Genomic DNA, 72,089 nt, shown 5'->3' on the forward strand with positions numbered 1-72,089 from the left:
AGTGAAGACTAGAAGAAAGTGTGATATCTAAACCTATCAAGAATGTTGGCAATCTGACTAAGAAGAAGAATGAGAAACAGTGAATAAATTCCTAGCAGGAGAGTGTACTGGGAATCTTATCGGAGGTGTGAATCCTCATACAAACCAGGCAGGAAAATATACCTGGTTCCTATTTAATACAAAAAAAGAGTTTGTTGCGTTGAATAACTTTTTTTTTGTTTTGGACGTCTAATGAGAATCCTTTTTGTTAGACAAGAGGGGCTGGGACGCACTGCCTACTTGTCATTATGAAAGTTGCCTGAAGAAAGTGAAAAGCCTTTTTGATAGACAAGAGGGGCTGGGATGCACCCCCTACTTGTCATTGCAAACTGCCTTAAAGATTGGGGAAGGTAGCCCATTTGCAAGTTAAGGACCTTGAGAGAATATGAACACTTATTAAACACTTATCATTTGGAGACTCAAACACGTTCAGATTTTGATCCAGATATTAGGTGAGGACAAGGATACGTTCCGACACAGACAGATCTTTTGATTTGAGCACCCTGGTACAGACCTTCCTCAGTTTTCTGTTAGGTAGGGAAACCCCACCTAGAATAGGACAAGTTAGGACTTGTTATTATCCTTTTCTTTCTATAATAAAAGTGTATGGCCCAAATTATAATGTTGTGTCTTTGTCTACTTCATGATACCTTCACAGTATAAGGGTGTGCATGAAAATGAGCAAGTGAATGCTTTGTGTGAATGAGTGAATGAATGTTTGGTAAAGGTAGGTGCGGCGTGCTTGTGTCTGTTTGCGTAGGTTTGACTTGGTAGGTGCTGATGCCGGGGGGGACGCTGAGTGGATGTTGGGCAGGCTGCGGCATGATATTATTGTACATCTAATGTACGCATGATGAACGTTATTAGTATTGCATGGCTAGACTAGCATTTTAGTGCAGCCAGTCTAGCTATCTCTTTGGCATGACTTTGTTTTTATTGGGAATCTCTGATAAAGCAAGCCGTTATTACATGGCTAGACTGGCATTTTGGTGCAGCTATTGTAGCTATTTCTTTGGCATGGTATTTCTACTGGCCATCTATGATAAAGCTAGCATTATAAGTGTAATTAGGTGGCTGGACCGGTATTTTGGTGCAGCAAGATCTGCTATATAAGCAAGAATGATATGTGTCATTACGTGGCTAGACTACCATTTTGGTGCAGCCAGTCCAGCTATTCTTACTGTGCTTACTGTGCCATGCCATTATTTACTGGGCATCTACGATGAAGCAAGCATAATATGTTATATTACCTGGCTAGACTGGCATATTTTGGTCACTGGCATATTTAGCTGCATGTAGTCTGGCTATAATTTCTTCACTGTGGCATGGCATTTCTTACTGGGCATCAAGGGTAAAGCAAACATGATAAGAGTTATTATGTGTTTAGACTAGCGTACATTGGTTCAGCCAGTTTTGACATGTTTTTGTATTGTGGCATAGCATTTTAAATGGACAAGTGAACAGGAGTAGGCATGGACATGTTTTCTTATAGTATAATTACTGCCATCATACACAAAGGAAACATGAGTTTCTTCTTCTATGGGAATACAGGCATGCATTTGTATGGGCACAGACAACGTGAACATGTTGTTATACAGGCCTATATTGTGGACAAAAGTATCATGAAAATGCATTGGCAAATGCTTCTGCGCACATTGGTGACTTGCATCTATTGGACTTTGTCATGAGTTACCATATAAAACCAATTGTAAACTATCTGGCTGTTTACCCAATTTTTAACAAAAAGTATGCATTTATTTATTTAATTTATTTATCATTTCTAAGGTGCTTATACAGTAAATTTCAAAGTGCCCGCAGGACAACAGGGAGGGAACACGGAAAATAAAATTAAAAAAAACAATGAAAGATAGGGGCAGACTTACTAGGCCTTGTGAGCATTCAGAATGTGCAAGTGCAGAGAGAGAGAGAAGGGATGAGGGGTTGGGGGGATAAGTGCAAGTGTATCAGGAAGGAAGTGCTAGGGAGTGCACAGCTGTAAGTGCCTAATTGAGTGGTTAGCTGCCTATAAATAAATAAGTGCAAGCCTGTGGTGGCATAGTCCAGTGGGTGCCAAGGAAAGTGCTGGGAGGGATGGAGGCTCAAGGTGATTGGGTATAGGAGGACAGGACCCAAGCGGACACATTAAGGCCCTGGTCACCAATCTCAGCAGCTGTGGGGTTTAAGCAGAAGAGGGATGAAGGGAAGGAGGGGGTGAAAAGGAAAGTCTTCAGGAGCTTACGGAATTTAAGGAGATCCGGCTCAAGACGAAGAAGAAGGATGTTCCATAGGAGGGATCCTGCCGAGGAAAGAGATTGGCCACCAGCTCACTGTTTAGTGAAGCGTTTCACACGCAGCGAGTTGGTGATGGAGAAACGAAAAGATCTGGATGGAGTGTATTTAGTGAGAGCCAGTTGTAGACAGCGTGGTCCTTATGGATGATGCAGAGGGATTTGAATTTGATCTTTGCAGAAACCGGGAGTCAGTGAAGAGTTTTTAGGGCTGGAGAGTTGCAATCACTGGTCCTGAGGCCAAGGATATGTCTTGCAGCAATATTCTGGATTAGATGGAGGGGTTGTGGTAGATTAAGGAAAGACTATTTCAGTAGTCTAGCCTAGCGAGAACCAGCGCTTTAGAGACATTGAACTTCTGGGGGAAAGTGATGAAAGGAAGGATTCCTTTGAGGAGGTGGAGTTGAAAGTGGGACTTCTTGGCAAGGTCCAGAATGTGAGGTATGAAGGAAAGAGATGAGTCGAGGATGACTCCAAGGTTTCTGGCTTCAGATGAGGGAGAGGGGGAGGAGCCCATAGAAGATGGCCAGAGTGAGGGGCAGAAAGAGGGGGCAGCATTCCCAATATGAAAGATCTCAATCTTGCTGGCCTTGAGGCAGAGATCATTGGAAGTACACCAGGACTGGACGGCAGATAGGCAGTCATGAATGATGGCGGAAGTAAGGAGAGAGTCGGAGGGAAGTTTGAAAAAAGAGTTGTGTGTCATCTATGTAACACTGGAAGTTAGGGGAGATGGTGGAGATGAGGTGTGCAAGTGCATTAAGATAAGTGTTAAAGAGCCAAGGAGAGGTTGGAGCCGTGAGGGACACCACAGGTGGAGATAGAGGTGGGGGTGGAGAAAGAGCCCAGAATAATCTGGGATGGATAGTAATTGAGGAAGGAGGTCAGCCAATTCAGTGCCCGCTCCGAGATACCTAAAGTGTTGTGGAGCTGTTTTATGCTGTAAAATGCACTATTTTAACCCATTATTCAAATAATTTTGTCTGGGGGAAAACCTTGCGAAACTGTCATGGTTAGTAAAGGATCCGTCGCTACACCCGGTCTCTCGGTATATTTGTGGGAGATAATTACACCCCTTTAATGAAATGATTCACCAGCCACCACTGATGATGATGTCAATAGATGCCGAAAATTGCGAGATTAGCATCCACTGAATACAGCACACTTTGCAAATTGCTCCTCCGGGAATTGCTTACATTCTAGTAGAAATAATGCAGTCAGGAGTGACAATGCATGCAACAATAAGAGGCATCATTGATGCCACTGGATATGCCAAACCCTATACTATATGCAGCGGTTACGAACATACCAATTGTAGTCCCTAAAGTGGGAAACATAAAAGTACATAAGTCCCCCTGGGCAGTTGGTCATCTTTCCCCATGATGAGAGGCTGAGCAATGTATCCAGAATTGGGGGTTACCACAACATGGGCAGTGTTGCTGAGGGGGGCTTTATAGAACCATTGGGAAGCGGAGTAAGAGAGTGTACATCAATTGTTTTGGGGCAGCAAGGAGGTCCTCAAAGATCAACTAGGCAACTTTATCAACACCATAGAGTAATGGCAAGGATTTGCAAAGTAGATTATGGGACAAGTTATAAAGGGCAGCTTGGATCAATATGAGGTGTGCAGCACCGTCTATTTTATGGAGTACTATAGATTAATATATATAGGGACATGCCCAATGCTAAAAGGTAGTGGTCCTTGTTAGTTTCATTCGGAGCAGCTGATTCGCAGGCTGTGTGGGTAGGTGCTGAAGGCGAGTGAGGCATGGAGTGGCCAAAGCGGCCTCACATGTGTAGGCTGCAGCTAGGGATTTCTTTTAAGGCTGTTACATAACAATGGAAGAAGCAGTATGTGGCTTGATCTGTACTAAATATATAGCCAGCCTAATGCTGATTAACACCCTTTATTTTCATTACAGGTTTAATGGTGCATTTAGCAACACTGCTTTTAGATCAATGGTTTAATGACATTACAATCCACTAGGTATTTAGTAGACGTGTTAGACTTTAGGATATGAACTTGGCAGTGCACATGGTGTTACTTAAATCCTTAAAATACAGGATTAACATATACATTTTAGCTTAATGTGGTCACATGATGGGTTGACTGGGAAGTGAAAGAGTGTTTTACTCCTATGCGAGTTAATACTGCAAGATAGCAACTGAATCATAATTTAGCCAATTCAACTAATTTACCTAAAATTCCCAGTTTATAGTTTTACAGTTCAGCATTGACGTCTATCTTTAAATTCATGATACATTGTGTACTTATGGGCCCCCCCAGGTATAATATGGCCAACATGGATTCTTGAAATCCATAAATGCTATGAATTGCTAGTGCGTTAGCTCTACGTTTTCCACATGTGTGTCACTGTGGTTTCTTTGAAGGTGTACAACTAATTTGTCAAGTGGACTGTGAGATGTACTAATTCTGTGGCTGGCTCATGTGTCAGATCTGATAGAAAAAAGTGCGCCCCTGTGCATTCCAAGATGGGGCCGCACGCTCCTGTGTTGGCCTTGATGGTCTTGTGTAACCACAGACGTGAAAGAGAGACAGGTGCATGGTATAGCTGTGGTATAGATGTGGCCATCTGTTTAAAGGCAAGTGCAATAAAATAAGTGTAAATTGATATAATATGATAAGTCATTTATAACGTGCATGTACACAAGTGTTTCTAGGCACGACAAGACAAAGAAGGGGAGAAAACGGGAGGGCCAAACAAACGATGTTACTGGGCCTTGTGCCATTCAGATTGTACAAGTGCAAGAGGAAGGGAGATGAGAAGTGGCAGGGGGGGGGAAAGTGCAATAGCAAAGCTCAGGTAAGTGCTGCCAGGGTGTGCGGTACTAAGTAAGTGCAAGGAGGCAGGGTATTGTAGGGTTGCAGATACAGTCCCTAGTGTGCGGTAGGCCCAGAGGCAGTGCATGGGGCTAGTGGTCGCAAAGGAGCCTCGTCCCCATAAGGTTCAGAGGGAGGCCAGGTAACCAGTTAGTGCAGCAGACAAGAACATCAGCGGGGGGGGGGGAGAGAGAGAGAGAAATATAGAGAGAGAGAGAGAGAGAGAGAGAGAGAGAGAGAGAGAGAAAGCAGAGACGAAAAGGAAGGTCTTGAGTTGATTCCGGAACCTGACATGGTCCTGCTCAAGTTTGAGAGAGGCAGGGAGGCACCAGCCGAGGAGAAAGATCTACCCCCCACTCTCAGCCTGGAAAAGCGTCTGACCCTCAGGAAGTTGGAAGTGGATGAGCGGAGGGCTCGAGAAGAAAAGTGCTTAGGAAGAGAGAGTTGGATGTAGTGTGGTCCCCGGCCCCAGAAACCTTGTGGACAATGCAGAGGGTCTTGAAGTTGATCCTTGCAGTCACCAGGAGCCATTGGAGAGATTTCAGGGCTGGAGAGATACAACCCCTGGGCTTGAGGCCAAGAACATGTCTTACAGTCCTGTTCTGGATTAGTTCCAGGTGGCGAAGAGTAGAGTCGGCAGATTTAGAAAGAGGCTGTTGCAGTAGTCCAGCCTAGAGAGAACCAGGGCTCTGGAGACAGTGAGCTTCTGGGGGAAAGTGAGAAAAGGGAGAACACCTCTGAGGAGGTTCAGCTGGTAGTGGGACTTCTTAGAGACGTCCCTGATGTGAGGAGAAAAGGAGACAGTGGAGTTGAAGATGACATCAAGGTTTTTTGGCTCGCAGGAAGCCTCGGGTAGAGGGCCCACGCAGGGCAGCCAGAGTGAATGAGGGAAAGCAGGAGCAGGGGTCCCAATGAGAAGGATCTCAGACTTAGTGGCATTCAGGCAGTGATCGTTAGAGGCACACTATTCCTGAATCGTGGACGGACAATCAGGAATGAGTGACATAGGAGAGGAGGCTGAGGGGAGCCTAAATGAGAGCTGAGTGTCATCCGCATAACACTGAAACTTAGGAGAGAAGGTAGAAATGAGATGGGCCAGAGCTGCCAATTAAAGGTTGAAGAGCCAATCTGAGAGGTTAGAGCCCTGGCGAACACCACATGTGGAGAGCGAGGTGGTGTAGAGAAAGGACCCCAGTTGGACCTGTGAGGGTCGATCAGAGAGGAAGGAGGCCAACCAGTCTAGGGCCTGATCCATGATGCCCAGGTTGTCTCAGAGACACTTGATCACAATGCCATGGAAGATCAAGGAGGATGAGGACAGAAGGAAGGCTAGAGTTGAGATTTGAGAGCAGGTCTTCATGGGTGTTTAGGAGAGCAGTTTCCATGTTTCTGGCTGCTCTAAAGCCAGACTGATGGTCATGGAGACAACCAACAGATTCAGTGAGGAGAGTAAGATGGCCATCTTTTCTATGAGTTTACCCAGGAAAGGAATGATAGAGATCGGGCAGAAGTTTGCCAGAGCAGAAGGATCGGCAGAAGGCTTCTTCAGGAGGGGGTGCAAAAGGGAGTGCTACAGGGGTGAGGGGAAGGTTCCCGTGGCAAAACAGTGATTGCAGAAATCAACCAAGGCTTGAGCGAGGGTGACGTTGTGGTCCTTGATGGTTCTGGAGGAGCAGGGGAGCACCTGCTTGGACGATACTTTCATAGATCTGACTTCTCTAGAAACATAGTCAGAAATTAACACGAGGAAAGAGGAGAACGGAGGAGGAGAGGGAGAAGCAGCCGGAGAGGAGCCAAGAGAGGTAGAGGGAGAAGAAGACGAGAGAGAGGACAGGATGCCCTGAGTTTTAGTGGTGAAGTGAGAAGCCAGTGCCATCCAGTGGGCCTGGGAGGGAACATGAGAGGTGCAGACTGCAGCAGGATTGGCCAGTTCCTCGCAGATCTTGAAGAATGTTGCCATGTTGTTAGAGGCTGCAGAGATGTGGGCTTGGTTGTAGGCGCTCTACTTTGACAGTGCAGAGGGTCTGTATTACCTTTGGAGTAGGCAACAGGCCAGTTTGTCAGTGGATGCACCTGATGCCCTCCACTTCCTCTCGGTCACACTACACTTGCGTTTAAGGGTGGTGAGATCAGAATCATACCAACAGATGCACTTGGAGATGGACAGATCCTCATGACAGGGGAAAAGACATCAAGAGTGTTAGTGATAGAGAGATGCAGGTTAGAGGGGGCTGTGTCAGAGTGTGGATTAGCTGCAGGCATACGAGGAGGTGAGAAAGTAGCGGCAAAAGCCTTCAGTGACACAAGCTTCATGGGCCGGATGGCCGAGAATGTGGGTGGCAGTACTTGCGTCGTCTTAACCTGGGGGACAGAGAGCATTAGGTGGGAACAGAGTAGAAATTGGTTGGTCCAAGAGAGAGAAGTGGTGTGAAGGTTGTGGATGTCAGGGGAGATGAGAACATCCAGGGTGTGTCAGGCCAGAGGGTAGAAGCGAAAGAGAGAGAGTCACAGACACCTAAGGAGGGGTTAGAAGCATCCAGATGGATGTTGAGGTCTCCAAGGAGGAGAAGTTGAGTGATAGAGGCAAGGAGAGAGGAGGAGAGGTCGGGATACTCAGAGGCCTGTAAATGGTTGCCACAGTAAGAGAGAGATAAACGGAAAAAAGCAGGTATCCTTTGTCGTAAAACCAGGGGAGACAAAAATTGAACAACAGAAAGAGGTTCTTGATATTATTTGTAAAATAAGCTTTTATTTAATATTCTTTTTTCTCTATAATAGAAAATAAATCAATCAATTAATTCACAGCACAAGCAGCATAGTCTAAATCCAATGGGCAATCCACCATAAGTGAAAGAAGACTGAAAAATCAGGGAACACAAATAATGTCAACAAGTACAAATCATATACTCAAACATACCAATCATACCATCAACAACTCATACAGAATCAATGCTAGAATTGCAAAACGTGGCCTGCCAGCCTTAATTAAAAAAAATAGCAAAACGTTGGCACTGAAAATGGGTCTGTTAAGGCAGACTGTGGGGTTTCTATAAGTGACACAATGGAGGGTCATGTGAAAAAGGCCTACCGGTTATTACAAAAGGAAAAGCAGTATTTTAATTCACAAAGGTAGAAGAAATTCAAAGGTCCTTTTCACATGAAAAACAGGATTTTAAAACACTGACACCAGAACGGCTTTTCATGTGTGTTTTCAGTTTAAAGTAAGACATGAGAAAAATGTACCCCTGCTAATATAAATATGTCATGGAAAAGACATGGGGCTTCAAGTCCGATGGTAATCCTGCCGCTGCTACTGGTGGGTTGCTGTCAGACTCGTAAAAGTTTACCAGCGCCTGACTTCCCAGTGAAACCGGGAGATTGCAAGTTTAGCAGCCTGGGAAGCCAGTAAAATGTAAGTCCTCATTCCCATAGAGATGTCAATGGTGCTAGCGCTTCTGTGAAGGGTCTGTTTTACGTGGCCGCTGTGCCTGGCAGGGTCAGACGTGTCAGACGTAGCGGCCAAGGCAGGCAAACACGTACTTTGTCAGTCCGGTAACAAAGCTGCTGGTGAGCCTACAGGCACCCTTGTTTCCTGACCGGCAAAAACAAAACGCAAAGGAGGTATATCTCTTAACTGTGCTGGTATTTCCTTCATGATTGTGTTGGCTCTTGGTTTGTAGAAGTGTGAGGGCTGAGTAGGCATTTTAGACTCTATTCATCCTTGCACTACTACCTGGCAGAAGTGAATTCATCACACTCCTGAGGTATCTGTAAACACCTCAGGGTATTTGAGGTGATGACAGTGATGAGGGGCCACACTGAGTGGTCTAGGATACTCCTAAAATGGCTGCCGCATGCTGATGTAGGCCCCAATTCTGTACTGGAAGAGTAAATAACTTCAACAGGATCATGCTGGATCAGGTGGGGGGCACTGGGGGAGGGGGATCACACCGGGTTTTATATTATTTTTGTATGCAAAGTTTTGGGCTACGTGGTATAGACACGTGGTTTCCAAAGTGGTACTCCTGTTCGGGTAGTGTGTGTCTAGTAAATTGTTCTTTAAAATGTCTTGGCTGTTGGGATCATTTTTGCCTATTGTTTCTATGTCCTCATATGATTTGAGAACTCTTTTCCTAGATTTAGCAGGACCCAGACTTAGCCATACTATATTTTCAGATTTTCCATACAAAGCAGTACCGGTTAAACGATCTGCAGCTTCATAGTGTTTTGTCTGATGATAGGTCATTCCAGAGGTCTTGCAACTCTGTTTTTTCTGCTTTTGTTAAGTAGGCTGTAACATATCGTGCAACTGCAGTGGAATTATCTGCAATGTATTGCACATCTATGTTTGCATTCCATAAGAGGGCAATGATTGCATTGTAATCATTTATATATTTTGATCCTTCTGTTCTTTTTATGTAATACGTGTTCTTAGGTGATTTACCTTTAACACTATGTTGAACTGAAGACATGAAGTTGTTCAATTCACCTGTTTCTGTAACTGGTCTATGGAAACCTAAGCGGCATTTGGTGTAGTACTTCCCTTTGCTTTTGTATTTGCAACAACAATATTTGCCACATTTGTGTCTTTGAAATTGTACAATTTGTCCATGAAGGTCACTATGTGTCCTTTGTGAAGGGATTTCACAAGTGACATATTTTTGGATGAACTGCAAAACAGTGGCATCACTGTTCTGACCAAATTTAGGTGCACCTTTAATCCACAATAGCATGTGGATATGTGGTGCTCCTCTGGCTTGGTATTCTTTTCTCCAAAAGAATTGTTGCACTTCTATGAGGGGAGGAACAGTTTTGTTACAAATAAAGTGTAGCATAGCAATGAAACGATGGTGGAAATATCTTGAAACATTAACAGGATCTAGAGAGCAAGGTTCTCCGGATGTTAGTATATCTATGTTGGTTTTGTTATAGTTTGATATGCGTAGGAAATAATGTAAATCTTCCCATGCATATTCTGCACAACTTAATGTAACAAACTAAATGCGTGGTCCAAGGTTTCTGATCATACAACGTACATCTCCGTGACATCAGAACCAGTATTCCTTCGTACCACGCATGTTTGCAAACAGATTTGTTATGCTTGATTGTAAAACCTCATCTTTTTCTTGCACTTTTTGTATTAATTGCGTAGCTGAAATATTTTGGAAGTGGGTTCCAGATTTCAATATGTGTGCAACTTTGTATCATAGGGTTGCTAGTTCACTTTCAAAGAGTAGGTGGAATATGTATTCCACATTTAATGTGGATCTTCAGAATACATTTGTAATGAGCGGTATTCTGATGCTGTTATCTGAGTGGGTCTATCATCGTATCTTCCTCCTTTGCCAGTAGGAAATAGTAGTAGAAAAGCATGTGCTTCTATGCTTTTTTCCCATATGCCGATTGGTGACCCTCTGGTTTGTCGTATTTGGTACGTTTCTAGTGCTTCATCTATTCTCTCATTAGAGTGCAATGGATGAATTGTATAATGGTCTAAAAGAGTGGATACTGCAGCATGATCCAGAAGTTCAAATTGACCAGTTTCTGATGAGTCTTGAATTATTTCAGTTGTTTCCCTTAAGCTTTCTTCAATATTTATGTCTTTGTAGTATTCATTATTGTGTTTCAGATATTGCAAGGCTTGTCTAACTTTATGAAAGTCCACGAGTTGTTGCCAAATGTTTTTGTCTTTTGTTGGTACACCATTTACTAAGACAATTAAAGAATGCTCTATTGGACGTTGTACTCCTAGAGTGTGCACATTTTCTGTCAGATCTAATGGTAAATAAACTACTTTGCCACAAATGCCTTTCACCAATTCAGAGGGAGGAAATTTTGCTGTTTTTGGTTGAAGGCGTATTATTGCTTGAAATGGGTGTACTGTTTGAATTATGATGCTCTCATACAAATTGAGTTGTTGCAGGGGTTTTGGTAGTGGGAATAATTCCAAATTATTTGTGATAGCACGTGAAGGAGTTTGGTTGTTGTCAAGTTTTGTAGTGCAGTAACTGCAACATATTAGGGGTTCACTTATTTGGTATTTGTTTTCTGCTAAAAGGTACAGAGCTAATTCAAACTATTTGGAATGTTCATTGTCTTCTATTTTGTATGTTACATCTATAGTTTTTGTGTTACTTTTGTAAAATGTTCTGCGGCAACACACACACACATGGTTTGGTACTTCAGCGGATGTACGTTTAAATTTTAACATTTCTTTTTTGTATGTGTGTAATAGAAGGTTGCCATGTGCATAATTGTTGCTAGTCTGTTCTAAAACTATTGCATTTTGTACGTGGCTTTCACTTACAAAATATTTTCTCTGGATACGGTTGATTTCTTCTTGTAGGTATTTTGGTGTACCATGCAGAAGAGTGTTATTTAAATTGGGTACTTCTAAAGCTGGACATTTAGCATAGTACAGTTTATACACTAGATTTCTTACATTTGAATGATGTGCTGTTATCATTTTCATATCATGGAAGGTGCTTTTGCAAATAGGTCCTGGAATGCAGGCTAATGAATGCCCTTGTAGTCCTGTGTATTTGCGCACTAGACAGGTATCCATATTTTGCAGCACTTTCATTTTGATTTTGTCTTTACCTTTTACATACTGATTGAGGAACTGGCGTAAAGATTTGAATGATTTGTTAGGAATGTTACACATTGAGGTGCATGGCCATTTGTATACTGGATGGTCTGGTTCAGTCGAATGGAGAGGTAATTCTGAGTTTTCTGAGGGTACTTTGGTAAGCAGTGTTTCTTGTTCCATGATGGTATTATTGATTTTTTCATATCCTCGTCCACTGCTATGGATGGCAATTGTGTTTGTTTGATTTTATTTGTATGCTTATTCATTAAAATATGGTTCTGTGGTCGTGGTGTGACTCCATTCTCCTCCACAAATATTTAAGAAGTTATTTTTGTTGACATTCCTTTTATTGAGAAGTTTCTTTTGTAGTTTAGTACTTAGTTTTGTTAGTGGTTTCATCCTCTTTATAACTAAAATAAATAACTTCCTTTTGAGAAGGATTGCACTGTCTACGAGAGCTTCTAGGATTAATTTTCTACGAAACGTTTTAAGGGTTGTGGATGATTTCACTCCTCTTCTTATTAGATTCTGAAGGACTCTGTGGCGGAACATTTTTGCTAAAATACTTTTTTTACTATGGTTTCTTTCTACTATATCAGGATTTATAGGAGCAGTGTTAGCAGTAGTGTATCCGAATTCTTGTTAAGCATTTTCTGTTTCATGCCACATTTTGATAGAGGAGGCAAAGTTTCTGTAGTTGAAGATCCATTTGTTTCGCTAAATGACTGCATTATCTGTTTTGTTTTAATGTTTTGTACATTAACTCTGGTCGAGATGGATGCTTGATTTGGACACTTTTATTTTCATTTGCTCTATTTCTGCATTCCTTTCTATGGACTTGCTTTTTGGTAGGCATTCTTTGGGGTCTGTTGAAAAAAAAGAAGGTATGGGTTGGTCTGTTTTACAATGTATGTGTGCTGTGTTTATGCGTATATGAGTTTGATGGGGAAGATGGATGTGGTGGTGTGTGAATGTGCATTGGGCAGTTACAATGAGCTGGGAAGGCTATTCTTCTGTTTGTGTGTTACTACACTGCAGTTCAGATGAGAGTAGAAAGTGAGCTAGTGGTGAGGAGAAGCATTAATAGTAAACATAATGGTATAAAATTAAAACAGTTCTTTGTTTTCTAGTACTAACATTCTAAGGGAAGAGTATGTTATTTGTGTTCCAAAAAAACAGAGATTTGTGTGCCATTCTGCCTGCTAATCTCTGTTTAATAAATGGGAATTTGGGGCAGAATGGTTCAGAAATTGATGTTTTTTTGGTGCACAAATTACATATATAACCCACACAATCTCTTTGAGGAACAGTAAGAATATAAAGGTAGTTTTGTACTTACTTTTTTTGTGCAATGACCAGGTTTCTTCGGATATGTTGTTTGTAGCATAGATGCTGTTGATTTTCAGGAGAGTGGTCTTCACTGTAATTGTAAAAGGAAGAAGTTAGTAATTTTGTGTGTTTATAGCATTGATGTTAATGTACATGTTCATTTTTCAGCTTTTGTGGAAGTATTCTCGTTTGATATCTCGACACAGTGTATGCGTGCATTTCATTTGACTATGTGCAGCCTTTGTATGTTATTTGATATATGTTAGTTGAACCTGCTTCGCAAATGAGTCCAATTTTAAGTTCATGAAATTCCCTTGTTTTTTTGCAGCTGTGTTGCAGATAGCAGAGAGGTTTGGAAGTGATAGGTTATTATAGTAGATGGGAAAAATTTGAATACTTTCATATTATAAGTAGGAATGCGAAAAATCAGGAGCACCTGAGAGGGAGATGTCACCACAGCAATCGGGAACATTTATTTTTTTCGTACGATTGCATTGGAAGTAGCATGAATTTAGATGGAAGACAGTAAAAAATGGTGACATTTTTTAATGAAAAATCAAGTTTCGCGCGTAAAACGTGAGGGTTGGCACGTATGTATCGGTTATGTGGCAGACAGTAAGAAGTAGTGCGATTTTTCAATGACAACTCAGAAGTCTCTCGCTTAAAGCGGGAGCGTTGGTATGTATGTATTGGCTATGCAGATTTTGTGGCATTAATTTGTTTAAAAGGATTCATAAGAGTTGCACATGAACTCTGAATGATATATGCATACCTGTACTTTGTAATCATGCATGTGGGTATGCATGGAGCTGTAAGTAGAAATCCTCGAAACTTGCACAGTACTTTTTGTAGTAGGTGCTTTGCAATGATATGAGACTTGTATTCAGAGTGATCAACAGTACATTTGAAGTGCGGAACTCTGATGAAGGAGTTAGAGGTAGAGGTCTTGGATGTGATTGGTGGATGGTTGTGTGACTGCTTAGCTGTGTCCAATGAGGGAATAGATTTGCGAGTGATGTGGAAATGGTAGAAGGGCTAGCTAAGAGTTACGTGCCGCACGGGCACCGCGCTTGTCCGCGGGTAGGGCGTGCCACATACGCAGTTTTCCAGCAAATCCAGCATGGAAAGGGGACTTTAGGGATGGGCCAATCAGATGTTGACATTGTTGATTTGTGTAGAAAGAGAGTGTGTGTAGTGAAGATGGCAGAGGTGGAGACAGTCAGGGTGTTGGTGCTCGGAGATATTTTTGTCCATGGTTTACAGCACTATTCTGAATGTAGGCATGTGGCAAACAATTTCGATGTACGAGGAGTGGAGGTGGTGTGGAGCGCTGCGACGGATCGCAATGTAGAGGCAATTCTCCAAGTTTGCAGAGATATGCGTAGGATGAACAGTCCCCATGTTGTAGTTTTGCACTCTGGTGCTTTCCATTTAGGCTACGTGAGTTCACCTACTTTGTTGGGAGATTTGGAACAGTTGGTTCAAGCAGTCATCAACACCTTTCCAACTGCTAAAGTAATTTTTTCTGGCTTACTGACTCGAGCAAAATGGGACAACAGTTCTGTTTTTTGTCCTGATCAAAGTATTGCTAGGTGTGCAATCAATCGCGGCATGCTTTTCTGCAGCCACGAGAACATTGTTTCCAGTAATCCGGCTTATTTTGAAGCAGATGGTGTTTCTTTATCTTTTTTGGGAAATGACATGTTCTTTTGGAATGTAAGGCTTGCTTTGGAGAATGCTATGTAATGATTGTAGGAGTAAACTAAGAAGAAAAAAAACCCCAAAAAATACAAAATAACAGGTGTCTGTCAGGCATCTGCAAAAAACAAAAAACAAATGGCTCTTTTCAGAGCCCACCTTAAAGGGGAAAAGGGGAACACTATTTAAATGTACAGTCATCACGCTCAGAACCGCTAAATGTCTGCGGACATTGCCGTAGTCTGCAGGCAGCGCGTACTACACACAGGGATTCTGGGGTGAAGAGGCATGCAAATGAGAATGAGCGGAGCTAGGGATTGGTCAGTAAAGTTCAGTGGGTGTGTTGTGAATGGAGAGATTTAGTGAGAACGTCTTTTCCCTGAGAGGAGAACAGAGAACTATGGCTGTGTGTGCTCGAAAACAGATTATCTGGATTTTGGGAGACTGATGGATACATTGGTTGAAGGTGCATGCAGAACGTTGCGGTATATCTGCAGATCTTGGATTCCCTTATGTGGAAGTGCACTGGCATGGAGTGTGTGGAATGAAGTGGCTGGACTTGGTACCTCTCTGTGCTACTTTACAGACAGAGCGTCATCCTGATATAATTATCATTCATTGTGGAGGAAACAGTTTAGGGCATGTGTCTGGAATTTCTTTGCAATTTGCAATGAAGGAAGGACTTGAGAAGGTCATGGACATGTTTCCAAATTGCCAAGTAATTTTTTTACGTATTGCACAAAGACAAATGTGGCTTCGTTCTTCTTTATATGGTCCACAAATTGAGAAAGCGAGGCGCAATGTCAGTAAGGCTGTTTGTGCCTTTCTAAGAGATATTGGCATGTCCTCGTTCCACAATGAAAATATTATGTTTCATAGCTCATTCATTTTTCGCAGAGATGGAGTCCATTTTACATATGCTGGCAATCAGATTTTTCTTCGAAATGTACAAAATGTATTGCAACCTTTTTTGCCATTATAGTCACCTATTTTGCATTACATGTTGAGGAATCAAATACACACACCACCACCAAAAGGCTCTTTTCAGAGCCACCACTTACTGCCGGAGAAAAGTGCATTGTTTTTGCTACGGTTGCACCCTAAAATTTTGTCTGTCCTAGGACTGTCCGCTGACTTTTCTGAAAAATGCGCAGGGGCCTACCCCGTTTATTTGATTCCTTTTTTAAACTGAGAAAGTCGACTCTGAAAAGAGCCTTTTTTTAAATTGTTGTTGTTTTATATTTTTTGGATGTTTTACACATGACACAGTAGGAGAGGAGGGGAAAGGAGGGTAAGGAAGGGACACCAACCACGGGGATATGAAAGGACAGCTGGAGAGAGAAAGATGTAGGGTAGGCCTTATTTAGGTAGGTAGAATGTCTTCTGGTGCTCCGTGACTGAAGTCTCGAAAGCACTTCGAAGACTCTCCCCCCTGCAGAGTACTGCATCACATTGCATACACAATATTGTGACCTTCGAAAGGTAAGGGTCAACAGCATCGCGAATGGCCTGTGAGGCAGATGGAGGGATGCGCTTACCCACAGGAGTGTCTCTTGTGGAGAGAGGATCGGACACGGAGGATGTTGTGGAGGAACTCAACCTACTGCGTTCTTTACATGGTACCACCTTGCGAATGTCCGCACCGCGGAACGAAGTTAGGTGTCGCTTCATGGTTGTCGTACCAAAGCTGTACGCACCAGGTCTCCCACGACTCAGCACCAAATTGCACTTTTTACAGGTGACCAGGTTCGCACATGCTTTTGGTACGTTACCAAAAATGCTAAACAACCGCCACACCCACGACTCCCAGCGAGTGGAGGAAGTAGGGAGTTCCCCCACCTCATTCTCTTCATCCTCTTCTTCCTCGCTCTCTACATCCTCGCGCGTATTTCCCTCTGCAGGCCCTTGGGGAGGTGGTGGCGGTGGAGGGTTTGGGGGTGGTGCTGAGGCTGATGTAGCAACAGCAGCCATGGATGCCATTAGGGTTGGTGAGATAATCTCCACTAGAGCACGAAGATGAGCTTGGTGTGTGACCTTTTATAGGGGTGGAGGGGTGCGCCTCGTGACCATATCAATCACTCAAAAGTGTAAAGCTAGGGCCATTGTATGGGACATGTGAAATGGTGATTTTGTATTGTAAAATAATTTGCCTTGTCTGCATAAGTTCTTTTGAAATGTTGCGGAAGCAGACAAAGTGCTCAAATTAGGGCACACACTCAGCGTGGGTGTGGTCACATGATGACGTCGTGAACACATCCGCGAAGGAAATGGGTGCCCGTAGCACACCAACTGCACAGGAACAGTCGTGCACATGCGTACGTGTGTTCTACGGACAGTGTTCGGGTCCTGAAACTAATTAAAAGTGCGACACAAGTGAGAAGGACAGTTACGGACAGGCACAATGTTCGCAGGACTTACGGGTGTGGTGCGCATGTGCGTAGATGTTCTGCTCACTGTACGGCCAGGTATAGTGTCCTTAGGACACCTCCATTTTGTTTGCCTACGGACATGCCGGACACCGCGCCTGTTCTACGGACAGTTCCATCTTCGCTGCGGACAGTAAGGACAGGTATAGTGTCCTTACGACACTCCTCTTTTGTTCATTTACGGACATCCCGGCCACCTGGTGTGTTCTAAGAACAGTTCCATTTTGGTTGCAAATGATAAGGTTAGGTGTATTGCCCTTAGGACATCCATATTTTATTGATTACGGACAGGCAGAACAGGCGCTCTGTCCGCGGACATTTGAACTCTTTAAAAAAAAAAAAAAACACGCACACAATTCCATTAACAGTAACTTAACATTTTTTTTACTAAACACATATACAGCAATTAAGAGAGAGAGGGGGAAGCAGACACTGAAACAAATATAGGGGAATTAGGGGTTTCCACAGGCTCGTTGTGAGGGGATGAAGGGATGGAAGTTTCGTCGAAACGTTTATGTTGTTATGTTGTTCTTCAGGGTTTGGGGATAGTTCACTGGGAAATGGTGAAGGGGGACAGGTACAGGTAGAACGGTGGTATCTTATTTTCCTTTGACGTGGTCCTCCACAAATTGCCTTAACCCGTTAAAATTCTCTTTAGCTGTCCACTTTGCCTTCTATGTGTTTCAAGGTGTCTTGCACTGTGTCTTTTCGTGGACTTTGTTCATTTTATACCTGGTCTGTTAAAAATAAATATATATATATATGTTAAGTATCCATAAAGTACTGACTATTAATTTGCTTATGCAGAGAAGTGTGTATCATTATTATCACTATCTTCTGACATTTCGCCATGCGGAAAATTCTCCTCCAGCCACTCCAAAGTACTGCACATTTCTGTGTGAAAACAACAGAAATACATAATTTGTTCTGTACCAACATACACGAAAAATGAAGTTCACTTACTACTTTCTTGTCATTTGTATTCGTTGTGTTGTGTTTGTCTACTGTCACTCCTAGCTGTACAGTTTCTGTGAGGTAAGTACGTTGGAGGCATATCTTTCTTTGTTATGGTATAATCCATTTCATTACACATGGTATTTTAATGGATGGATTATGTGTGAGACGTGTAGGTTCCAATGGTTATTTATTACTACTTATAATGTGTTTATGTGCTGCTTTTTAACCTTGTCCAGTTTTTATATGGCATGATAGAACAATTTCAAATACCCCCTGACTGTTTGGGTAGTGTTGCTCTCGTCCGCGCCCGTCCGCAGACAGACGCTCAGTCCGTGGCCTTCAAATATCATTAGCGAAGGAGGTTCAGTATGTTTTATGTTACATGTACACAAAGTAAGGGAATCCTAGTAATTATCTCCCAATTTCACATGATGAATGTGTATATTGAGTAAAAAAACTTTGTTAAAGGGATGTTATGATTAAGTTGCCCTACTAAAAAACTATGAAAATCAGTAAAAAAACTTTAATGGGACGTTATGGTTAAGTTGCCCTGCTAAAAACCTGTGAAATTCAGTAAAAAAAAACTTTGTTAATGGAACGTTATGGTTAAGTTGCCCTTCTAAAAACCTGTGAAATTCAGTAAAAAAACTTATGGTTAAGTTGCCCTACTAAAAACCTGTGAAATTCAGTAAAAAGAACTTTGTTAACGGGACGGTTTGGTTCCAAGTAAAACCGAAAAACCCTTGAAATTTGCCAGTTATGGTAAGCTAAGCAACCATAACTCGCACCACCACTGTGCACTGCTAACACTAACACCTAGGACATCAAAGATGACATCAGAAATGTCATTGATGACATCACTGACTTCATTGTGGACCTTCAGGACAGCACCACATGACCATGCGCTGGCGCGCGGCATAATGACGTGTCCGAGAACCTGTCCGCACTTCATGATAAGATCTGTCCTTCACGGACAGTTCGGAACTGCATTTTCTACTGATCTAGGAACTTTCAACTTCAAAATTTCTCTTGCACACCTCCTACACCTGTTCATACTCATTATCCATTACCAATCTAGTACACAGTACATACTTGGAAGAATTTTATCCAAACTGCTATTTATCTTAAAAATGGCATCAGTTATTGTCATCCCTCCTCCCCAAGAGCCAGCACCACCACCAGCTGGAGGACCTTCACAACAAAAAAAGCGCAGTACTTTCAAAGACAATGAAGAGGACCAAGAAGATGAGGTAGAGGAAGTGCCTACTTCTAGCACCAAGATCGAATCATGGGTGTGCCAGTTCTTTGCTACTGTCGGGAGTGTACCAAAGGCTAAAGCTACCAAAGTGAATTGCACTGAGTGCACTCAGTCGCAGACTACCTGGACAGTACTCCTATGGAACCACCTCCATGCGCCGCCATACCAAATCCAATGACTGCAATGCCCTCAGAAAGGTTGTTCCTTTCTCAGCAAGTAGTAAGCTATCTTCCTCCACCTCATCTTCCTCAACAGATACTGTAACCACACAGCCTGATGGGCATTGGTGCGTTATAAATAAATAAATAAATAAATAAATAAATAAGCAGGGCTATGGACCATTATCGTCCATTGCAGCCCCTGAAATGGGGTATAAAGGCCATTAGCACCCCTGGTTCCCAAAGCGGGAACCCAGGGTGCTAAAACATAGATTTTTCTTCCTATAGCGGGATGCCTGCGTCCCGCTGTAAAAAGGAAGGATTATTCTTCCTACGGAGTCCCACTGTAGGAAGGAAAATCCTTTTCCAAGACATCCAACATGGAAAGAGAAGGCGGGGCTCCGTACACAGCCCCTCTTCCCTTGCCATGTCAGCGTGCAAAACCCTATGAACATATTACCAGAAACACTTTTTGTTCCCTTTCAAACCTATCCTACCTTCGAATAACTTTACCACATAGCCGGTCCCAGGTGGACATAGCCACTTTAACACTATTTTTCTTCCCTAGCGGTAATGGCCAGAATCAATATTGTCCGCGTCATGACCTTATGCCATGACCCAGACAATCTGGCTACTGCCCACGGCCACAGGCTATGCCTCAGTCACCAAAGGTATATGACTATTTTTTCTACCTACATCATTATACTTGTAAAAAAATAAAACACAGGCACATTTGCAAAACTATGCTTTAATGTCCTTGCCAATGCTTCTCACGAGTTTGCTCGAAATGCGCCCATGTTTTTTTTTTAAAGTGTCGAAATGTATGTACATACAATAGTCATATAACTTAGCCCCCACTTGACAAAATCCATTCAGTCTTTACACAAACATTGAAGGTTGGGTCTATAATCTTTCTCAAAACTTTTGTCCACATTTGTCAAATAGCAACAAAGTTATAAGCCATCTAAAAATGTTAAGACCCCCCCTCTAATTTCGCCCCCTCTTGAGAAAATCCCACCAAGCTTTAGAAAACCATTTATATCTAGATCCAAAATCGTTTTTCCAAATGTTGTGCAGATTCGTCAAATGACACCACATTCATATGCCTTTACTATATTTTGGGATCCCACAAAACTTTGCAGAACCAGTCAAGATTAGTTCTAGAATAAAATTGCAAAATTACATGCAGTTTCATTGGATGGCGCAAAAATTATAAGCCATTAAGCCATTCAAAAACTGTTTTTCCTCAACCCTGTAATGCAGAAATAGGTACAGATGTCATAGGACATCTGAAGTGTCTGCGAACACCAAAGCACTGCCTCAGGACATCTAGAGTGTTCACTGACTTCTGGGGGTGTAACAACCTGTTTTTTGGCTTCTTATGGCCATATCCAATCCAATCCTCATCCCCCCCACATCCCCAGAGATTGTTTGTTGCGTTTGACAAGTGAAATGCTGCGTTTTTCAAAATGTCTTTATTTTGTCCGCGGACCCCCAAAAAAGTCTGCAAATCTAGGATGGCGGGCTCTTCGAGAAAACCAATGCATTTCACATTTTCCCACGAGCCAATCACCGATGTCCCGATGTCTGCGGACCACGCAAAATTCTGCACATTTTCTGGCCAATCGGAGGCCAGTCCGCAGACAGTACGGCCAATCAAAGGCCAGTCCGCGGTTGAACAGGGAAGTGAGTCCGCAGAGCAGACATAGATATCACTAAAAAACTACTGGACAGACTTCCTGGCACTGTGTGAGTGATTCGCAGATCGGGAAAGTGCAAAAGGCAGCACCAAAGGTTCCATGTGCTTTGAATGTGTCAAACGATTCTAGAAACACGACTCCAAGCCATTAAACTGTGAAAACTCTAGGATCCCAGCTGTCTTGGCTCTCAGGGTGCTGTGAGCCCCAACCTAGGGGCAAAGGGACAAGATGTGTCGTTTTCCTGTGCTCCCAAACACGGGGGAGGCTGGAACACAGCTGCAGGGGTTTGTCCACACGGTGAGGTCCTGGGTACCGCTGTGGCTGGCAGAGAGGCAGGTCTTGCTCTTGCAGCAGGTCAGTCCTCAGGTTGCCGTGAGTTCCATTCCAAAGACTCTAGGAAAATCTGTGTCCTTGTTGTCTGGCTTGCAAACACAGGGGAGGCTGAAATAAAGCTGCAGTTTTCCTTCAACACGTTGTGCTCCTGGGTATTGATGTAGTTGGCAGGGAAGCAGGGAATGATAACAGGGCATAGCGTGCCTCTGCCTGCCTTGGACCGCCTGCCTTTACTTCACAACAGCAGGATTTTGGAAAAGACTGCTCTCCCAACAGGGTCCAACGAAATCTTCAATGGTTGAACTCCAAATGATGATTCAAAGAAGTGGTGGAAGACTCCTTTCTTTAAAGGCAAAAGCCAACGGGTGATTGGACTAAAGCTAGCCTGCTTTAGGGGTCCAATCCCTATTCTTGGAACTAGTGGACTATGCCTTCTGATATCACACCCAAAGTGCTATGTGCTACAGGAATTGGAGGGGACACGAAGGAAAGAAAGTGGCAGAGAAAACTAAGATGGTGGAACCTCCCTCCAGCTGCAAAATGCTCTCTCTGTCTACACCAACCCAATCCCCTTCCCTTCTAAATATAATCAAAGGCCTTTAGACATGCAGCAGCCTGTTGTGAGGCCTACCCTTTTGTGAATGGGTGTAACCTTTGATTCCTGTTCCCAGGCAATTTTCCTTTGGAGAGGCTGTCTCTCTGTGGAGGAGCTACCTGCCCTCACAAAAGGAGCAAAGCAATAATCCAAGGCTACATTCATGCCAGCAGTGGCAAGGTCATGCCTGTTTGTGGAGAATACTTATATTCTTTTCACAGCTGAGCTGGGCTCATAGGGCTGACACATCTGTGATATTAAATTGATGTGGCTCGGATAATTATGAGAGACAGTTTAACTTGCCAGCAGCACAGCAGTCTTATAGGTATGTCATTTTGGGAACCACAGTGCATATCTTAAAGCCCTCCCTTGGGCATCTAAGATTTGGCTTTCATTGCACTGGTAGGGCAGGAGCTGCAGATAAGAATACTGAGGCAGCTGGTCACATGTGTACACTTTGCTTATGGCATGGAGTTTATGAAAGGGGAATCTGATTAACAGATTCTCACTTTCTGAGATGAAATTACCTGCATCATTTTAGTAAATTAATAAGAAACAAACAATCCAGAATTACTGCACCCTTACCAAATAGCAAACCGTCACAGGGAGTTGAAGTACTTTGTGCACCATAGCAGACTTCATGATAATGCAAAATCTGTGATACATGAAGTATGTTCAATTGTGCATTGTATGTGGGACAGCCTGAGCCACGAACTATATATCATGTGGAAATTGAGAGTTCATGGTAGCTTGCCTTTGTGGTTTTGGTCTCTGAGCCCAATGGCAACATATGAATCTGTATCAATTTCAGGGACCTCAACAAGGGTTGTCAGACATCTACTACATAAAATGGCCGCCAAATGAGACTCTTTGAGGAGTCCCAACAGCTTCCTTCCTTCATCATGCCTCTGGTGGCATTTATGTTTTTCCATATGCCATTTCGCCTTCCTTCAGCAGTGGCTGTATTTCAAAGAATTAGGGAAATGGTTCTCAGATACTTACCGACATATTAGGGTTCCAGGTCAATGTGCTTGTGTACTGAAGCACATGGAAAAGCATGATCACACACACAGGGCGTGCTTAATTTTCTAAGAGCTACAGCACTCACTAATCCAAGATCTTAATGTAAACTGGATGACCATAATGTTCAATATTTAGGCCATATGTTGTCAGTTAGTGTGGTGCGTCCATGCACCAGTCTGGCTGATGCCGCTATTGGCAAGGATCATCTTTGTTCTTTCCTTAGTAATACCAAAGTAGAATAAGTCATTTGAGCCAAGTCACACATGCCACAGCGCCACCTAGTACCCATCTCTGGAAATCCACTTCCAGTTCCGAGCCACATGAGCAAGGCATTGTGGCTATTCAAATTAGCCCAAATGCAAGCCTTTTGCTCTAGACAATTGTCTATGTCTTAGTAATATCACAGAGTTGTAAAGGATTTTGCCACAAAGACTACCCTCGTTAGGACCCTTCTCAAAGCTTTTGTAAGATTTGTATGGTCAGCTAAGTGCAAACAAGCCTTCCAAGGCCTCAAGGATGATTGCCAATGCTTCCATCATCAGCAAGGTTGTCCCTGGTCCCCATATTATACTTGATTTCAGTCGCTTTGGTCTGGGTGCCACACTCTCCAAAGTTGGCATACTGAGGGAAAACACTGTTGCTTTTGCCTCTAGGACTCTTAAAGGGTTGGCTGCTAGTTATTCCGTAGTTGAAAAAAAGCATTAGCGGTGTCCCGGGCTAATGACTACTATAAATTCTACCTATGGGTTCAAATATTTAGGGCTTTGAAGGATCTAAAGCCACGACTTCAAGTCTTTTCTAGCAATGGTTGCAGGAAGGCTTCCCCTTTAATCTCTAGGTGGGTGGTTGCTGGGTCTACAACGCTTTGACTACTCTTTAGTTGATCCTCCAAGGGTTGAAAAACCCAGCAGTAGACTGCTTTCCTGCCTTTCAACTGTCCCTTTGCTGGAGGGGTGTCAATAAATGGACAGTGACGAGGTAGAGGCTAGTGTCGGGTTACTGTCCATCTCAGAAGAAGCGGAGGAGCAATCGGAAGCTACATGCTACGTGCTGCAAGTGTGCTACTATTCAGAGGCGTTGTTAGGGGGGGGCTAAAGGGGCTGTAACCCCTGGTCTTTTGGTTGTAGCCCTGGATAGAATCTCAGAAACTACAACCAAAAGGCCAGCTAGCCCCCAGTACCAACATTTCCAACATTAGTGTAGCCCAGGGTCTTTTGCAGACCTAGCAACGCCCCTGCTGATATTCATGAGTCATATGCGTTAGGGGTTGAGGTCTGCAACCTCACACGCTCCAGATATTGTGGACTACACCCCCCAAGAGCCCCAGGCAGTTTAGTCAATGGTGAGGGATCATGGGAGTTGTGGTACAAAACATCTGGAGAGCTTCAGATTGAGAACTCTGTGGTATATGTTGAGATTAGAGGGATACGCATAGAATAGAAGTGGAGGGACATAATTGCTGTGGAAGTCATGCATTAAGGCGGCTTAACCCCGAAACCGAGCAAGGAGATGAATTAGGTTGAAAGGAAAGTCGATTGATTGGGACAGGCTTAGTTAAAATATTTCTACAGTCAAAACAAAAGGATTCATGCAAATACGAAAGAAAGTGCAGAAAAAGCCCAAATGGAACAAGTTGTCTTATTTAAAATGCGCTATATAAGTCCTGGTGGCGGTAGCATGACACAAGCTTCATGTTTTTTGTGATATTTAATTGTGGATAGGACGTGTTAGGCTGTCAATCAGCTTACAGAGCAAATGCAATATTGATGTGTCAAAAAAGAAGCAGTTTTCATTTTAGTTCTAATGCTGCCCCATGGTGGCCATTTCAGAATCTGCATTTAGTGAAACCACAAAAAGATGTGAATATTCTTCGAGTGTTTATATTTGGATGCTTTGAAAAAGGTTGGGAATGAAAGACACGTGTGGTAAAGAAAACACAACCCTAACCACTGAGCTGATGAGAGGCTGTAAGACTCATGCAGGCCAAAGGCATCCCCGCCAAACGTAGAGCAGTTTTTATTGGCAAACACCTGTTCTATAGTCAGCAGTCCAGACACCTTGATGCATGGCTCTTCCACACCACCTCCTGTAAGGTTTAGAGCCATTAGTTTAGCGTTGGACCCTGAGTTGTAGGGCAGCGATATTCAGTGCCATTGCATGCTACCACAGTGGCCTAAATAAGTATTCATTGTTGAGTGCTCTGGATAAACAAGAGGGTGTGCTGAAACCAGCAGCTGCTTGAGTAGGTGGAGCTGGATTACCTATGCAGCGCCTCGGCTGTCATTATATTTCTGCTGGTACAGTATGGTGAGCACTGCAGGTGTCCTTTCACAGCGCCAGCAGCATCCTGTGTGTGTATTGTGTGACCACACCCCATTGGACCAATGTAAATACCCACCTCGCCCCTCCCCCAGTGGTCGAAGTGTACGAAAAGAAATAGTGGAACTATGTTCCGTGCTGGTCTGCAGCCACTTCCCAAAAAACCCATCACCACTTCCCCTCCCACACACAATACACACCTCCAAACCCTTGCACCTGCTGTTTAAGGGATCGTTCAGTGCAGTGCACTGAAAGTGCAACTTTCAACTTCTTCCTACACATTTATTTTAAAACGGAACCATTCCGGAACGGTTTCTTTTTAAAATAAAAGTATAGGCGCTGTAAAAGGTCATTTAAAAAAGTAGAGGAGCACCGCTCTCGACCGCTCTTGCTCACTTCGACCACTGCCCTTCCCCACTTTTATTTTGTTATTATTATAAATATTATTATTATTATAATTAGGTACATTTATTAAAGTGCGACATGGACCCGAGGGTATTTTGGTGCTATTGGACTGCAGATGACGGTGGTTGAGTCTGGAAGCAAATACATGTGTGATCAGTGCAGCAGGCTGCATGGCTGCCCTCGTCATTAACCAACACACTTTCATGGATAGGTAACGCAGCTATACAATCTATCACACGTGCATGTCAAGATTTAGTGCTATTTCAAATTGCACAGCAGGCAGGAGTTCTGGTGTATTCTGAAAGGCACTTTCTATTATACGTAAAAGGCCCTCCTTGCTCTATAATCCTTTGTGGCATATAGAACTAAGTGGCCCATCCCAGTAGCCACCGTGCAACCACCGGTCCAAACTCAAAGGCAAGGGAGGTGCCTCCGGTGTCCGACCATTTGGGGAGAAAAGCACCAGGCAACAAAAAAAAATCTATTTTACAGGTTTCCTCGATCCATGATCACACAACCCCAAGCAGATTCCCAGCTAGACACGATAGTAGCGCCACTATGGAGGCGAGGAATCAAGCGGAGATGTTTTGCTGCGTCCATCCTCACTGTCTTCCTTTTATGCCTCCCAGCACACACCATGATGGCTTGGGAATCCTTCCCAGTTATATAAAGGGAGGCAAGCAATCGACCTAAACAACAGCTGCCATCTTGAAATGGTTTTCCCACTTGTAATAGCATCACAAGCACGAGCTCCCTTCAACACAATGCCTGTGAACCCTTGCACTGCAACCAGAAAAGACATGGGCTCAAGGAGAAGGAACACATCTGTATCGCCAATTATACGGGTGCCATAGCTGAAATAGTTGTATCGGAACAGGTGGCTGCACCAGGGCTGGAGACTCTGAAGAGCTATCACTACCAGGGCAACCCTCTGTAGCATTCTAGTAGTTGTTAGAGGCAGTCCTGTTTCCATGTCCATGTATGTTGGGACAGGAAGAACGTGACCAGAGATAAAGGAGTTGTGTTTAGGCAAAAAGAATAAAGATGCCGTGTTTAATAACCAAGCTGTGTCTGCCTGAGATTATTATACCGTGAAACCTGTGGCAGACTGCTTACAAAACAACGGCACATAGGACATAATATTGGCGACAAAGGCAAATCGGATGCAGGGCGTCTCTCCCATCACTCCAGCAATGCAGTCTCAGAGGCTCAGTGCACATCTGCCACCACCATCTGTCAGAGCCATCCTCGCCAGTGGCGGACTTCTTTGTTCCATGAGTCCGATCCACGTGGGCACCATCCACTCCTTGAGAAAGCAACGGGCGCCAGGCCACAGTGATTTGCATGCCTCCACAAGAACGAGCCTGATCATATGGAGGTCCAGAAAAGCGTGATGGCATGCTAAAGGTGTCCCATGAGACTCCAGGTGTTGGCAGGTACCATAGAACAGACTCTGCAGGTCACAGTCCCCTGTAGACACCCACCGGATCTGCCAAGGGGCAGTAGCTGCCACAACAAGGCCCACAGCATTAAATTGAGCACCTATCTAAACAGCAAAGGAGCAAAGCAAGCAAGCACCACGGAAGAAGAGCATAACTAAGCATGTTGATGGAAGAGTCCACGGTGTCCACGCCCGTCAAACCCTCCACATTTTGACCCATAACTCCCACCCGCCCTGAGACTCTGCAAGAAAACATACAGCTACAGGTGGTGCCACCCTTGGACATTACAGACACAAGCGGCTTAGGGCCAAGATGGGCTACAGGGCTCATGGATTTCTATGTGTACATCGATGCAATGGGGGGTGGGAGCCAACATGCCTAGGAGACATACTAATGCACTTGTTGAGGCCCATGGTGCGACACATGATTTATGAAATGGCAGCATTGCTACGGCATGGTAATTAAGCAGCAGTTTTCCTAGGGACTTTTCCTAGCTGGCTGTTTTGGTGTCGGAAGTGGCTGTGAGATACAGTGTGGCTTGACACGTTTCCTATGAGATTCTGCACGTCTCTAAGTCCTTTCCTCTAGTGGTGTTCGGGTCCGTGTTTGGTTCGTGTTTGCTGTTTTTGCTCTGTTTGTTGTATTACTGGAAGCGTTGGCTTCCTTGTGCCTGTAGCCCGTTGGGGGCACTGGTGAGGGACACTGGTGAGGGACGGAAGCGTGCAGTGCTGTTCTCGGCTGTGTTTTGCTGCAGAGCCCGACGAACCTGTTAGCACAAGTTAGCACAAGTAAATAAGTTTCATCGCATTTACGTTACTTTCTCTATCCCTCTTTATCCCTCTACTGGGGATATCTGCATTTTTCACGGCATCTGGACTGTGCGCATCAAAGTCAGAGTCTCATTCTTGTGATCAGTCAGGGTGTCTGTGGGCGTATGCCTTTGAACAACGACTGCGGTTTGAACTCCCTTGGAAATGTCCATCTTGTAGGGAAAGTGGTATGTGTCACTCTTATGTGGATTGAAGTAAATAGGTACACACTGTTGGGGTGAATGAGAGTTCAGGAGGCTAAGCGCTGTCTGTCTTTCTTCTGCAACCTGGACTGAGCTCCTTTGATCGTGCTCGCTCCTGCTAGATGACAATTTCGGAACCACGCTACAGCACTGCCCTGCTGACGTGAGCAGGAGACTGCAGGTTTCGTTCCTTTGATCCTGTAACCACCAAATTGTTCCCCCCATATCATCACGAATACGGACACAGGGGAATTGCCAGGGGGGAAGTACTAAAGAGAGTGAGAAGCTGAGACCCGAAATCTACAATCCAGAGAGTCTGCCCTCTCCTAATACCACACAACACAGTTTGGGACCGGTGAGAGGTAAGTATTGCTGCAACCTGCAGGTTCCCGACAAAAACGTTCCTGCAACAATTGCACTACCTGCGCACTCCCAAATACCAAGAACACTGCGAATAGCTCACCAGTGGCTACAGCTAACGGTACTCCAACAAGATCCAAAAACAAGATCTGTCCGCCGGCTGACACTCTGTACCTCAGAACTAGCCACCTATCTGAGTCAGTCCCATCAGAATGTCCGCTTGGAAAGACTCCCGCGGGAGATCGGAATCCAAATGCCCTGTTACCCAACGGTGGATACTGTGGATCTAACACCATAAATGTGACCACCAACGAGGAGTCTGCAATATTAGAAACTAAATCTGGGGCAGTCTCTACGTGACAATTGGGAACTCAGATGCATATGAGCACCACACCTCCCTTGACAGATACCCCCACTGTCAACTCTTCTCCCACAAATCACGAAAACAGCCAACTGATTGAGCCCTGCAGTGATGCAGAATCACAAGAAAATAACTTGGCATCAATACAAGTGTCTCCAGAGCACCGACAGAAAATTCAGGGAGAGCCATTGCACCCCCTCTTATCACAAAAAGAAAAAGCAATTGTGGCAAAAAAAACTTTGGCAACAGATGTATACATCAGCAAAACTGACAGAAGTCGCCAGCCACAGGAGCGTAGATCCAACCAAAATACGACAAGTACGTCTATCGTTAGACATTACAGAAATTGAGGACTTGCTGTCCAAGCAGGAAAAAAGGAACGCTGTATTTCAGTTCCAGACCAAAATCAAGGGAGAGCCGAGTTGGTCAGCCTCAACGCCACGAACATCAGATTCCCTCATGCAGGAGAACAGGGGCCTACCGCTATCTACATCAAATCATAGCGGGATACCCAATGATAACACATCTACATCTGGACACCTCCCGAGTAATACTCGCTTCTGCCAATGTCAACCAAATGGAATTTCACCAAAAACAACGGAAGCAATACCCACTACAATTCTAGACCTTCAAAATGTATTGCTCGCAGTAACTTCACAAGCAATGACTCCATTTATGAAACTATTAGAAAGTAACGGAAAAGCGCAAAAGGATCAAGCAACACTCTTGGCCTTAAATCACTCAAAACAAATTTTCTTGGAGGCCTTCATTAACACAATACATAATCGACTCAACCAAGAGGTGGAAACCAGTGCCCGATGGCAAGCAAGGCTCTTTGATATTGCAAGACCAGACTGTGAATAAAAAGCAACATTGACAGCAGGTATGATGGAAATGATTGTAAAGGGACATCAGACACCTATCCGGAAATCCCGAAACAATCATCACAACCTCCTGTCCCTCTACCTGGAGATAATATGAGAAGCAGAGTGGAGAATCCAACCATTGAGCCAAGCAATCAGGGAGGACTCATTAACCGAAATGATGAAGACCTGCCTCCTCAACCTGAAAAACACCCGGAAAACTTTGCTATATTTGATAGCACAAAGACCAACGTGAAAACTCTACAACAGACACACAAAAAAAAACAATAAGAAAGAGGAAACCAAATGGTTCGAGAGCTTTTCTGCGCAATCTAACAACCCCTAAACCGAGCAAACAAGCACAACAATTAAATGAACAACCTGTGCAGCCTAATACGAAACCCGATGACCAACGTTCGCACATCGTGGAGACAATAGAAATAGAGAATTCCACAAATGATAACGAGAAACAAATCGCTACTGAAGATATTCAGCTGCAGGAGCGACTCACACAAGCTGCATTCCTAAACTTATCAACCTATTCCATAGAAGAACAGAACTCAACTCAGAATCCACAAATGCCATCCAGTGACCAGTCGCTAATAATCATGGGATGCAACGAAGAAGGGCAAACCGTAGAAATGATCTACATGGATCTAACATGTGAAGCCATCTCTGATATAGAGCTGGATAGCTCCATACAAGGGAACTCGCTGAGTGTGGAGTTTATATCTGACAGTGAAGGTTCCTCTCTGCAATACTAAGATAGAACTTACACCACCACTATATCAAATCGAGCAAACAGTACATATTCAGAATCCATAACCCAACTACTTCCACCCATGTATATCAATCCTCGGGAACAACTCCAACTCCAAAACAATAAACAAACAATTGAAAAACTTAACACTGATAAACAAGAGGTGATTTTAAATCGAACAAATACCTTACGATTGATACATTCAATCCCTGCTCTTCGATGGGTGAATACAGGACATAACAAATTGGTGGAGTTTATTGACTAAAGGAAACTAGACGTGATCCATGTCCAGTTTCATACTGCAGAGATCCTAGAAAAGATCGCAATTGAAGCAGCGTATTTCCTAGACTTGGGATTCAAATGCTCCCTCATAACTACAAATAAGAGAAAATCAAGGTTTGATCAACACCAACAGGAGAATAAAACAATGAAGATGGAGAAACAAGACCCAGATGACTCATACACCTCTCGGAGTGCTGTAAAATCCAGAGTGACTAGATCAGTAGAAAGAGTGATCAGCCAATATACCCGAAACAACTTCACCAACACTCCGTTCTGGTGAGACTTAGAAACATCAAGTTCAACGATAATGTCAACCGAAAAACATGACACATAACCATCAACGAATAAGACATTGAAAACCTTGAACCTCTGCTCTTGGAATACTAGAGGATTTTCTCATCTCTTTCAAATCAACACAGATAATCTTGGGAAATTTAATTTTGTATGTCTACAAGAAATTTGGATTTCAGCAATGCCCGGTTGCGACGGATATACTATTGTAATGAACCCTGAAATACAACGCCATAAAGGACGGCCCTCAGCAGGTCTCCTTAGAGATATCAAAATAGAAGACAGCATACGCATGCTGGAATCCATACATATTTCTCCTTGGATCCAACTGACGATACTGGAAATTACAATCATAAAGGCGACAGACACCATCGCAGCGCTAGAGAGTCCACGGAGATTGGCCATATTCAATTTGTATTGGTACCCGGTGGCGTCTTTGCTATAGACAAACTAAACATTGTATCTGATAAAAATTGAAATAATTATATGTGGAGACTTAAATATTCATCTATTTGACAGCCAAAGTGTGCTTTTAGATAAAACCAAACTTGCAATAAGGGCAAAAACTCGGAATGAAGAACTAGCAATCAGGCACCTTAATTGCACCAATGCGATAACTCATAACCCAACATCCACAACACTAGACTACATCTATACGTCTCCAACTCTTCAAAAGTAACATTTTTAGACAACACGAGATCGGAAAATAGTGATGTCATGATCCATGCCCCCCTCAGGTATAACAGCCCCCTGGCAGCAGTGGGGCTAAAGCCCTTCACACTGGCCCCAAGGGCTTTAAAACTCCATCAGAAACAAACATGGAGTCAGTCCAGGCGCCTTTGGCACCAGGCTCATTATCAGGAATACAGTAATACCAGTTTTGGACCTTAATCCAACATGGAGGCCTATTACACAGCTCAGTTCTTTAGAACCAAGCCATGCGGTCTAGTGTTTTGGGTGTGGCTGAACCTGGAACTACTTGGCCTGGAACTACTTTACCTAGGCTATTTAAGCCACACTCAAACAGCAGAACACGCTTCGCATTATTCTGCACTCCTGCAGTGTAACGCTCACCGTGTCCAGCTCCTGCTCATCTGCTTCTCCGGTGGCCTGATCCTGAAGCCCTAGATCCGTATTCCTTTAATAACCTGGAAGAACAAGAACAGCATTAGCGAGCAAGAACACTTACCTGTGAAGTAACCGGCCTTGAATCCATCCTGCGCTTTGCTTACCTCGCCCATCTCCGGAGTTCGCCGCAACCTGCAAAGGTAAAGAAACAAGGACAGTATTAATAACAATTCTTACATGGGCAAGCAGCAAGTTCTGGCAGCTCCCTGCGCTTCTCTTACCTCGCCCATCTCTGGGTTTCACCGCAACCTGCAAGGGAGAAGGAACAAGGTCAGCATTAACAAAGCACTTACCTGGGCAAGCAGCACTTTGATCGCTCATCACTACTGCGCATCAATAACTCACTGTGGTCTTCGCCATCGGCACGGCAACTCCGAGATCGCAACCATTCCTGTGAAAACAAAGAGAGACATTGTTAGGTAACAGAGTAGTGGAGTGAGACGCCGAGAAGACAGAGAAAACAGAGGGAAAGAAAGAGACAGAATAAAGACGGAAAAGACATTAAAACTCACCTGGAAGACAGCAAGCAGAGTCGTAGTCACGGCTGGTCTGGACCCGACATAAGGGCACATGGACCAGTGAAGCAACTAGGTCCACAGAACGCCCACACCAACCACGCACCCCTGCACAGAGATGCAGGACGGAGAGTTCAACGCACAAAAACATAAGGTGAGCAATAACCCCAAGGGAGGGGATTTAGACCAGAGGGAGGTGGGAGTCCACCCATCACAGAACCAGTATCTTAACTCTCCATTCTCCTGTTATAGGTGCTACCCAACGTCTGGCACATAACCAAGCAGAGAAGGTCAGGGATAGCACTTAGACCTCCACCCAGTATCGTGTGGTGCCCCCACGGATACCAAGTGATCGTAACAGAACGTGAAGCCTCAATTAAAACATCCACATGGGCGTCATGGAAACATCAGAGACTAACTAACTAGCCCAGTTACTGGGAGAATTATGGGCCCGAGATGCACTCCGCCCAGCAAGAAACCAATGCCCTTAGGAGGGAGTTGATTGTCACCAAGGACCGCACCGATGAATTAGCCAGACAATTGCTCCGAACACAGGCTGGACAGGTTCCGTTGCCAGGAAGTATTCCGTCAGTTCCAGCCACATCCGTCAATCCAGTGCTGGTGGTCCTCCCTGGGGCAGTTCCTTTTGACCCAAGAAAATGTGCAGTTTTCATTAACCAGTGCCGCCTCCATTTTCTTTGTAGACCCAGAGCCTTTCCTAAGGATCAGTCACGGGTTGCCTACATTCTGTCATATCTAAGTGGCATTGCCGCAAATTGGTCCATACCGTTAGTAAGCCAGGATGATCCACTCCTGCGGGACTTCAGGGGGTTTCAACAGTAGATGGAGAAGCTGTTCACCTGACATACCCAGGGCCAAGGTCTGGATAACAAACTTCTGTCCCTCCGCCAAGGCAGCCAAGATTTGTTAACATATATCTCCACTTTTAACAGCCTTGTCGTTGAAACTGGGTGGCCTGAGGAGAAACAAACAACGTTATTCCATCGAGGATTACGGGGTGAATTGAAAGACATCCTAGCTCAGGTGGTAAACCTGCCAAAAGACTGTGCAGAGTTCATCAACCTAGTGGTGCAGCTAGACCGCAGGCTGCAAGATCGAAGGACAGATCGAGCCAGAACGGAGAATCGGACTGTGTATGTACGCTCAAAGGAGAACAGTCCGCGTTCATCAGAAAACACTTCGGAACCCATGCAAATTGGGGGGGTATGGAGCCCATTAACCAAGGCCGAAAGAGACAAAAGGAGACAACAGCAATTATGCCTGTATTGTGGGAAATAAGGTCACTTCCTCAGAGAATGTCCCGTAAAACACCCTACGAGAACAGTTGGAGCTACAGAGAAAGAAGGAGGAGAACAAGAGTCGGAAAGCTTCCAGGCCCGACAAGCGTAGAGGTTCGTTTGTCGAGCGAAGGAAAAGAGCCACAGACCTCACACCTTGCCCTGCCTGTGATTTTGATCAGACACCAACAACCGTCTCGGATGCATGCTGTGGAGACATACATAAACAGCAGAGCTGTTGGTAACTACATAGACCAAGGCCTGGCAACAAGGATGGGACTCCCCCTCTGTCAGAAAACGACAACTAAGAAGGTCACCACTGTCGACGGCACAGAGATAGCTTCTGGTCCTGTAACTCAATGCACAGCAGAATTGACCTGTCTGTGCCAAGACGGACATCGGGAAGCCATTGCCTTCGACCTTATCAAGGCCCCTCAGTTCCTAACATCGACTGGCGAGCCAAGAAATTAGCCTTCTCCAATGAGTGTGCTCATGCATGCTACCAAGTGGAAATGCCATCGTCTGACCCAGAGACACCTGTCCAAGATAAAGAGGCATTGGTACTAGGTGTAACAAGTACACTACCAAGCAAAAACCACCATTTCCAAGAAGTTTTCCAAAAAGAACAGGCTAATACCTTACCCCCTCACAGGCTATATGACTGTCAAATCGACCTTGTACCTGGTGCACAAATCCCGTGTAGTCGAATTTATGCACTCACCGAACCTGAAAATCTCCACTTGAAATCATATCTGGACCAATACCTGCCAAACGGTTTTATCCACCCATCCAAATCCCAGCAGCCTCACCCCTATTCTTCATACCCAAGAAGGAGGGGGACTTGAGAACGAGCATCGACTACCGCGCACTAAACCAGGTAACAGTTAAAAACTGTTATCCTCTACCCCTTATCCCAGAATTGCTGGACCAAGTCAAGGATGCCCAAATTTTCACCAAATTGGACCTCAGGGGGACATACGGTCTTGTGCGTGTAAAGAAAGAAGACGAATGGAAGACCGCCTTTCATACTAAGTATGGGCTGTACGAATATCAGGTGATGCCCTTTGGGCTTTGCAACACTCCCGCCGCATTCCAGTACTTCATGAACAATGTACTACGGGAATTGATCGACGTATGTGCCCTAGTTTACATCAACGACATCTTGGTGTACTCCTCTTCTAAACAGGACCATCTCAGGCACGTTCGCTCTCTCCTTGCAAAACTCCGACAGCACCAGCTATATGCCAAACTTGAAAAAGGCTCCTTCCATGTCACCGAAGTCGAGTTCCTTGGTTTTGTCCACACTCCCAGAGGCGTCCGGATGGATATGCACAAAGTAGACGCCATCCTTAGCTGGCCATCACCGTCTTTAGTCAAAGGTGTCCAAAGTATGCTCGTCTTTGTGAACTTTTATCGCCGATTCATCCCGGGTTTCTCCCACATTGTGCACCCGATCACTTCTTTATTACGAAAAAACAACAAACTGTTCCAATGGACAAAAGAGGTGGGGAAGGCCTTCTAGGAACTCAAGAAAAGATTTACCTCAGCCCCGGTGCTGCGACACCCCCGCCCAGATCTCCCATATGTAGTGGAAACAGATTCCTCCAGCATGGCAATGGGGGCTGTTCTTTCCCAAAGGGATCCCGAAACAGGCCAGTTACATCCCGTGGCCTTTTGGTCGCGAAAATGTACTACACCTGAACTTAACTATGCAATAACATACAAGGAACTCCTAGCGATCAAGGCAGCTTTTAAGGCTTGGCAGCATTACCTCCTAGGCGCCAGACATACCATCACAGTAATCACGACCATCGCAACCTACAATACCTCAAGACAGCAAAGGCTCAATCATCCCGTCAACTCCGATGGGCTTTATTCTTCGCAGAATATGATTACATAATCACGTACCGACCTGGAGTCCAGAACGGAAAAGCCAACTACCTATCCCGCATGGGTATTGATGAGAACGCATATTCAACCCCAGACCCGGTGGCCATTATTCCAGGTGACAAACTACTAGGACTTACAACAACGTTATCTCTGGACAAACTCCAAAAGGAAATTCGGCTCCTAATGAACACTGAGGCTCTACAAGACTGGACCACTCAAGGTGAACATTACACAATAAAGAACCCACTCCCGTATTTCAGAGGGCGTTTATATCTACCAAATAAGGCACTACAAGAACAAGTCATTTCTGGTTATTACGACCCCCTGATAGAAGGACATCCAGGAATTGCCAAGACCCTAGCCAAGGTGAAAAGAAATTATTGGTGGCCAACTTGGTGAAAAGACATTACGCAGTTTATTCTGTCATGTGGCATTTATGCACAGAATAAATCCCAGAAACAAAGACCTGCGGGCCTTCTTCAACCCCTGGAAATTCCACCTGCACCTTGCCATACACTCTTCCTCGATTTCATCACAGATCTGCCTCCCTGTCAAGGGTTCAACACTATCCTGGTGGTTGTTGACCTATTCTCTAAAATGGCCCATTTCATTCCGCTTAAGGGTCTACCAAATGCATCCAGTCTGGCAAAGGTGTTTTTAGAGCAAATCGTACTATTACATGGTTTCCCCTCCGACCTGAGTTCTGACCGAGGGAGCTAGTTTGTCTCTAACTTCTGGAGGAAGAGTTGTGCAATTGATCAAATCGATATTCGTCTGTCCACTAGTCATCATCCCCAAACTGATGGCCAAACGGAGCAGACGAATCAGGCACTAGAGCAATACCTACAGTGCATGTTACATCAAGTGTAAGAAAGCTGGAAGGATGTTCTGTGGATAGCCGAATATGCCTTAAACAAATCGCGACACACCAGTACCGGACAGAGTCCATTCTATACCATAAATATGGAAGGCACCCACGTACTTCCGAATTAGATACCCCCATGGCCTTGGAAATGCCTGCGGTGAAGACTTTACATACGACCATCACTCAAGCCTTCAAAAAGGCAGCAGAACACTTGATCCAAGCCAAAGAAAGACAGAAAAGATTTGTCTGATCAACACCAAAGAAAAGCCCCAGACTACCAAGTCTGTTGGCGTCTCGGCACATGCCCATAAGAGGAACTTGAACATTTCGTCCCAGATATATAGGGCCCTATACCATCAAGGCTATTATAAATCCTGTGGCAGTAAAACTAGCCTTACCACCAAATATGCAGATCCATCCCGTATTCCTTGTGTCACTCTTAAAACCTGTTCAGCCTGGAAGGAACTCGGGTCAAAACACCACCAAATCCGGTACTAGTTAACAGAGAACCTGAATTTGAAGTCAAGGACATCCTAGATTATAAACTCACCAGGTCCAAGTTATATCACTTAATGGACTGGAAGGGATACAGCCCTCAGGACAGGACATGGGAGCCTAGCGAGCACGTCCATGCGCCACACCTGGTAAGACGATTTCATCGGAACCATCTGACCAAACCAGGGCCAGACGGAGGAAATACCTTGAGAGGGGCCTTAAGGGGGAGTGCTGTCACAATCCATACCCCTGACCCCCTCAGGTATAAAAGCCCCCTGGCAGCAGTGGGGCTAAAGCCCTTCACACTGGCCCCAAGGGCCTTAAAACTCCATCAGAAACATACATAGAGTCAGTCCGGATGCCTTTGGCGCCAGTCTCATTATCAGGAATAAAGAAATACCAGTTTTGGACCTTAATCCAACATGGAGGCCTATTACACAGCTCAGTTCTTTAGAACGAAGCCATGCGGTCTAGTGTTTTGGGTGTGGCTGGGCCTGGAACTACTTGGTCTGGAACTACTTTACCTAGGCTATTTAGACCACACCCAAACAGCAGAACACGCTTTGCGTTATTCTGCACTCCTGTAGCATAACGCTCACCGTGTCTAGCTCCTGCTTATCTGCTTCTCTGGTGGCCCGATCCTGAAGCCCTAGATCCGTATTCCATTAATAACCTGTAAGAACAAGAACAGCATTAGCGAGCAAGAACACTTACCTGTGAAGTAACCGGCCTTGAATCCATCCTGCGCTTCGCTTACCTCACCCATCTCCGTGTTTCACCGCAACCTACAAGGGAGAAGGAACAAGGACAGCATTAACAAAGCACTTACCTGGGCAAGCAACGCTTCGATCGCTCATCACTCCGGAACATCACCGCAACCTGTACAAAGAAGAGAAGAGAACACAGGATAGCAATTAACACCAATAACTCACCGTGGTCTTCGACATCGGCGTGGCATCTCCGAGATCGCAACCATCCCTGTGAAAACAAAAAGAGACATTGTTAGGAAACAGAGTAGTGGAGCAAGATGCCAAGAAGACAGAGAAAACAGAGGGAAAGAAAGAGACAGAATAAAGACCGAAAAGACATTATAGGTCACCTGGAAGACAGCAAGCAGAGTCGGATTCACAACCGGTCTGGAACCGGCATAAGGGCACACAGGCCAGTGAAGCAACTAGGTCCACGGAACGCCCGCTCGAACCACGCGCCCCTGCACAGAGACACAGGACGGAGAGTTCAAAACACAAAAATCTAAGGTGAGCAATAACCCCAAGGGAGGGGATTTGGACCAGAGGGAGGTGGGAGTCCACCCATCACAGAACCAGTATCCTAACCCTCCATTCTCCTGTTATAGGCGCTACCCAATGTCTGGCACATAACCAAGCAGAGAGGGGTCCGGGTTAGCGCTTAGACCTCCATCCAGTATCGTGTGGCGCCCCCGTGGATGAGCGTAACACCGACCACCATATTATTAGTATCAAATGGGACCAAACTCATACGACAGCAGATATCCTTCATTTACCACAGATGGAAACCAACTCCACAGTCACCAGATTACGCATCAATGTTAATCAAATTAAACAGCTAACTAGCATCTATACTAGCACCATTCGGACTGGCATGAATCAAGTAAACTATGAATGGATACTAAGACCTTTCCGACAAAACACACACAAAAAAGTTATTATGAAGAAAATGCACACTCATGCCTACAACGAACAGTTAGTTAAAAAGAAAAAAGAACTCAGGAGAAAGATCACTGAATTAAAAAGACAGAATAATGTGAATGCAATGAGGGATATTAAAAAAGCGATGCAAAAATACAAAAACTGGACAAAAAATGCAAAAGCATTGCTGCTACAACACGATGCGGAATCAATCCTAGCCCTTTTGAAATCCAACAATACGAGAGGATTGTGGAATTTATTAAACCCGCAGACTGACAATCAACTTAAACTAATGCGAGGGATTCCTGAATCCGCTTGGACAACCCACTATGAGGCCATCTATAAACAAACCACGAGAGAACAACCTCTAAATGAAGATACTACAGACCTGGGCCAGTGGAATAACTCCTGGAGTTATGATTCCATCTTAAATATTATAAGAAAGCTCAATACATCGAGAGCCCCTGGACCAGATGGCCTGAGCAACGTTCTCATCAAAAAACACCCACAGGAATGGGCCAAATTATGTTTCCAGCTTTTTTGCTTCCATCGAAAAACTCAAACAAATTCCTATTACGTTGACCAAAGCCATACTGATCCCAATTTATAAGGCTGGTGATAGGTAAACACCATCGAATTACAGACCCATTGCACTATTAGACCCACTTGGGAACATTTTCCCTCACTTCTGCTAAACAAACTTAACACATGGATCAAAGAAAGCAAGAAATTTGACATCAGACAGACAGGATTTACAAAAAACACTGGTACTCATGTGAATCTCATGATCCTGAATTTGCTGAAACACAAAGCGCTGATTAACAAATACAATATTTACGCAGCATTCATAGACCTGCACATGGCCTTTGATCTGGTGAATAGAGCTACACTATGGGAAGAAATGAAAAAATGGAATTGTCCCTCGACGATACTGGAACCTATTAAACAACTATATGGTAAAACAACATTGAGACTTACTATCGCAACAGGGACAATTATCACAATCCATTAACTCAGACAATGGCCTCAAACAGGGCTGCCCTCTGGCAGAATCACTTTTCAAGCTCTACACCTCAGATGTAACAGACCCTCCCCGGTTTCAGGCGGCAAATTCGCCCAAACTACACAACTCACAGATCTTTCATCTCATGTATGCAGACAACATCGTCATGCTTGACAAGGCCCAGATAGGGCTACAACGAAGCCTCAGAGACTTGGAAGCCTATGTGCTGCAAAGCGACTTGAAAATAAACACTAACAAAACGAAAATGATGGCTTTGACAATGGTGAGACAACTTAAAAATAAAGCCTTCCAATTCCACCTGAAAGGCAAAAAAATGATACAAGAGACATCTATCAAATATCTGGGAATTATAGTAAAGCAGTCCAAAGTGGAAGCAGAGTGGCAAATTCATCTAAGAGCAAAAATATCCTCTTCGGCCAAACAAGGTTTAATCTTAAATCGAAAATATGGAAAATTCTCGATGAAACCCATAATCATCTTTTACCATCAAAAAGTGTCCGCCATTCTGAGTTACGGGAGTGATTTGTTGATAAATCTCGACCACAACATATGGGATCTCTTGGAAAGCCTAATCTGGTGAAAAATCCTGGTACTCCCGAATTCATTCCCGATAAAAAGAATCAGACATGAGCTCGCGATTCAATCTTTATGATCCATAGTCGATTGGAAAAAAACGACCTACATAGGAAAATGACCAATGATGATGACATACAAGCTTACAATATATTTCAAGAGGTGAATAACGCAGTGGCTAATACGGCATTGATCATATGTAAAAATACAGTCAAGGGCCTTATGTTAGCAAACAACATAACGCATGAGATGTTATTGAACCGGCCGCAATGTGCAAAAAAAAGAATACAACTAAGTGACTGGATTTGCACTACAGCAGAGAAATCCCAGTACCAGATGAATTTGAACTGTGAATTAGACATCCGTGCCCTTAATGAACTGCCATCACATCTCAAACAATTCCTGGATCATTCAATTAGAGATCAATTCATCAGACTACGTTTGAACCAACTACCAACATGTGAACTCATGGCAGAAAATAGGCAGATCCCGAATGCTGAAGCTGTCTGTCGAATCTGGAAAGAAAAACAAACCCTTGAGACTCTTTTTCATGTGTTGATGATCTGCCCTGCGCTAGCAGACAAAAGAGCTCTGTTCAGAGCCATGATTTCTACGATTAGTCCCGAGCTGTACTGCCATGATAGATGGAACCTCATACTATCAGGACATAACAGAAGTCTAACAACAGTCATTATCCAGTGTTGGTATAATTTCCATGAGAATCGCAGGGTCTGTAGTGACGATGGAATCGAATTAGACAAAAAGCAATGTTGGGACGAATCTGTGTCAGAAATCACTACTTTGTAACCCCTTGCTTTCTTGGTGCCTATTATATTTATTTTATAATCTTGATTTTGAATAAGTATGATAATAAGTGTATAAATGAAAAGTTTTGTAAAAAACCATATCATTTTAAATTAAAAAAAAGAAATGGCAGCAGAGGCCACAAACACATAGACTGGTGTCATTGGGCCTCATTACAACTCTGGCGGGAGTTGCAATTTTTCCGAAACCCGCAAATCGGCAAGAACCAGGTCATGCCGAGCTCGGCGGACCCGGTAATTGCCCATTTTCGGTGCCAGAATCAAGGGCGTCCCGATCCCCATGCTGCCCAATACGGCTGACTGGGGATGGGGATGTCGGATGCACCGGCACATTCAGAGTTGTGCCGGTACATCCGACATGCTCTGCTCGCGGATGCCGTTACACCCGCCAGGGAAAACCTGGCGGGTGAAACAGCACCTGCAAGAAGAGCACGTAGTATGGCAGTCCAGGAACTATGGTACCGGCATGCTTACCGGTATCATAGTTTCCGGACTGCCATGGTTGTAATGAGGCCCATTGACTCTCTAAATGGGTATTTTGCCCAACAGAGAAATATTGACTATGAAAGGCAGGTTTTTCACACAACCACCCAAGAGAAGGGTTAAACTCTGGACATATTCGTCATGAGGTTGAAAAAAAGGGTGAAATAATGTGACTTTGACAATTATTCCACAGAGGAAGTCCTCAGATCTTATGTAATTGCCGGCTATGAATGGGCTAAATTTCACAAACAACTGCTTCAAAAGAGAAGATCACTGGAGGAGATCCTGAGAACTGGCGAGATCTGACATGGACATCAATATACAAGCTGAGTCCACGGGTAAAATAACAATTTCCCAAGCTACTCCTGCTGCAACATGGGAACAACCGTTAATGTTATGAACGAAGAGACCTATGTAGTCTAAAACACACTACCAGATTAAGGGAACCTGACATTTACATATACCCATATAGCTCAAGTACCCCACTCTCATGCAAGGGCAGGTTCGGCTCGTCATGCTCCTATAAGGACAAGAGGGAGAAGTTGCTGATATATGTGGTGAAAGGCGACGTGCCTGGAGGGAGCATACATTTTGAATCTGCCATAAAAATGGGCCTGTTGCATATAATGTACCAACTATTGTCTGCCTACGCCGCAAGCACCAAGCACACGGTGGTAAAACTGTTGCCATCACTATTTAAAGTGCTGGAAAAGCTGAGAGACAAACAGATCAAGCTCCATATCAACAAGCAAGTCAAGCCGACAGCTCAATATTACAAAGGTATTCTTCTGACTATCCAGTCCCAAGTAGAGGATGAGCTTCAATCGCTACTCGCACAGGACATCATTGAACACGTGAAAGGCCCATGCCCTTTGTTTCCCCAATTGTACCTGTGCCCAAGAGAGAAAACAGTGATAAAATATGACTCTACATGGACATGCAGATGCCAAATCAGGCAACAGAAAGGGAACAACACCTGTCTCCAAGTATGACTGACATGATGCACCTATTGCACGGAGTCAAAGTGTTCTCAAAGTTGGACCTTTCTAAAGGATACCATCCACTTGAGCTACATCTAGATAATCATTACATCACCACCTTCACGACCCACATAGGGGTATCTAACAATATAATAAAAGGCCAGATGTATGTTTGTACCTGTATGTTTATCCTATGTCGTAGCTCCGCCTGTTGTCACCGCTAGAGGTAGCTGTTGACTTAGGATATGTAGAGACAATGACATTTCACATAGTCACCGCTAGAGGGAGCAGTTGGCTTAGAATGTAGAGTGTTCCTATAATTTCAATGAAAATCTGCACTTTGGCCAATGCACATGGGCCTGTACACTAGTTTAGCTATAAAAGGTTATGTTTTGGTGTGTCCTCAGCAGCAGAAATCTTTCAAAATGAAATACATCAAATAATTCAATTCTTTCCTAAAACTCAGATAGTTTCCAACTTGCTGAAGGGCAGCGGGCAACTTATTCCAGTACACTGCTGCCTTAACTGGAAAAGATCTGCCGTGCCCTACAGCACGATGTGCGCAGGGTATGTTCAGTAGACCCGCGTCAGCTGATCTTAAACATCTGAGAGGGATATAGAAGGAGAATAGTTTTTTTTTTTAAAATAGCTTGGTGCCTCTCCAAATATTCACCTTTTGACTATCGTCACAGCTTTAAATTTGACTCTATCTTCTACTCTGAGCCAGTGTAAAGCTTTTCTCCCTGTCAATATATGCTCTCTATTTTTAATTCCCTTGACTATGCAAACTGCATAATTTTTCATTACTTGGCACCTTTCTATCTCCCTCTTGGTGGCTCCAAGTAGTAAGGCGTTGCCATAGTCTAGGCGCGACAATATAATTGCTCTCGCAATGGTGGCTGTATTTTCGGCGCAGATAGTATGCATTGTTTTTATACAGGTAATTAACCTGTACTTCTGAGCTCACTGAGGCTTCCACCATCATCCCAAATGTTTTAACTTGGAGCATTACCGGGATGTTAGCTTCTTTGATGGTGAAAGCTTTATAATCCACACCAAGCTTGGACCTAGCCTGTCGTGTTCCAAATATCATCAGTTCGGTCTTGGTGTTCTTCAAGCACATCCAATGTTTTTGCCTCCAAAGGTCTAGAATGTTATAGACCTGTGCTATTTTTGTGCTGTCTATATCATTGTCACCTTTTAGTTCGAAGATTAGCTGTGTATAATCGGCGTGATTTATAAAAAATACAATGTTTTCTAGCCAATCACATAGGCTTCTCATATAAAGATTAAATAATAAAGGGAATAGACTTGCTCCTTGAGGGACTCCAAAAATATTGGGGGCAGCCTCGAAAAATGTGTCGCCCCTATGTATTCTGGCTCTCCGGTCCTTCAAAAATGAGGCCAACTATACCAGTGCCATTGGGGAACAGCCTGCTATTTTATTTAGCGCTAATTGTACTAGCTCATGGTCTAACAGGTCAAAAGCTGTGCTGAGGTCGAGCAGCATAAGTATCCCAGTTTTGCCTTCATCGACCAGTTCCAACATGTGAGTCTGTAGATCTAGCATGGCGGACTCAGTGCTATGAGCAGCCTGAAAGCAACGTGTTTTTGCAATTGATTGGTTGAAATTTTATCCTGGATCTTCAAGATAAAATTTGAATTGGTAATAGGTCGTAGGTTGCTGGGATCATTTGGGTGCAAGGCCACCTTTTTGACCAATGGAGTTATTGTGACCTCCTTAATTTCCTTAGGCACAATTCCCTCACTGAAAGATGCATTAACCATCCTGGTGAGGATAGGTCAGTAAATCCTGATCAGTAAATCAACCTTTACATTTTTTGGCCACATCTTTTCGAGCGAAGGACTACAACTGGATCCTACAAAAGTGCACGTACTGGTTGAGACATCCACACCATGATCCATTTCTGCAGTGTGGTCATTCCTGGGGATGGCCAGTTATTGCAGAAGATATATTAAAGTCTTTGCATCCATCAGTACGCCCTGGAGGCTACTCATAGGAAAAGGGCAAGAGTTCCACTGGTCCCCTGAGTGTGAGGCTTTGTTTCCAAGAGAAAAAATCACAAACTTCACCAGCTGCATGCATGGCATACTACAACCCTGTACTGGAGGTGGAGGTGACAGTGGACGCAAGTCCACTTGGGCTAGCGGCCATTCTGGCTCAATTTAAGCGAGGATCTAGTTTGCCCAGTGGAGTGTTTCATATGCCAGTAGAAGCCTTTCCAACACTGAGCGCACCACTCAAAGTCAGAAAAGGACATTTTGGCTGTGGTGTGGGCCTGCAAGCATTATAATTTGTTCCTGTACGGGAAAATGTTCATCATAGTGAACAACCATCAACGCTCTTACCACCATATATGAGAACCCAAATGCAAAAATGCCCCCTTGCATAGCTCGTTGGGGTTTATGTCTACAAGAATAGTGTTTTGACATTGTTCAAAGGCCTGGGAAGGAGAACGACCCTGTTAACTTTCTCTCCAGATTTCCACTGCCCGAGGAGGAAGATGCTCAAGCCTCAAAAGCTGATCAATATGTCAGTTATCTGATCAGCATCACACTCCGTACAGCTCTAACGATACAGGAAATAATACAAGAATCATGCAAAGATGCACCTCTATAGCACGTAAAAGAAATAGTGCAAGCAGGCAGATGGCGTAATTAGGTGGATGGTGGATCGGAGCTGTCAGACGAACAGCAGAAGATGATGCAAACATTAGCCCTTTGGAAGAACTAGCTGTTTATATCTTCACAAGTGTTACTGCTAAAGGAGAACAGAATTATAACTCCACTCTCCCTACAAGAACACATAATTGGCCTTGCACATGTGGGACATAGGGGTATTGGGTCCACATAATGGCAGCTGAGAACAAAAGTATGGTTTCCAAAAATGGATGTCAAAATACAGAAGGTGCTAGAAGACTGCCTTATTTGCAAATCAGTGGCCCCACATACTTTTCTGGAACCCATGAAAATGAGATAGATGCCACTGAAAGTGTGGGATGAGGTTTCCATTTATTTGTTTGGATCTCTGGCAAATGGCAAATACATACTACTCACAGTCGATGAGATGTCATGCTATCCGGAGTTGCATTTGGTGTCATCTACAAGCGCACCATTATGAAATCCAACAATGGTCCCCCATTCAGGGGACATGACTTTGCAATGTTTGTGCAGCATCTTGGGTTTCAACATTACCCCACTCTGGCCATAAGCCCATGGCACTGTTGAACATTTTATGGCCCACATCAAGCGCACCTTAGAGGTATGCACCATCACCAACAGGTCATTTATGCAAACCATATGTGACTCCAAAGAGACTATCGAAACACACCAAACAGCACTATGGGTGTATGTCCCTCCGAACGTATGTTAAATTGGAAGGTCCGAATCCGTTTACCTCAAGCACCTGGCACAGACAGAGAGGATGCCGTGACCCAACGTGACAGTGAAACAGATGAAGCCAACAAGCAAAAGAAGAAGAACTAGGCGGATGGGCGGCGGAAAGGTAGGGAGTCCAGTATCCAAGTGGGTGACACAGTTTTTGTGTGGCAAACGCAGTCTCAGAAGGATCTACCTGCTTTCCATCCTAATCCATTATGAGTAACAGAGGGGAAGGATTCCATGGTATCGACGGAGGATCAGGATCACTCCATTACCTGAAATTCATCTTTCTTTTGGAAAATTGGACAGGCAGCTGCAGACAGCATCTTTTCTACAGCGGAGCCTGACTGTTGTAGCTCGTCAGAGAGCTTCTCTGAGTACATGGATGGTGACGTGGATACAGTCAACAGTAGTGACAGTGAAGTACTTCCCCAGAGGCCTGAGTCCATGCAAGAGACTTGTGCACCGGCCTGTGGTGGATTGAAGAAATGGAGTAATTGTAGTAAACATTGATTTATGTGCGGGAGGAGATGTAGCGTTCTAGTAGTTGTTAGATGCAGTCCTGTTTCCATGTCCATGTATGTTGTGACAGGAAACACGTGACCATAGATAAAGGAGTTGCATTGAGGCAAAAAGAAGACATGTTTAATAACCGCTCCATGTCTTCCTGATATTATTAGATTGTGTAACCTGTTGGCCGACAGCTTAAAGCAACAGCACACAGGAGAGAATACCCTCCCAACCAACCAATATTGCAACTTCCCTGATAATATACCGGAATCACACATTTCTGAAACCTCAAACTCCTCGTTGCCATCCAACACAACTGATGGTGAAGGTTTAAATCTACAACCCAAGACATCAGAACCACCTAGTTGTACCTGAAATATGTGGAAACCCGGATGACAGAGCAGATAGAAAGATAACAGACAAACCATACCATCAATAGCTCTAGGACACCACTTCTTTTTTATTTTTTATTTTTTTTAATTATATTTATTAGGTTTTACGTCAAAATACATTGTCAACATACACCACTTCTAAGTCTGTCCTTGGTTCCCTACTTAGACCTCTTCAATTCCTTAAGATTCAAGCCACCATCTCCCAGACCCTTTGTGACTCCTGCAAAAATGGCATGCATGCGGCAACTCACTTTTGTTGTAAGAACACGTCTGTTAGTGCTCCTGGTTAAAAACATACAAAGAAAAGAAAACTGGCACCTGGATAACATAAAGCAAAGAATTTGTAAAAGAATTATTAAAAACAAACTCTAATGTGGGTTACAAAATCCTTCAAGAGGAATGTATTGCATTCACAACACACCATAGCTAGTGCCAGGAAGCTTTATCCACCATCTCAATATGTAGCCTATGGGCACAATCATCAACAGTGTAAACTATGCCATAGCATAATCGAAACCCTATCTGCTGTCAGCATCAAGTGTTACACCCTTCAGACTGCAAGCAGCTCAATACTGAGCCTGGGAGATCAGCTCTTCGCTGTGCAGGCCCCATGCCTCTGGAACGCTCTCCTCTGCCACGTCCAGCACAAATAATCCGAAACAAGGCACAGAAATCAAGCCAGCGGATATAAACAAGTCCACTATCGGTACTAGTTGACGTATAGCATCCCATGTTAGACTTTTTAGAGTATGGGTTTATGAATATCATTTTTGTGAAGACCTTTCAGTTTCTTGTTTATTGCAATGTTTAAACTGCTAGATTCGGAACTAACGACTTTTTTTGCTGCCACTATCAGGATTTAATCCATCTTCGAATTCATTTCGAAACCATCCTGACTATATTCGGTTGACTAGGATTTTTTCCACCCGAGGGATTCCCTTCTCTCGAGTGGACTTTATCCTTCGACATTGACTTGGACTTATTTTGGACGATGGTGATTATTACCCAGTTTGCAATTGGGCAGCAAGTTCCCAGCAGCTCTATTGTGATATTAGCATTTTTCTTCACATTTTGCACTTTATTCATGTTGTATAACTGTATGTCCTATATTTATACTTACTCTTATATGAGCTCTGATCTATTTAATAATCATTTTAATGTTTCTAATTAAATAAAGAAAAATAAATACATTTTTCAAAAAAACGTGCTTATGCATTACATGTAGTGATCTGAGGGGTTGATTGAGGGACCACCCCTAATACTGGTGGGATTGTGTTGTTTATAGTGGGCTTGTTTATATCCGCTGGCTTGATTTCTATGCCTTGTTTCTGGTTGTTTCCCCTCTTGCCAGCGATGTAGGGGGTACCCATCTATTGTATTGCTGTTCTAAGTACAGTGAGTTCACTGCGTGGGTTTCTTCTTCCTTTTAACCTCATTGAAAGGTTTTTTGTTTTTCGTTTTTCTCTGGAATTGGTCTTGCTTCGAGTAAGATCTACAGGTGGCCAAACTATTTGGGATTTTCCTATATTGTAGTATTTTCTCCAATTATTGTTTATCTCTTAATTATCATTTTTTGTTGAGTTGTTTATTTTGGATTTTTTATTCTTTTTGGCTGAACATCTATTATCTTGACCATGGCTGCTTCAGACACTTACTCGTTCAGCAATGAACAACTAGCAGAAGCTATTTGTGTGCCATCTTTCTTTGAGTCATTAAACCAATCTACAGGGGAAGAATCTAATACGGGCGTTACCAGCAAAGGCATCCATAAACTGAAAAAGAAGAAATTTAGGACCGAGATGCACGGGCACTTACTGACTGAATATCTCAAGAAAAACATTATACCACAGGGACTCCTAGTCAGGAACGAACCCTATCTTTTTGTCGACGATTTAAAATATAAAACAGCTTTTTCTGGGGTAGGTACTAAATGCAGCCGAGACTGGATGCTATTAACCATCAACACGGCCCTCAAGAAAAGCATACTCGTCGGCAATGAGATTGATGAAGCTGAAGCCGTATTTGCCCTTGATACGACAATCCTTAATATCAAAGAAAAGCTTGACCTAATAGACAAGCATACTAAAGAGTTTATCAAACTTACTACTGCTAAAAAAATTGATAAACTCAAAAAAGACATTTCTACTTTTTCTAAGGAATCTGCCTACCCGTATCTGAGTCCCGATTATGCGGGTCCAGGCCTTTGGTATGATCGGTCTCATCCTAATCAGGGTCCGCAGCATTATAGAAAAAGAGTTACCTTTTGAGATAGTTCCTCAGACGGGAGTGGTTCTTTTCCTAACCAAAATACACACGGCCCAAGAGGTCGCCAATGTAATAGAGGCTCACGTAGAGGGAGAAGAGGACGCCAAAATTGGCCTTACCAACAATACATGCAGATGCCCATGTTTGTACCTCAAGGCCCTTATCAGGCCTTTCCTCCCCCGAACCTCCCTTTTCCTCCCGCCGAAGTAGGACCTCCGCCTATAGAGAACATGTTTCAGACAAGGAGGAGGTCTTACCAATGTTAACTAACACATCGGCAGTTTACAACATCTCGAAACGGATACTTACCACCAACGAAACAGCAGTACTTGAGAAAGGTTTTTCTTTCATTCCTATGCGCAATCCAAGCCAGATGGACCTTGAATTAGAACTTCAGAGCTTTTTTTAGAAAAATTCGGCTTAGAGACCATTTTGGCACAAACGGCTGTGATTTAGAAAACAACTATACTCCGTTCAGGCCCAAATTGACTTTTATGCCCACATCACAGATGGTCTCTAGTGAAACGATCACTCTTGAACGTGCCGTTCTTTGTGATTTCCATTCCATTTTCTCAGCACAGGCTAATCCCACTTCTAATCGATGTTATAACTTTTCTAAAAAAGAATGGGCCTGCTTGCAAGACCTTAAAAGAGACACTTCTATCATCATTAAACAGGCAGACAAAGGTGGAGGAGTGGTAGTCTGTGATGCAACTTTCTATGATTCAGAAGTACTTAGACAATTGGACAATGGGATCTTCTATCTTAAACTCAAGGGGGACCCTACAGAGACTATACAAGGTGAAATCTTAGCCCTGGTTACACGCGCTAAAGATGCGGATATCCTTAGTACCAAAGAATTTATATTTCTTACTGGTAAAGGAACACGCATACCTCTGTTCTATATCTTGTTAAAAATCCACAAGAATATATTAAGTCCTCCAGGTAGACCGATAGTGTCTCTTTGTGGCTCTATCTTAGAACCTTTGGGAAAATACATTGATTATTTTCTCAAACCATTGGCAGCCAGTACACCGACCTATCTGGCCGATACCACCGATGCTATTGTCCATTTGGAAAATGTTCCATTTGATCCAGAAAAAATGTGTTTATCACTCTTGATGTCGAATCCCTTTATTCGAATATACCACAGTCAGAATCATTGCCAATTATTAAATGTTTCTTGGATCTCAGAGATGACCCGCAGTTGGTCCCAAGCAAATTCATTGTGGATCTCCTCCAAATTGCCCTGACCAACAATTACTTTAGGTTTAAAGAAAGTTTCTACCTACAAGTTAAAGGTACCGCAATAGGTGCAGCATTTGCACCCAATTACGCAACCCTTTTTATGTGGGCTTTTGAGAAGGTCTCTATCTTTGATACCTCTAATCCCTTTTTGCCATCTATTCTTTTTTATAAAAGATACATAGATGACATATAATTGTGTGGCACAAAACGACGGGAGATCATGAAGAATTCCTGACTTGGATTAACTCATTGAATGACCCTCTCAAGTTTACCATGTTGGTGGACAGTGCGTCTATTTCTTTCCTGGATCTAATACTCAAACACCAGAATGGTGTCATCATTGTGGACCTTTTCCGTAAGACTACGGATCGAAATACTATCCTTCACTTTGATAGTTTTCACCCGCAGTCTTTAAGGAAAAGTATTCCGTATGGTCAATTTTTGAGGGCTAGTCGGAACTGCACCAACAAGAAAGATTTTATGTCCCAATCTAACATCATAGAAAACAGACTTTCCCAGCGAGGTTATCCAGCTCACATATTGCGACAGTCCCGTAAAAGGGCGAGATATCAACATTGCAAAGTCCTGTTGACTAAAAATATCCGCACCACCCAGAACCAGTCACGTATAGTCTGTGCCATGACCTACAACACCCACCATGCCAAAATCAAGAAGACTATTGCTAAGCATTGGCATTTACTTCAAATGATCATGCCCGATTTGGAACATCCCATGTATGCATTCAAAAAGGGGAGGAATTTGTAGAGCTGGCTATCTCAGGCAGATAGACTGCAGACCAGCCAGGCACCCAAAACCATCACTAAAATGTGGGGTATGGAAAGAGTTGCTGGCAACTATCCTTGTGGCAATTGTTGTCAGTGCGGATCTACTACAGTGACCAACACTGTCACCATTAACCACAGAGTCTGGAAACTGAGGGATCACACTACGTGTAATTCTAAAAACGTGATTTACGTGATTATGTGTTCATGTGATAAATCGTATATAGGAAAAACCTCTAGACCTATTAAACTGAGAATCTCTGAGCACAAGTCTAGAATCAGGACTTGCAATCTTTCTTCTCCCTTAGTTGCTCATTTTGTTGAACACCAACATGACTGTGAAAACTTACGTTGGTGGTGTCTTGAAAGAGTTATGGGACCAGACCATTATGCCACAGCCACAAATTTGTCCCGAAGGGAACAGTGGTGGATATTTAACACCCAAAGCCATATACTGGGCCTGAATGCCCATGAAGAATGGCATGCGCTATTTCAATAGATCCTCTATGTCGTGACGTCTTTTGGACTCAGCTTTATAGGCTTTGTTATTCCTGGTGCCTTCGATACGGCTTTCAGGCATTATTAGCCTGTTCCATTCCATTGATAATCATTCTAGGTGTTATGTCTACCTCTATACTGGTAGAGATCTACCACTGCATGGGGTGCATTATAACTTAATTTTTCCTTTATTTTTATTTTTCCTTTGTTGCCTTGACCCCATGGTGTTATTATTTTTGTTGTCCCTTTTAAGATTGGTTTCTCATTTTCTGTTGTTGCATACCATTTTAATGCCCTTCCCCTTGACATATTTAGCTTTTTTGTTGGCTTTAGTTCTTTCTCCGAGCTGTTGGGGCATGCCATGCAGGTGTCTTTGTTTCTATGTGTTTTGGTTTTCCTTGGTTCGCTACCTGGACTATCTGTCTCTGCCTATTGGCTCAGCTTTGCTTTATTTCTCATTGTCAAACATCTATATAGATTTACCTATATGTTGGGACCTTGTAGTACTGCCACTTAGGCTATACAACAGACACACAGATCCTGTTTGGACTGATGTAAGTTCAGTTTTTTCACGAACTTTCAGATTACGCTTCATGACTTGATTCCATATAGCGCAGTGTTGCATTCTATGTATGTGATACTTTGGGACATTACAGATGTCTTACTAGTTTGTTGTACTTTCTATTGCCCCACAGACTTCGCTTATCCTTTAATGACATTTGGAGATTCACCCTTCTGGGGAACCTTTCGACATCCGATTCTGTACATGTAGTTGAGGTCGTTCTACACATTAAGGAATCATCTGTTGATGGTTCTTGATTGACAGATCTGGGCTTGATCAATGGTGAGCATAATGACAACTATGATGTTGGTTTTATCCTTCTTCTTTGGGTGCAGGATCTTCCTTTATTTATTTTTATGGATACCACTGCATCACTTATTCGTTTCTTTCACTTTAATTCTTAATTTCTTTCAATTTATCTTTTACATATGGGCAGTCCCATACTTTGGCTCCTCTTTTCTATACATATGAATTTGTTTTGTATGTTTATTTCATTAGAGTTACATTTATCTATTTTTCTACTTCTGGTTTTCTCTTTGGCTGCTTGTATCTTGCTCGAATCTGTTAACCAGTGAAATTTATGACCAATTTGTGGCCTTCTTTCTCTCATTTTTTACAGATCTAATTCAATTGTGATTTGTTTTGGTGTGGTCGGATCGCTATTTCCTGGACTTTTTTGTCAGGCGTCTGGGCCCACAACCAAAGGGTCTGAGATCATGGTAATTAGATTTTCTCCCCTACTAGCCACTATACACGCCCCAACCAAGTGTTGGGGACCGGGTCCTTCATCGGGATCCTCAGATCACTTGTTTTTATGGTCATTATGTATGAATGATTGTGCGGCCTATATGCAAGGCTGCTTTGATGTTAGCATTACTATTTTCTTGTTTCTTTTTCTTTATTTCACTGTTTGGAGAATATACATTTTTAGTATCTCTTTTTAATCTATAACATTTGTGTAGGTAATTTCAAGACACAGATGAATCTTCATGAAGTTTTATATGGGAATGCTACGTCCTGACGAAGATGGACATCATCTGTAATCCAGCTAGATGTGTTTTCCATCGACTACAAGGCGCCATGCTCACGATACTGTTTTATGTATTTGTGGTTTATTTCGCATGTCACCTTAGTAGTTCACGTATAGCATCCCATGTTAGACTTTTTAGAGTATGGGTTTATGAATATCATTTTTGTGAAGACCTTTCAGTTTCTTGTTTATTGCAATGTTTAAACTGCTAGATTCGGAACGAACAACTTTTTTTGCTGCCACTATCAGGATTTAATCCATCTTCAAATTCATTTCAAAACCATCCTGACTATATTCGATTGACTAGGATTTTTTCCACCCGAGGGATTCCCTTCTCTCGAGTGGACTTTATCCTTCGACATTGACTTGGACTTATTTTTGACGATGGTGATTATTACCCAGTTTGTAATTGGGCAGCAAGTACCCAGCAGCTCTATTGTGATATTAGCATTTTTCTTCACATTTTGCACTTTATTCATGTTGTATAACTGTATGTCCTATATTTATACTTACTCTTATATGAGCTCTGATCTATTTAATAATCATTTTAATGTTTCTAATTAAATAAAGAAAAATAAATACATTTTTCAAAAAAACTTGCTTATGCATTACGTGTAGTGATCTGAGGGTTTGATTGAGGGACCACCCCTAATACTGGTGGGATTGTGTTGTTTATAGTGGACTTGTTTATATCCGCTGGCTTGATTTCTGTGCCTTGTTTCTGGTTGTTTCCCCTCTTGCCAGCGATGTAGGGGGTACCCATCTATTGTATTGCTGCAGCACAAATAATCCAACACTGCCGTCAGGGTAAATTTGAGGGATTATCTTTCCCACTGTGCCCTCTGAACTGTTCTCCTGTATGCTTCCCCAGTGTTCCAAGGTTTGCTGGCTCTCATGCCACCTCCCTATTCTCCATCTCTCAAGTAACCTTTACGCTTTGCATGAGGGCCTTGCAAACATCCAATTGATACAACATTAAATGAGGGGAAATGAGCAATACATTTAGAATAAATAGTAGGCTAATGCTGAAGAGCAACTCACAATGCTCTTTACAATCCAGTTAATGCAGTCACTCTAAGCACATATCGGACAGTCAGTAACATACTGACATGCATCCACCATAGGTCTCTTCATTCATGATGTTTTGGACAATTTTCAATGGTGTGGGAATAGGGAGCTGAGTTTTCTGGTTAGCACACTCTTTTGCATGAGGTTTTGGGATCATAGTAGACTTGAGATATTTTCTATGTCAGAGTTCCTGCTTGCTACTCTGTGCAGCAGCAGTGGGACAGCTCTGTCCTTGCCATTTAAAGAGGTCTTCAAGGCCCATAACTCCAGGTAAGACCAGAGGGCATGGGCACCAAAGCTATTATGTCCCATAAGAACATTTTTTTTTAATGTTTTTTTTTTTAAAGGAAATCTAACTGGAGTGGATGCTGGGAACTGCTTCCAGGCTGGATGAGGAGGAGGGATAGGGCTTAATTATCAGCCAGGCTGCATCTGCCAGGGGCAGCCCAGTGAAGGCTGCAGGCAACAGGGGGTGCGCATCTTCCCCCAACCCTAAAAAGGCTTAATCCTTAATCCTTAGAGTGGAGGAAGAGTGATGGATTTGACATGCCCAGGCCGCCTCTGTGAGGTGCTGCCTGGGCAAGGTGAGAACAGCGATGGGAGGAGGGCCTCCGACCCACACCCAAAGAAGATAAGGATTTGGGGCGAGGGGGGTGGGTAATTGTTCATGTCTGCGCCGCCTCTGTCAGGTGTGGCCCTGGCAAAGGGAAGAGCCGCGCTGACAGCGTATCTGTCAGCTCGGCGCTCCAGTGAAGAGGGAGCACTTTCAACTCGGTGCTCCAGTGAAGAGGGAGCACTTTCAGCTCGGTGCTCCAGTGAAGAGGGAGCACTTTCAGCTCGCCGCTCCAGTGAAGAGGGAGCACTGCGCTGACAACCATGGCTGCATGGCTGTCAGTGCCATGCTCCCATGATAAGAGGGAGGGCTGCGCTGAGAGCCATGCGGCGCTGGCGTCATGGTCTTCAGTGTGGCGTTTACATGATGAGGGAGCGCCATACTGAGAGCCATGCTGTCAGCGTAGCAAGCCCGGGGGGACTGGCGAGGCCTTCCCACATTGGCTAATCTCTGGCCTATATGAAATTTAAGAGCCATACCGGCTCACATAGCCCAGACATTGACCAATTTGGAGGTGCCATGTCACTCTCCTGGGACATAATTAAAGCTTATAGGTCAATGAGGAGTCGTTTTCATGGGGTAATGGCAAACCCTCCAAGTTATACTTCTAATGTTAATTGGACATGGCATGACTAACAATAACATTAACACATTTTGTGTTTCATTAGAGTGTGTTAGTTTAGGGAATTGAACTGCACATGCTGTTATGCACAGCCGAAAACAGTCGTTTTTTGCTGCTTATCTGGCTGCTGCTCTAGTCAGAATGTTTGGAAGGACATCTATAAGAACGATTAGAAACTGCCTTCTGATTGGCTGAGGGGAGGTCTATAACGGATTCCATGTACTAATGTGTGCTGTGTCCCTTTCAATGACTTTTAGGTATACTTTATGAAAGTAACTCTACAGAAGAAAGTTAAGAAAAAACCTACATAGGCCACTTGCCCTTATTAATTGTGATAGTAACATTTTATGACATTTGATGGGAGAAAGATTGAGGAAGTGGCTTCAGTCATTGTTGCTTCATGATGATCAAAGGGACTTCATTGTAGAATTAAATGTCCCCAGCAACCCCACTTCACACAATAACCATTGTAGTTGAGAAGGCTTTCTACCGCTCCAGGTGGGATTACCCGTGAGGCATGAGGAAGGAGGTTAGATTTCAATGAGGCTTCATGACCACATTCCAATCGATCTATTGGAATCCAGTCGTCAGACTCTGTAGTAACATTACCGATTCAGAGAGACTCCGACAGACTTCACCCTAATCACACCTTCTGTTTGCTATCTATCTACAGACATTCACCAGTTGAGAGACTCACCAAACACACCACCATTTGCATCAGATCACAACAAATATGTTATCGACCTCGTATATTTAAAATGGCTAGCAAATATGGGCCAAATACATTCTTGAAAATCTGGGCTAAAAAATGTGCTTCTCATCTATTGTGTCAATGAATTCTGACGTTACAGCTTTGGAAATGAATTTTTAATGACTTCATCAAGTAGATATTGTATTTCTTGCACTTACTGTAACCTTGATGCACTACTTTGTTAGCTTCTAATTGTTAACTCAATTTACATATTTATCTTAGATAATTTGACTGTCAATTCTTATAATTGTTAATTTCTGAATACTGTATTCTGTATTTGTTCATTATAAACCCTTAACAAAAATTACTTAACAAAAACAAAAAAACTAAATTAGCTTCTTCATTTGGTCTAAGAAAAATGTAAGACTATATCTTAAAATGATTCAATATATAACTACAGCAGGGAATTTAGCACTCCCAAATTTACAAAGGTACAATCTGGCATCCGTGTTCATAAAACTCAATACATAATGGTATCAGGACGAAGATACCATCAGGATGGCTCTACAATGCATACCTTCATTTTCACAGCAAATCAAAGAGACTTTATGGAAAAATAAGCAATGCAGAAATATTTTTAATAAAATACTATTAACAGTTATTCAACCATTATCTGGCATGATATTCGCTGAACGTGAAATATTCCAATGGAAACTCTCCACTATGGAACAAACTCAGTTCCCATCAATATTTTAGATTTCGGAAGGAGACTAAGGTTAGAAAGATACTCCTGATTTGGCTCCAGAGAAAATCCTAATGAATTGGGCCCAGTAGTGTCAAAAAAGAAAGTATCACTGTAAATGGAAATGTGGAGATAATTAAACTCAGGGCACCACATCTGATTAAAGTAAAATGCACTTGTCGTCTGTGTGTATGTACTTTATGACACCATGCAATCATTTTTGAACTATGTTTTTGCCCACAAATGCTTGATTTTGGGACTCATTCGAAAATGTAAATGTGTGCAAAATTGTTTGTGAGGCAGATTTACAATAATTTGCAAAGCTAAATGAACAAGGAACACATTTTTTTATTTTTTTATTTAGTGTGATACAGTAAAAAAAGTATGATTTTTCACACAGTATAAAACAATGATCATATATGTACAATTGGAAGGAAAAATTAATAAAACCATTTTTAAGGAAGGAAGAAAACAGATAACATGTTTCTTACCAATCCTTGGGCCATGATGACATTTCTAGAGTTATACAAAAAATACTTCATTTTATTTATTTATATTTATATAGCGCGCAAGTAACCCATGGGCATTGAGGCGCTGTTACTTGCAAGAGCTTAGTTACAGGCATAGAGTCATTCAGTGGTACATTATGAATTCGACAAAGCAAAGAGCTGATATTTTGGTTGGTACGGTTAGTCATTACAATACAGTTTATGCATTAGGAACATATTAGATGTATTCAACTGGTGCGAGGCATCTTATGTGAATAAGATGGTTTTCATGGTTTTGCGGAAGGTGCTGAGGGAGGCCTCACCTCAGATTGTGGGGGGTAGGGCGTTCCAGTGAGTGGGTGCGAGATATGGGAAGCTGGATCCGCCCGCTCTGACTTTTTTTACTAATGGCACAGAGAGCATGTTAGTATATGGTGATCTGGTTGGCCTCGTAGAAGAGACGGGATGGATCCTTTGGGAGAGGTAGTCAGGGGCAGTAAGGTGAATGCACTTGTGGGTCAGTGTCAGAGTCTTGAAGATGATCCTTTCTTTTATTGGGAGCCAGTGTGCTAGTTTTCTGGCCTCCGAGATGTGTTCTCTTTTGGCAATGCCTTGGGCTGCCCGGAGAGCACTATTCTGAATGATTTGTAACCTCTCTAGGTTTTTGTTAGAGGTGCCTAGAAAGAGTACATTACAATAGTCAAGCCTAGATCCAGTGATGGCTCTGGCTATGTTAGTGCAGTTCCCTTTGGAGAGAAAGGGCCTGACTGCATTGATAAGTTTGGCATGGTATGCAGCTGCAGAGGCTATAGCGTTGACTTGTTTATCCATGGATAGGTTGGAATCCAAGTAGACTCCAAGGGTTTTGACTGATTCTGAGACAGGTATTTTGAGGGAGTCTATGGTGAAATGACTGAATTGGGAGTCTAGATTTTTCAGCGTGTCGGGTGAGCCTACCAAAAGGAGTTCAGTCTTGTCTGAGTTGAGGCATAGTCCATTGTCTGCCATCCAGGCTTGGATGGTGTTGTAGAGGTTGTTGAGGGTCATGGAGTCAGTGTCATAGTTGCCAGTGAGGGTGAGGAGGATCTGTGTGTCGTCGGCGTAGTTAGTGTATGAAATGCCCATGGCGTCGAGGATGAGAAAAAGTGGTCGTGTGAAGATGTTGTAGAGGGTGGGTGAAAGGCAGGAGCCTTGGGGCACACCGCAGAGAATGATAGTTGGTGATGCGGATTCTAAATCCGAGAATACTTGCATGGTTCTGTCTTGTAGGGAGGAAGTGATCCATGCTGTGGCTTCAGGGGAGAATTTGGCAGTAGAGGAGAGGTGGTGGCATAGGACGTCATGATCCACGAGGTCGAAAGCCGCGGATAGGTCAAGAAGTAAGAGAAGTGCTGGTTTGCCCATGTCTCTGGCATCGTCCATTTGGTTTTTCACGTCAAGTAGGGCAGTTTCAGTCCCGTGTCTGGCGCGGAAGCCTGATTGGCGGAGTCCTAGGAGTTTGTTCTCTTCAATGAAGTGTTGAACCGGCAGGTAGGCTGCTTTGTCCAGTATTTTGAGGAGGAAAGGGACAGTGGTGATAGGTCTATAGTTGTTGGGGGATGTGGGGTCGAGAGTTGTTTTTTTTAAGAGAGGGCGGACCCAGGCTTCCTTGAGGGAGGCAGGGACTTTCCCAGTAGCAAAGGAGGCGTTTACAAAGGCTGTAAGGAAAGGAGCTAGCGCTTCAGCGCAGTCTTTGATACTGGTGGCTGGGCATGCATCACCTGTGCAATTGGAGGGTTTGATGTTCCTCATTATGTTGGTGATGTCTTTTTCTAGAATGGGTTTGAATGAGAAAGGTTGGGGGGGGTCCGGGGCTGGTGGTGGGACAGGGGTGTATGTGTTGGGTAGGGCTTGCTTCGTGGCTAGTATTTTGATTTGGAGCAGGCTCAATTTATTTTTCATGGCTGTTTGTATATCATCACACCAGGCCTTGTCTTTGGTGAAGTTCTGGGGGGCGGACGTAGGTGTTTCAAGCTCCCTAAAAATGGCAAAGATTTCTTTAGTGCTGGATTGTGCTTCAGAGATTCTGGATTCAAATGATTTGGCCTTAGCTAGGGTGATTGCTTTTTTATATCTAGTGGAGCATGATTTAAAAGTCATCTTGTCTTTGTCGGAGTGAGACCGAGGATGCTCTTTCCCAAACATCGTCAGAATTCAACCAGATAATTCGGCCAACAAAGAGTTCCAGATGATGCAACCTTAATTTTTGTACAGCTGGACAGGAAATCAAAACGTGTTGCAAAGTTTACCTTACATTTCCTTCACATAACAAACAATCACCGGCCACACCCGACCCCTTATCCCATGCTTCCATGATTTCCCCGTGGGTATTAAATTCAAGTCAAAACGCACAAATTCAGCTCTTCATTTAGAGTTCGGCAAATACTTCAGGTAGGTTGGTAAAATGCCCTTAGTTTGTCCAGGATGGAAACACTGTTATATAGCTTATAACTGCGTACTCAATCTATTGTTATTATCCAATCACTACGCATTATAGCTCTTTTAACACTGACCAGGCTTATCACCAAGGCAGATACTGTTCTTGTACAATTTCTAGAATCTCTGACACCCTACCCTCTAACTTACATAGGAATAGAGTATTACCCTCCTGAATTGTCGATCTAGCATCCTCATACACCGACCGTTGTTCCGGCACCCTGATATTCCTGTACAATGAGACCAATGTCCAATCCAGTCTAGATTTCAAGGAGCTCAACCTCAGTTTGTATCGCATGCTGGCTATCGGGAAGACTGTGGGAGAAGCATTACGTTCCTCCACAATCTACCTTCTACCAATCTACCTGCCCAGTTTAGTTTCCTGGCTTGAGACTCCAAATCCATCCTGTAAAGTAATGTTGGCATCACTTTACCTGTGTAGAAATTGGCCTAAGGGAGAATAGTGAATCTGCAGTAGTTGTTCAGAAGTGTCTTCATCTGACAACTCAGCTGATCCACTTTTCCCTCAAGTCCTTTCTCTGCAAATGTAACACTAGGATGAGATGTAACCTTAAACCCTAAATAAATTACCGCTTTGCACCATATTATATCCTGACCAAAAATAGTCCAGTTGTAATGAGTAGCTTTTTTTAAGGGGTTACTAAATCGGATGATATGTGACTTTGACAGGTTAATGAGATTATTTGTTTGAGCATATGTCCCCAATGCCGTTAGTAAGCTTTGGATGCCCCACAGAGTATAGTCTAGAAGCATGATGTCATTGGCATAGGCAATCCAGTTTACTTTTTATTTCCCTTGCTTGGGGCTCTCAAGTGCCTGGTCATTCAGTGCCTAATTCAGATGTGCCAAATAGAGGTTAAATAGGCAGGGGCTAAAATGTCCCTACCCGTCTAACCTGACTTGAATTTTTGAGTCATTATTGAGTAATTATTGAGGTGGACTAGTATAGACAACAAGTTTGTGGGCAGCCCCCAATTTCTAAGCTTATTCCATAGACACCCTCTATTTACCATATTGTATGCTTTCAATAGATCTATTAGGGCCCCATAACGCAGGGGACTGTCCTTCATCCATGCCTTCCCTCTCAAGACGTTAATAACCTGTCCCCATATTTACCCAGTCATCCAGTTTCCTATTCAAATTATGTCCCCCCACTCCAAATCTAGATAATTTGTTACCCGCTTGATTGATTGACAGCCCTAGAATTTTGTTTATACTGATTCTTGCTGCTGAAAGAGCATTTTGCGGTTATCATACAATGAACGCTGTTAGTATTACTCCTTATCACCATAGGTTTACAGCAATCAAACATTTCCCTAGAGAAAAATAGATTGTCTATGGTCGAGCAAAATGGTCCATTATTCCACATTGGTACTGGGGGAATATCACACTTTATACAGCCATTAGCCATGAGCAGATCCCTCTGCTGCGCATACGCCACCCACTTTTTCCTGTTATCCCAGGGCTTGGAGCTGGTGTGCGACACTGTACTAAGTGGAAGACAATATGAATTTAGATCTCCCGCCATCATCATTCTTTGAGACCCTCACCCCCGAGATATCTGTAGTAGGACATCGGATAAACACTACATGAAAGATTCCAAGCTGGAACTCGAGAGATTCCAGTATACGTGTATTATTGTCAAACTCATCACAACCCTGTCAACTTCATAATGAAGTTTAGCTGCTAAAATGCCTTGATGGTTTTTCAAAATTAATTCCAGATTCTTTAGTATTGAATTACTGGAGGCAATTATTAGGCCTCCTGCTGGGCGACCCCCATTGTTATTTGTTGCTATCGCTTCTAATATGGAAAAACCATCAATTTTAAGGCCTCATGTTAACCCCATCTCCGACAGTAACACTAAGTCGTAGTTTACAACCAAGTCTGCTTTCGTGATAATATTTGTAAAGCTCCACTGACCCCTTAATTTCCAGCTTGGTACATTAGTACATTGATGTCCTGATCAGCTAGAGAGATATATTCTTGTCCCCCACTTTCTGGGGGTCCTGCAAGAGAATCTCCGGCAGCAGAGTCCACAATTTGGTCTTGGGGTCCTGCGAAGCAGAGTTCAGGTTAGTTTGGCTCTCACCTCCGTTTTTACTTTCCATGGGAATCTTTTCACTTGAATGATTCGAGGTAGAATTAGCATTAGTATTCCACACTGCTTTATTTCTGTCCATTCTGACCATTTGTTTGATTTGGGTTTACTCGTCAGAATTGCGTAACCTGTGTCACGAAATTGATTACTAGCTTCTAAGAATGCATTATCTCCCATTCTGGACTTTAGGCGAACTTCTACAATGTCTGTGGATTCTTCATATGGAAAGTGAATATAGTCTGTCATATGTTGAATATAGAAACAAGTCAGGAATCTCATTAGCCATTCAGAGAATTGTATCTCTGTTTAGTATCCTGCAATCTTCTACTGTTGATAATTGTTCAATCCACACTATTGGGGCTGCAAATAAGTTTACATTTTTCTCTACCATTTTCCCTGGTAGGCCCCCTCCAGAATATTTTAATATCTGTATGTCAGAGATGCCAGATTTAGTTTTGTCATGTTCCACCTCATGATTCTCAATTTCAGGTATGCAGGTACATTAGAAGTATCTGTCTGCATCTGAGTAGGCCTGGAGTTCATTGTTTTAAGCCCTGTGGAGACTTTTTGAGCATATTTCCCACAATAGAAGATTGGTTCCCATCTTCTTTGTGAATACATCGTAACCGGTTGAGGAACAACCAGGCCATCTTGCCTTGAGTCATCTATTCAGGTAATGCCGGCATTTGTGCAGATATTAATCACCTTGTTACAGTTGACCATGGAAGGGCGGGCCGTTAGGGCCTGAAGGGTGACTGTTTGTTAAGCACAATCTTTTATTCTTAGATTATTCGTTCTTTGCTTCAGAGAGATTGAATGACTGTTTACATCAGTTTCCGGAGTTTGTTCTTCAGACAGATCGTCCCGCCGATTTGTACAAGTTGCTTTTTCTTGGGCATTTATCACAGCTGTCCTCATTTGTCTACTGCCATCTTGATTACCATGCCGACTGACATTGATTTCACTGTCTACATTTGCTGAATTTACTTCTCTGTTGGCCTCTGAATTAATTCCCTTAATAATGAGAGATCTTCATTAAGGGATAGATTTCTCAGAACCTTTCTAGAGATTTTCTTCATTTTCTTTCTTCCGTTGGTTGTTTTTCGAGCCCCATAACTGATTGACGACATCTGAACTCTTTGAGACTTTGGTGAATCTCTCAGATCTCTTCTGTCGATGGATTGGACTTTTGGAATCACCCCCCGCTGGACCAAACCCAGAGCGACGATGGGAGCTCTCAATATCTAGACCGGATTTTCCTTTGTTAATTATAATGAGTGAGTTTTGGACACGAGAACTCGGTTGTGTCCATTGTACAGCCCAGCATTTCTCACAGTCTCTATTGTGTCTCTTTGCCTGATTTCCAGGTGCACCTCTGATAGTACTTGTCTTGTTGGCCTTCTTTTCCAGTTCTTCTTTTAGCGTAAATAACGCGATTTTGATTTCACTTAGTTGAAGAGTATTTGCTGATGTATTTACCTTTATATTCTCATAATGGTTTACAAATGAGCTCAGTACCAGGTTTAAAGCAGAATTTGATGGGGCTGTTAGTTTCATCCTCTAATCCATTTCGCAAAGTGTTTCATGTAAACCTGGGTGTTTAGCCAAATCCGGCACCAAATATGGAATAGAGCTCAGTGTGTGATGTTCAGTCAAAATTGACCCTAAACCATCAGAGATTATTATTGACTCCTCGATTCCCAATTTGTTTGTACCACGTTGAGATCTGAGGGGGAATTATTGCTAAGTCTCACACTCCATACTCCTCTCTTTGGGATGCTGCGATCAAGATGCTACAGTCACTCATAGGTTGAATCTCCAAGACTCCTCTTTGTGGCTTCGTCAGTCTCATATCCGCAGTTGTTCCTACTGTATGAAAAAAGTCGGTCATACTTTTTTGCTGTCTCCCTGTTTCATCGCTTATAGGTGCGGCACTCTCGCGGACCACCTCTTTTAATGCTACTACTGATCTCTCTCTTTTAGCTGGTCCATGACAAGGGCAGACAATTGTACTTGCCTATTATCATTCAAAACACATTTCTTCAGATCCATCTTTCAGACCCCTTTAATCCTACCAAGAAGCGCCTTGAGGCAAAAGGGGGTTCAAAGGGAAAATATAAGGGAAGAGTTACTTGTGAAGGGTGAAGCATGGAGTGGGTGGGTTAAGAAGATCAAGTAAGAGGATTCATTAAAGACTGCGTTCATGAAATTATTGTGGGATTTAAAGGTTTTTATATGGAGGGGCAAGGAGTCCCTACTAGGGCGGGTCCAGGAGGAGAAGTGAATACTGAAACCTGATGGATTTATAGAAATTCATGTTATACCCATTTATATACTTAAAATGACTGGCTCACTGAAAATGCTATCACTTATTAGTTTTGGCTATATGGTGGTGCAAAAGCAATGGATGTATACGTTTTGGCCGTGGCACAATTGGTTGCGGCCGAATTGACCATGATCAAGCCGGCCACGAAGTCAATTTTGCCACGGCCAAAACCGCCCTGTTTAAATACCCCCACCCACCTCCACACACACCCCCACCCACCCCCTCCTACTTACCTTTTCACTGCCCGGGCCTTTGCTGACCCTGCGGCATCGGATCCGTCCCTCCTACGTGGGTTCGGATCTGACGCCGCAGGGTCTGCTTTTCTTTTTTTCAGCCCCTAAACCTCTGGACCACCCCTGCAACCCCCGCTCCCCATGTTCGGTAATGATTACCCAAATTGGTCATTTTGAAATGACCAAATGGTACTGACCGAATTCGGCCAATTGTACCATTCGGTCAATTCGAAACAACCAATTTGGGTAATACCAAAGCAACACCTACAAGCCGAAACTATTGCATTGGAGTACTGCTAGGAGGGAGTTTATGGCCACACCCCGTCCAAAACATATCCTCCTAGGATCTCCTTGAACTAGCGTTATCAAGCAGTATCATCAGACTGTGCACTGTAACGGCCTGTCAGTGTTATTTCAAAGCAGTCTTCTGCAAGTTAATGGATTCATTGTAGTTACAAATGAGTCACTAGTGTTCTTTCAGCCACTCAATGTTTAATCACTGCATGTGTTCTAGCGCTGAAGTCATGTTACAACCAAGCATTGGCAAAAACAGATTTGGCTTGTGTATATGTATTAGACATGTATTTACCAGGCACTCTATCTCATGTCCAGGTACCCACACCATTTTCCATCTATTACCATACTATGGCCATTACGGCAGTGCGTATTCCATGCCTACAAAAAGCCAAAACATTTAGCTTTGCCAATGCTTGTTTTTAACCTCTGCTTCGGTCTCCTTCTGCTCACCATGCTCCTCTATCATATGACAAGTGCAATGGAGTCCGACGTCGCCATGACAATAGAGACCTGATTGATCCTGCGAGTAACGCATGCAGGGCAGCAACAGGCTATGAGATGCCCAAAGCAAAAGCAAATCTGCAGAAGGGTGAGGAAAGACCCTTCTGTTCATTGTGTCTGTAAGAAAATCTTAACTGAGATGCAGAGGAACACACCCTCTGAGGCTCAGATTGGCACAACTGCACACTTTCAAGTGCCATTTGGGATACGGATACATCTTTTATTTTTAGAAACAATATTTAAGGATGGCTCATTTTAGAGTGTAGGTATAGTTTCTTTTAGATTAGACAATGCTCTTTTAAGGAATATCAAGGTATTTATTGGTGGAACTGATTAGTATTGATCTATAGTGTAAAGTGGTATATTAATCATGACTGTAATCAATTCTTTTAAGTATGTTTTGTATGATGATGTATTTTACATGTCTATGAAGTGTAGTATGTTAAATGTGACTTTTTATGAATTCTTAATTAATCTTTTGTATGAGGATGGGAATATTTTAGATGTGTGAAAAGTTTATTTTAACCATGATACACAATAAATAAATAAAAATGCATTCACGGAAGTGAGGGTGATGCGTGAACATAAGCTTTGTGAATTTCCCAATTTTTGGGGGTTGCATATGCCTATGTATTGCCTCTTCCTTTGGGTATCGTGTCCAAATGATGTATAATGATCCCAAAAGAATTGCACACTTGCCCAAGTGTCAGATGCTTGGTTTTGTGAAAGGAACACACTTTGGACTTTGGGTGTCGCTTGGTCTCCACTGCCTACCTTACACACCGAAACACAAAAATGTGTAAGCCATCTCTTTCACGCGATTTAGGACTTAGGTCTTACACGCCTACTAACCTCATCCCTACGAAATCAGTCTTAGTTATCCCCCACAGAGCTTGCATTATACAAGACCCTCCTGAAATGCCATATATTTGTATTTTTTATTTTTGTTGTATTCTGTTTTTTTTTAAAAGCCCAATTTTATACCTTTACAAGTCATATCATCACACAATTGATATCATATATCACAAATCCTTCTTAAAACTCGCAATTAAATAGACTACCTAAAACAAGAACATTTCCCAAAAATTCATCATATCCCAAATATAAAACTTACAAAAAATGTTTTTAAAACTAACAACTGGCCTATTCAAGGCGCTTAGGATACGCAACCAAAGACTCTCCACATCAACTCTTTCTGGGCTGTGGACACATTTACCAAAATCAGCCTTAGTTATCCCCCACAGAGCTTGCATTACTCAAGACCCTCCTGAAAGGCCATATATTGATGAGGCTGACTAGGGACCAGCCATTTCTTTACAGGGGGTTGGGGTGGAGGGGGTCTCTGGAGGGAGGACCTCTGGACCTCTTTGATTTGAGGATGGCAATGGATTGGGCACAGTAACGGATCATAGCGCTGCGTTATCATATTCAAGGATGCACAGATGGGTTAGTATTAAGCATCTGTACATGGAATAGTAAAGGTGATGTGAAAACTGGCATCACAGATGCCCACTCCACTTCCCCTCTTTGTGCCCCCATCCCCCATTCAACCACATAACTTCACTTTAGGAATACACTTCTCAATCTTCTGTCATGTTTTATAGCTTATACCTTCACCATTTGGGTGGAAGTAAAACTTGAAGGATATTTCATAGGCAACTCCCCTCAGCATTAGATGATGTTATGATATGAGAGGTTATGATATTATATCATATCGTAACTAAGATGTGGTAGTCCTGGGAAAAATGATTGCAATACACACCTCCTGGCAGGGCTCAAGTCGAGGGTACACGTGGGTGGATGGAGTCCACCCACTTTTTTTTCAGAGGGTGGACTCCGTCCCCCTCAGCTAAAATGAGAAACATTGAATGTCCGAATTAAAACCGATTTTGGGGGTCGAACCACAGTCGTCAAGCTTGCAGGCTGGACACTTCACCACTGCGCCATATAGCCTCATTAAAGATAAACAACTAAAGGTGAAATGTCACATTTCGGTACTACAAGTACCAGGAAAAAAATGTGCATTGGTCCTTGAAGTTTAAAACATGCACACCGTTTAACGTTTTTAAAAACACTATTAGAAGAAAATATCCTCTCTTCGTTTTGTGTGCGTGTTATTTTATGAAAGGCAAATGCCAATCGTCCTGTGCAATTTGGGTGGTTATGCAAAGCCAATTTAATGAAATGTGCATATTTCACCTTGATATGCTAATTTCTGGTGACGCCACATCCCACAGCATGTGATGATGAGTCCTACCACTTCAATTTTTAGGACTTGACCCCTGCCTCCTGGCCTAAAATAAGGTGGGCGGTAGAAACAGGCCATAAATGAAAATACACCTGTTTCACCTGTTACCGCCAAGCTGATAATGAGGTTTTTTTTTTTTTGCAATAGTGGGTACATTTAGATGTACTAATGAAGCTTTATTTGATTGTTGAGCGTTTTGTGTTTGCAGAGGCAGTCTCTGGCTTTGGTGCGGCAGTCCAGTTTGGCATCAGCCCTCTGAGTTTGATGGACAGTCTGTTCTTGGCAGCCGGGAATACCACCACGTTCCCCATGCTGGAGAAAGATGGCAGTCGTCATTGTGTTCATATTAATGTTAAAGGATATTTGTACCGCGCACTATCACCACCGGAGTGGTCTCCTGGCGCTCTGGCGGCTCTGAAACAAAAAGGGGGGGTAGGTTAGGGCGTGTTAGTAGGACTACTTTTGGAGAAGAGCAAAGGAGCTGTGAAGTACTGTTGGCATTGTGGTGTATTTTATATTTTTCTGCAACTTTTCTGCTAAAAAAAATAAAGCAATTCCTTTCTAATTTCGTGGACAATGGCATGTTTTTTTTCTCCAGTAATAGGAGTAAGGTAGGCAGTGTACCTATGTGTGTGTGGTGTCGGTTCTTTATTTTCCCCTTTGTTCTACATCTGGGTCTGTGCAATGCAGGCTGTGGATCCACAATGGAACTTTTCTGCATGTGTTCCAGCTTTGGACCTGTCACAATAAGCCGTAAATTATACATAATAGTCGATTGATCGTAGACACGGAATCAGTGGCGAGGCCTAGAGTTGGGCACAGTAAAAGACCCAGGCGCCGTGCCTTGAATGCAGCCATTAAGAGGCAGCAGCAGCTTCCCTGTAGCCGAAGCTGGGATTATATCTGCTTCAGTGTGAGCAAAGCCTTGGTTTAACAGTTGGAGTTTTCATCCGAGAGAAATTGCCTGCATGAAACACACAGGGCTGAGAAATATCCCTTCAAGACACAAAAGAATAGTAAATAAGTATCATTTTAAACAGAGAATGCTCTTGCTCGCTAATTGTAGAGCAGTTGTAGTTACCTTAGATGATGTGGTCCATTCGCATACAAATGTAGGCATTAGGCGATGAAACCGATTTAGAATTGCATTCAAAGCAGATTCCAGGGTCTGGCTTTTTTGCAAAGAATCCATAGGCCATGTGTGCAAAATCTTGAGCATGATGAGCAAGTGAGGCCAAAACAGCTAGTGAGAGAGAGAGAGAGAGAGAGAGAGAGAGAGAGAGAGAGAGAGAGAGAGAGAGAGAGAGAGAGAGAGAGAGAGAGAGAGAGAGAGAGAGAGAGAGAGAGAGAGAGAGAGAGAGAGAGAGAGAGAGAGAGAGAGAGAGAGAGAGAGAGAGAGAGAGAGAGAGAGAGAGAGAGAGAGAGAGGTGTGTGTGTGTGTGTTTTTTTTTTTTTCAAGCATCTGTGTTTTGCATCAGGAAGGTGGCATAGCCATTTATTGTAGAGGTCCATTAACCTTTCAGTCTGATCTGAAAAGGATATGTCAGCCGTAGAATAAATGCCTATTAGCTCTTTACTAGAAGTAAGATGCAGAGAAGGAGCAGCCACATGGATGTGCTGGATAGAAGAATAAGGTTCATCTCCTCTGAAGGGCAAAAAAAGCATTTCATGGCAATACCTTCTGTCTTCAGTGTGATGTATCCGTATCAAATAAAGATTAACCGGGACATTGTTCTATTATATCGTGCTTAATACCGAGTGGTTTCTAAGCACGGGATCGGGATTCGAACCTGTGGATACCCAGTCAATTTACAGAAAATAATTCAGAGTGGTACATTTCGCTGAAAACCATAATACCGAAAAATACTGAAAATATTAAATAAATATATATAGGGTAGTGGTGTAAGGGGTTAGAATGGGTCGGAATGGGGTGGGGGTGGAAAGAAAATTGGGGGGCTTGGCGAGGACACACCAAATAAAAAACAAATTTGGTATTTTAGTCGCTCTGTGTTGTGCTACATTGCACTGCATTGTCTTGCTTACAAGACAAACGCGTTGTACCTGAGCTATCCTTCCTCCCCATAATTCCATAGTTATTGAATATGGATGTACTCACAGTGTGTGCTGTATTATAGATAGTGTGATGGGTACACAAAAAACAAATCTGTTTGTCTATTTGTGAATACCTGCAAACTGCTATCACATAAGTGAACACATGTCATTCTCAGTGTGCAGTCAGGTAGTGTGAGGATGTCAATGGCCAATAAATCAGCAGTGTAGAGTTGGGGCAGTGTGTGCAGCACTACAGGTGGTGTGTGGGTGTAGTGCTATTGCGGTGTTCAAAACTGGGGATAGTTTGTGTGGGCATGCGTGTGTCTTTGTGTGCCTGACAGTAGTGCTAGGGTGTTGCATGTGCTGGAGATGTAGTGTGTTTATGCAGTGCTAGAGGTGGGGTGTATGCGTAGTGATATTGCTATGTTAAGCGCTGAGGGAAGTGTGTATGTGTGTGTATGTGCTTATGCGTGTGTATGCCATAACTGAATTGTATGATAGTGTAATCCCCATGTCATTTAGTAGCTTTTTCCCCTTTTGCTTGGCCAGTAACTCATGACAAAGATGGCTGGGATTTAGGAGGTTATTCTTTTTTTTTTTATTTATTTATTTTATTTTAAAATGATTTAGTTTAAACATAAACTTTTAATTTGGTTTCATGAAAGTAATACTCATTCTTAACAGTATCGCAAGGATAGTAATATTGAAGGAAAAAAAGGCGATTTTCTACAGTCCAACATTTATGGGTTTGAATCTTTTGAATAGTCCAGAGTGTCCACGAGAAATTGAATGACTGTGTATATCTATTTCTTGTCTTAGCCTCTTAGGATCTTCAGCCATCTGGAGTCCCCTTCTTCTTGTTGGTCAGATATCTTAAATAGAGCTCCAAATAGGAGTCTTTTGTTGGTGAGAGCAGGGCAGATCATGATTAGATGTTTCAGAGTTTCAGGTGTTTTTGTGTCCATACAAAATCGGCAGAATTGTTTCGTTTTAGGAATTTGTCGAATATTTGAGGTTAATCTTTTAAATCAGTAAGTAGTTCCTGGTGTGATGTCATGTTGGCTGTTTATTGGTTGGGTGACTCTGAAGAGGTGGTAGGGTGTACCCTGAAACACTGCAAGGGAGTAGCTGTTCTCTAGTAACCTTATTGGGTGACTCTGAAGAGGTGGTAGGGTGTGTCCTGAAACACTGCAAGGGAGTAGCTGTTCTCTAGTAACCTTATTGGGTGACTCTGAAGAAGTGATGGGTTGTACCCTGAAACACTGCAAGGGAGTAGGTGTTCTCTAGTAACCTTATTGGGTGACTCTGAAGAGGTGATGGGGTGTACACTGAAACACTGCAAGGGAGTAGCTGTTCTCTAGTAACCTTATTGGGTGACTCTGAAGAGGTGATGGGGTGTACCCTGAAACACTGCAAGGGAGTAGCTGTTCTCTAGTAACCTGATGACAGGCAGATTAATGGGAGGAATACTGGCAGAACAATGAAGCTGGCGTTTTATATGAGGACGGTGTGAGTACATACTTCAGGTAAGTGGTGATTTAAACAGGGAGCCTAAAAGAAATGAGTTCCACTCAGGATTTCCTCAGTGTCTCCTCTCGTGGGGAGGGGATAATCCAAGCACATAACGGCAGTGAAACTGACATCACGTGGTGAAGGCATAGTGGCAGAAGTCCCTCTAGAGGGGGTAGCTCATGCAGTTAGGCATGGGTGGACCATCCGGGAAAGTATTTAGAGATCATGATGTATTGATGACAGCGGCCAACTGACGGGTGAAGGACTCAGGACATTATCCCGGCATAGTGAGTGAGGAGAAACTATGCGGGAGGCATACACCCTGTAACCAGAGGAAT

The sequence above is a fragment of the Ambystoma mexicanum genome, chromosome 5p (genome assembly GCF_040938575.1).
Source record: "Ambystoma mexicanum isolate Mex_15411 chromosome 5p, UKY_AmexF1_1, whole genome shotgun sequence".
In the NCBI taxonomy this organism is placed as follows: Eukaryota; Metazoa; Chordata; class Amphibia; order Caudata; family Ambystomatidae; genus Ambystoma; species Ambystoma mexicanum.